General features: G+C 38.6%; 1 protein-coding gene across 1 annotated transcript; it reads left to right on the top strand.

The window, feature by feature from the left end:
• Positions 1–41,363: 41,363 nt before the first annotated feature.
• On the top strand, positions 41,364–42,058 carry LOC128652317 (fibrinogen-like protein 1-like protein). Its single transcript, XM_053705253.1, has one exon. The coding sequence runs from the start codon at positions 41,364–41,366 to the stop codon at positions 42,039–42,041; it is 678 nt and encodes a 225-aa protein (XP_053561228.1). The 3' UTR covers positions 42,042–42,058.
• Positions 42,059–72,089: the final 30,031 nt, after the last annotated feature.

Raw genomic sequence — 72,089 nt, 5'->3', positions numbered from 1 at the left:
TGCTTTTTGTGTATTATTATCTAAAGACTTAATATACTCTTTCCATTTTGCAAAAAAAAAATGTTTATATTACTATCAATTTCCATCTGTACTTTTACTTGTTCTAAAAATAACTGATATAGAATAGCATTCTTAAATTCTGTAAATCTGGGTTCTTTATGGGTTTGCCAATATTTAAAAAATACTTTCCTTCCAAGCAGAATAACTTCAAAAGTACTGTATTTTCACCAATTCCCTTATAAGTTGTTAAGAAAAAAATATTATGTTTGGAAAATTGAATATATTGATTTAGATGCCCAGAATGAGATTTTCCCCCAAAACCTTTGAATTATTGGGCAGAACCAGAAAAAAATTAACCATATCCACCAAACTGAATTTACATTTTATACAAGATAACTTATCGCTCTCTTTTGTCCAATATAAGAAGTATTTTGGAGTAATGAAAACTTGATACAATATTTTAATTTGCTGTTCTCTGAAGTACTCTGCTTTCATAGCTTTGGCTGTCCTAGTTAGAGAACTCATCAATAGATCAATCTCATTTTGACGTTGAATAACTTCACTTCATTTAAACTTAAGATATGTAATGTTACTAGCTTCCTGCAAATTTAATAAAGACATGTATATACTAGTAATAGATAGGTTCCCTTGCCTAAATAACGTTAAATTATATTTAATAGCTAAGTTTTCCCAATCTAAATTTCTAAGTCTCAATAATTGGTCTGCATAGTGTCATATTTATAGATATGAAAAAAAAATGTTGGTTTGAGATCCCAAACTCTCTCTTGCATTCATCAAAAGTTTTACTTTATTATTTTCTATATTAATTAACTGATTCATAAATCTTATTCCTGCCTGAGACCATTTTTCAAATCTTGCTGAGTCATACATAACCTTCAGAAAAGCTGGGTTTCCTCTAATAGTTAAAAACGTGGATACCCTAAAATGAATACCTAGTCTTGCACACATCTTACGCCAAGCCTGTATGGGTTGTGTTATTTTTTTAGGTATTGAATTAGTGGGCATATGAACAAGAGCTTTTAATGATAAAGGCGCTACCATCACTTCTTCTATTTCATAAGTTGAGAAATATCCTACCTCTAAAAACCAATCAAATATATATTTAACATTAGTTGCTATATTATAGCTTTAAAAATCTGGTATTGCCATTCCAAAACCTTTTCTTACAGCAACTAACGGATTCATGGCTATTCAAGATCTTTTATTCTTCCAGATAAATTGTCTAATAAGTTTATTGATTATAAGGATATCTTTCTTTCATATTATGAGTGGGAGAGCCTGGGATGTATATAAAAATCTAGGGAGGGTAACCATTTTAATTAAATGGATTCTGCCTGCTAGAGATAAAGGCAGATTCATCCATCTATTGATATCTCTCTTAAGGGATATAATCAGTGGAGGAATATTTAATCCGTACCAATTTTTTGGTTCTTGTGAAAATTTCAGCCCCAAATATGATATATTATTGTTTGCTTCTTTAAATGGGGTTTGGGACGAGTTCCTATGTTTAATCAACCATAGTATTTCCGTCTTGTCTTTATTAATACTGAAACCTGAGAAGGATTGGAAAACATCTAAAACCTTAATAATTAATGGTAAATTATTTTGAAGATTTTGTGTAAAAATCAGTAGATCGTCAGCATAAATAGCTTGCTGAATCTTATACTTATCTATATTAATTCCCTCAATCTTATTCCGAAAATAAATGGCTAGGGGTTCCAATGCTAAATTAAAGAGAAGGGGTGAGACAACCCTGGCGTGTTCCTCGCTGTAAAACAAAACTCTCTGTTACTGTGCCGTTAATTACTAAAGCTGAGGAGGGAGAGGTGTATAACAAATAGATCAGTGATTTTTAACCTTTTTTTTGCCGTGGCACACTTTTTTACATTAAAAAATCCTGTGGCACACTACCATCCCAAAATTTAAAAAAAATCACACATTGTAGCCTAATACAGCATATATATATACACATACACACAAACACACACATACTGTATGTATTGTGCTGTTATGCCATGCCTCCTACAAACTACCCCTGCACTGGGAGTAAAAAACAAGCAACGTTTAAAAAATATGTCACACTGTTGTCAGTCTGCCGTGGCACACCTGAGGATCTCTCACGGCACACTAGTGTGCCACGGCACACTGGTTGAAAAACACTGAAATAGATCATACTAAAAAAATGACCCATAATTCCAAACTGCCTAATAGTAGTAAACATATGGTCCCATATCAGGAAATCAAATGCTTTTTGTGTGTCCAAGGTTATAATAGCTGGGTCTTTCCCCAAAAACTTTTTTTTCCCTGCACACTATATCACAGTAATTTAACACTATCTCCAATATTCTTATGTCGGATATTAATGTTCTTCCTTTGATAAAACCCGTTTGATCTGGGTGAATCAAAGTAGTGATAACCAGTTGAAGTCTTGTAGCTAAAATATGTGTTAAGATTTTTTAGTCCACATTCAATAGGGAACTCGGCCTGTAAAATCAACACTGTTCTAGATTCATTAAAGTATCTAGATGGGTTCTCTCTCTATAAAGAAAGAATTATATATTTCCTTCAATGAAGGAGTAATTTTATCATTTAAGATTTTGTAGAGTTCTCCTGGTATATCATCCGGGCCTGAAGTTTTATTAAGCGCCAATTGTTTTATGGCCAGTTTAATTTCATCATCTGTAATTGGATAATTAAGAGTTTCTAACTCATCACTTGATATTTGAGGTAGTCTAATATTTTCCCATAATATATCTTTCTTATAATAGTCTACTTCTTTATTAGCGTATACATTTTTAAAATATTGATGAAATTCTCGCTCAATATCATATGGTTGGTTAAATATTTTGTCTTTAATTTTAATAGATGTAATATATTTTTTTTGTTTCTTTGAATTAAGTAAGTTTGCTAAATATTTCCCTATTTTGTTACCAAAAGTCATATATTTGCTATTTACCTCGGGTGGAGCTTCTCTTTGAAAACAAAAGGAGTCTCTTTGCTTTCTTGCTTCCATATATGCTTTCTAATTTTCTTTGCTACTGTTATGCAAATATTGCTGATATTTATTGATAATCTGGTTGTAAGTTGAATCCAAAATTATTATTTTTTCCTTTTAACTAAAAAAGCCAGAGTTTCCCCCTTTATTACTGCCTTAAAGGCTTGCCAAATTGTCTCCACATTGTTTACAGAAGATTTGTATCTACTATAGTTATCATGCCATTTGCTAATTAGGAAATTACAGAACTTCAAATTATTATATAAGTACTTAGGATTTTTTTTTATTATTCGGCTGATTTATTGGGTTAATTGCTAGCGAAAGCAATATAGGAGCGTGATTAGAGATAGTAATTGGAGTTATCGACGCCTTTTGAGCTATAGAGAAAAGATTTTTACTAATTAGGAACATATCAATATTTGATAGAGATTTATATGTCTTAGAGATACAAGTAAACTCTTGAGTATCTGGGTGAGCATTTCTCCAAATATCTATTAAAGCAAGATTATAACAAAGAGCCTTGAATACTTTAGTATCCTGATTTAATGGTAAGTCATTTTTTTTATTACGCTTTCTATCCAGTTGCCATGATGGGGTCAAATTAAAATCACCCCCAGGATAATATTTTTATCGAACTCTAATAACTTAGCTTGAATTCGCTTCCAAAAGGAGCCTTTTTTTTTTGTTAGGCCCATATACATTACATAACACCACTGTCCTATAAGCCAAAACAGCTTCAAGTATGAAAAACTTACCCTGTTCATCCACTTCTTTCCTAAGAATTTTATACGGCAGATTTTTCCTAAAAAGTATTGCCACTCCCCTCTTTCTACGAACACCCGGGGCAAACACAACTTCTCCCACCCAACCCCATTTCAACTTTTGGCTTTCTTTTTCATCCATGTGTGTTTCTTGTTAAAATACTATACAAACTTTTAGTTTCTTTTAATGTTGTAATACAGATTTCTTTTTAATAGGGGATGTGAATCCCCCTACATTCCAAGACCCAAAATTATACATCCCAAGTTTTATAAAGACACAGCCCAGGAGTGGTATCTTTCACCCCCCGGGCTGACCAGTGAGAGAGATGATAAGAAAAAATAAAATAAAAAAAGATCAAAAAGCAACCCCCCACCAGCAGAACACCAACCAGGGGCAGACGTGAACAACAGCTTCAAGTATGCTTCTAATATCTATTTGTTTCATCATAACAAACTTTACTAATGCTAATTTCACTTAAACCTGTTCCTTTAGTTCTACAGCTCCAATTCTTAGTTAACCTCATCTCTCAGAAAAACCTCTGCCTCTTGGGGAGTGTTGAATATTTTGAAACCTTCTTTAGTTTTTATACTAATTCTAGCAGGATATAAGAGCTTCACTATTCTACCTTCTTGAATTAATCGAGTACATATTGGTGCACACAGTTTCCTTCTGTTAGATGTTTTATAAGAAAAATCCTGAAAAAATAAAAAAAAATTATTCTGAAAAAGCTGTAGGTATTTTATCATTATAGGTCTAGGTCTATCATTTAACTCATCCTGTTTTCTAAACATACCAATCCTATGAACACGTTCCACTAATATAGGTTGATTACTATGTGTGATTTTTAAAATCGAAGGCAGCTGCACTGCAGTAAACTACATTAAATCTTTCTCTGCTAAGGTTTCTGATATTCAAATCACCCTTATATTATTTCTTAGTGATCTATTTTCAAGATCTTCAACTTTATCACTTAAAAATTGGATTTGCTTGAGCATTCCTGTAATATCATGATCTTTTTCCATATCTCTATCTTCCAGGTCTGATACCCGCTGTTCAACTTAAGCTACTCTGGAAGAAAATTGTTTAATTTCTTGTGAAATTGCTTCAATGCTGTTTTGTAAAGAATCAAATTTACGCATAAATAAAGCAATAATCTCTTTGAGAAGTTCCGTGTTCCCTATTGTCTCAGAGCTATCTTCCTGAGGGGAGTCTAAACTTAGCTCTGCACTACGTCTAACTTGCTTTTTTTCCTGCTGTCTTCTACTCGCCATAACTGATGTTTTAGAGTGAGAAACAGCTGAGATATATTTATCCATAGACATTTGGGTCAAAGAGGAGAAAGAATGGAGAAAAGAAGAGCAATACATGATACTTATAATCCTATTTCTGGACATTAGTTATTGCACTCCCCCTTTAAGTGTCAAATAAATAAACCAAGTTTCTGTATATCAGAAAAAATAGACACACCATAATTCACAATTCGTTACAGGCCACCAGCACCATGTTTAGCTAATATTCTATATCCCAATTAGACCAGTAGGCATACCAGCATGTTTCCACTAGAAGGTGTTTTTATCCCTAACTTTATACAAAGGAAGAAGAAGAAAGATTATTTATCTTTGTAAACATGGAGGAAAATTATTACCCTTTCCTTATAATATTAGTAAATGAGGTGAGTGTGTCTTCTAATCTAAGCAATTGGGGGTATTTATACCCCTAGTTTTACAAGTTAATTGTTACTTTCCTGCAACAACAGAGACAATTTCTTATATATTGGCAAAGTGAGCAATCTATGATACCAAAATTAGTTACAGGCTATTCACACAAATGTTAAATAGTTGTTTCTCTCTTTTTTAGACCAAAGTGCATATTTATACTAAAAAAATCACAGAGATCCTGAAAGGAGACAAGGGGAAGGAGATTGTCTTTCCTTATAGCTTAAATTAACCTATAAACTATTCTATTCTTAAGGCTCCGTAAGACACTTTTTAATTCTACAACATACATACATCCGGTTTAAATTAGTTTGCTCAACATTGTATTACTAAATGTTTTCTATTTTCGTTGGTTATTCGTCTTTCTAAAGTTTCCTCAGATATATGTATCCCATTTACTTCCTAATGAATACTGTATATAGATCTAATAATATTTTATATTTGATCTGTTTAACAATATATATAAAACTTGAACACAACATAAATAATACTATACTTCAGTTCTTGAACAAGGAGACGAGAGGGTCTAGATAAAACTAGACAGAATACTTAAGTGTCACAGTCCTCAACAAGTCCTAGTCTTCTTAAGAATTCCAAAATTAGGCTTCCCCTGAATTTGATAATTCCTGGGCACATAGGGATCGCTGTTCCAAAGATAGTATTCTTTACAGACCGATACTCAGATAATTCTACAGGAGGCAAAAAGCAGAGCAAAGGAGATGCCACATGTGTGTATCCATAATAAAACAACCGAGGACAGAGCAGCTGCGTGCAGGGTACTCACATGTTCTGGCAGCACTCCATTGTGCCAATAGATACAGGCTGGACCTTCCACAGCAGCCCAGCTCACAGACTTCTTATTCCTCAAGCCCCTAGTCCTCATGTGTTAAGAATACATAAGGAAAAAAAACACAAATAGAGAAGCCACATGTGTGTATCTGTAACATATAGTATGGGTGTAGGGAAAGAAAACAGATACAGGGTACTCACAAAATGAGCGACACTCAAATGTGCCGAGTAGTGCAGGCTGGGCCTTTAAAAGCAGCCCAGCTTGCTGTGTTCAAATAGATCCAAGATGCAGTTTCTCTCTATATATAACTTTGCTTTCAGAGTCCAGGTATACTTCTTAGGCGTTATAATTAATGGTGAAAATAAAATTGTATTTTACAATGGATACTTCTATATCTCTCACAATTCCACAGCCCCAATGTTGCTTATAGGCTCTGGGGTGCACAGAATATGATGTGTGCTTTAGGGGTTCTTTGATGCCACCATAACGGCGGTAAATTATAACCCAGCTATTAAGCATGACCAAAAGGGGAGCAGGGCAAGGCAAATTTCAAAAGCTTTATTTGGTAAAAATCACGCCCAGCTAATCCCATAGCCCTAACTTCCTACTTTTGGCATGGTCTGCCTAGGGAACTGCTGCGCTGGATTAGAGCAGGCATCAAGACGTCCACCTTCCGTCTCGTCTTACTCGCCTCACCGATCCGTCCTCTATTCGGAGGGTCCCGTGTATCGGCTGCGCCTCACAGACTCTCCTCCTGCATGTCATCAAAGACTCCACCCCCAATGCAATAGTATTTCTAATGCTTTCTTTAAATATAATATTCGATTCTAATTTTCTAATAATTCGATTCGAATTATGCAATATTCAAATTCGAAAAATTTGAATTTATATATTTGTAATAGTATTTCTAATGCTTTCTTTAAACATAATATTCAAATTATGCAATATTCGAAATAGAAACATTCAAATTGATATAATTGTTTCTATTATGTATCAATTTACTAAATTCCCTACCACATGAACTATTGAATTTCTGAATAGTATTTGTTAAATCGAATGTTACATTTGAAATTTTGAATGTGGGCATTCGATCTAATTATAAACATTCGAATTCAAAAGTGAAATTCGAAAACTGTAAATAGCATTCACTTAGAATAGAATTTTTAAGAACATTTGTTCTTATCAATATTCGATTATGAAAATCAAATTTCTACAATAACATTCGTTCTAACATTCAAATTTGAATATAAATGTGCCCATACCTACTCACAGGGACTGCCCCTTTTTTACAATCATTCCACCAGGGCAGCCCCTGCGAGGGTCGTCGAGAAAAAACACGTCTCATCTATCAAAGTTTAGATCATCAAAAATTAAAATCTTGTTACTTAACTCTTACTTAAAGGGACAGTAAAGTAACGTTCATGATTTACACAGGGCATGTAATTTTAAACAACTTTCCCATTTACTTTTATTACCAATTTTGCTTTGTTCTCTTGGTATTTTTAGTTGAAAGCTAAATCTAGGAGGTACATATGCTAAGTTCTTAGACCTTGAAGGCCGCCTCTAATCTGAAAGCATTTTGACAGTTTTTCCCCACTAGAGGGCATTAGTTCATGTGTTTCATATAGATAACATTGAGCTCAGACACGTGAAGCTCCTAGGAGTCAGCACTGATTGGCTAAAAATGCAAGTCTGTCAAAAGAACTGAAATAAAGGGGCAGTTTGCAGAGGCATAGATACAAGGTAATCACAGAGGTAAAAAGTATATTATTATAACTGTGTTGGTTATGCAAAATTTGGGAAAGGGTAATAAAGGGATTATCTACCTTTTTAAACAACAAAAATTCTGGTGTTTACTGTCCCTTTAACTGTAAATAGAATTCACATATAGAATTTTTAAGAACATTTATTCTTATCAATATTCAGTTATGAAAATCAAATTTCTACAATTACATTCGTTCTAACATTCAAATTGGAATATAAATTTGCCCATACCTACTTGCAGGGACTGCCCCTTTTTTACCATCATTCCACCAGGGCAGCCCCTGCGAGGGTTGTCGAGAAAATCCACGTCTCATCTATCGAGGTTTAGATCATCAAAAATTAACATCTTGTTACTTAACTCTTCTACACCCGACTGGAAGTGAAATTTCTTCTGTTGGCTGTGTTTACATAGGCTTGTCAATAGCCTAGACTTTAGTATAGGTTGGGACACCACAGGCTAAATCAGCTATTTCAAATGCTGAAATAAAGTAAAACAAGCTATTTGTAAACAATTTAATACACTCCAGCAGGTAACATGAAACGTTGGGAACAATTTAAAGGGGAGAACATTTTTAGGTAAACTGTCTCTTTAAGCATATACAAAGAAAAATGTCATGTGCATTTATGAATTATTTTGCATAGTTTCCCTGTAATTTACCTTTGGGAATTGTGCTTTTAGCACCCCAACCAGAGAGGTTGTTAAAGAGCTATTCTACAGTCAAAATAAAATGTTCTATTTCATTATTTTGCTATGCGTTTAAACGCTGAAAAGAAGATTAATACATAGTCAAAGCTGTGCCCATGTGCCCTTCTAGAGGAGGATACAGCTGGTGATCAAATCAGAAGCATACTGTGTTATCCTCAGGCCCTTTTTATAGGGTGCAACTGCACCACTTCACTGAGTTTACTTACCACCAGTAAACATTATAACCAAAATAAAGCTAAAATATTATGTATTTCAATGTAAATTGCTCAAATTATGATTAAATAAATTATTTTTTGCAATTAATCTGTGCTTTGGATAGCTGAAAACATTATAATTATAGAAAGTATTACACTTCCCCCACCCATACTTTCTAATGCCCTCTGGCTAGCACAATTTATTGTGGAGAACACTGAGCTTGTGCATGCATACGCCTAGATTACGAGTTTTGTCAGTAAAGACCCGCGGTGCTAACAAGCCTTTTTTTCCAGCACATCCTTAAGCCAACGCTGGTATTATGAGTTGTCTGAGTGGCTGCGTTAGCCTCAGAAAAGGGAGCGTTGAGCAAATTTAGCTTCCCTTCAACTCTCAATACCAGCGTTGCCTACGGTAGCGGTAAGTTGGCTAAAACGTGCTCGTGCACAATTTCCCCATAGGATACAATGGGGCTGAGCTGGCTGGAAAAAAACTAACACCTGCAAAAAAGCAGCGTTCAGCTCCTAACGCAGCCCCATTGTTTCCTATGGGGAAACATTTTGTAAGTCTACACCTAACACCCTAACATGAACCCCAAGTCTAAACACCCCTAATCTTACACTTATTAACTCCTAATCTTCCGCCCGGCTATCGCTGACACCTGCATTATACTATTAACCCCTAATCTGCCGCTCCGGACACCGCCGCAACCTACATTATAGCTATGAACCCCTAATCTGCTGTCTCTAACATCGCAGACACCTACATTATATTTATTACCCTAATCTGCCCCCCCCAACCTCGCCGCCACCTACCTACACTAATTAACTCCTAATCTGTCGACTGGACATCGCCGCCACTATAATAAATGTATTAACCCCTAAACCGCTGCACTCCCGCCTCGCAAACACTATAATAAATTTTATTAACCCCTAATCTGCTGTCCCTAACATCGCCGACACCTATATTATATGTATTAACCCCTAATCTGCCCCCCCCCCAACCTCACCGCCCCTACCTACACTTATTAACCCCTAATTTGTCGACCGGACATCGCCGCCACTATAATAAATGTATTAACCCCTAAACCGCCGCACTCCCACCTCGCAAACACTATAATAAATTTTATTAACATCTAATCTGCCCTCCCTAACATCGCCGCCACCTACCTACAATTATTAACCCCTAATCTTCCTCCCCCAACGTCGCCGCTACTATAATAAAGTTATTAACCCCTAAACCTAAGTCTAACCCTAACACCCCCCTAAATTAAATATAATTTAAATATAACGAACTAAAATGACTATCATTAAATAAATTAATCCTATTTAAAAATAAATACTTACCTATAAAATAAACCCTAATATAGCTACAATACAATTAATAATTACATTGTAGCTATTTTAGGGTTTATATTAGAATGCAATGTCAATTCTATATAGAATGCGATGTCAATTCTATTGGCTCATCCAATCAGCCAATCGGATTGGACTGCAATCTGATTGGCTGATAGCATCAACCAATCAGATTTTTCCTACCTTAATTCCGATTGGCTGATAGAATCCTATCAGCCAATCGGAATTTGAGGGACGCCATCTTGGATGACGTCATTTAAAGGAACGATCATTCGTCGTTAGTCCGTCGGAAGAAGAGGATGGCTCCGCGTCGGCTGGATAGAAGATAGCTCCGCTCCGGAAGGATGAAGATAGAAGATGCCGCCTGGATGAAGATGTCTGCCGGTCCGGATGTCCTCTTCTGCCTGGATAGGATGAAGACTTCTGCCGGTCCGGATGTCCTCTTCTGCCCTATCGGTGCCCGGCTGGGTGAACACGGCTCAAGGTAGGGAGATCTTCAAGGGGGTAGTGTTAGGTTTATTTAAGGGGGGATCGGGTGGGTTTTACAGTAGGGGTGTGTGGGTGGTGGGTTGTAATGTTGGGGGGGGATTGTATTTTTTTTTACAGGTAAAAGAGCTGATTACTTTGGGGCAATGCCCTGCAAAAAGCCCTTTCAAGGGCTGGTAATAGAGCTGATTACTTTTGTAATTTAGTATAGGATAGGGAATTTTATTATTTTGGGGGGCTTTTTTATTTTATTAGGGGGCTTAGATTAGGTGTAATTAGATTAAAATTCTTGTAATTTTTTTTATTTTTTGTAATTTAGTGTTTGTTTTTTTTTGTACTATAGCTTAGTTAATTTAATTGTATTTGAGTTTAGATAATTTTAGTTAATTTATTTAATTAATTTAATGATAGTGTAGTGTTAGGTGTATTTGTAACTTAGGTTAAGATTTATTTTACAGGTAATTTTGTAATTATTTTAACTAGGTAGCTATTAAATAGTTATTAACTATTTAATAGCTATTGTACCTAGTTAAAATAAATACAAAGTTGCCTGTAAAATAAATATAAACCCTAAAATAGCTACAATGTAATTATTAATTATATTGTAGCTATATTAGGGTTTATTTTATAGGTAAGTATTTATTTTTAAATAGGATTAATTTATTTAATGATAGTAATTTTAGTTCGTTACATTTAACTTAGGGGGGTGTTAGGGTTAGACTTAGGTTTAGGGGTTAATAACTTTATTATAGTAGCGGCGACGTTGGGGGCGGGAGATTAGGGGTTAATAATTGTAGGTAGGTGGCAGCGATGTTAGGGAGGGCAGATTAGGGGTTAATAAAATTTATTATAGTGTTTGCGAGGCGGGAGTGCGGCGGTTTAGGGGTTAATACATTTATTATAGTGGCGGCGATGTCCGGTCGGCAGATTAGGGGTTAATAAGTGTAGGTAGGTGGCGGCGAGGTTGGGGGGGGCAGATTAGGGGTTAATAAATATAATATAGGTGTCGGCGATGTTAGGGGCAGCAGATTAGGGGTTCATAGGTATAATGTAGGTGGTGGCGATGTCCGGTCAGAAGATTAGGGGTTAAAAAATATTTATTTTAGTGTTTGCGATGTGGGGGGGCCTCGGTTTAGGGGTTAATAGGTAGTTTATGGGTGTTAGTGTACTTTTAGCACTGTAGTTAAGAGCTTTATGTTCCGGCGTTAGCCCATAAAACTCTTAACTACTGACTTTTTTTTTTTGCGGTTGGAGTCTTGGAGGTAGAGGCTCTACCGCTCACTTTCTCCAAGACTCGTAATACCAGCGTTAGGCAAATCCCATTAAAAAGATAGGATACGCAATTGACGTAAGGGGATTTGTGGTAGCCTCGACTCGCGGAAAAAAAGTGAGCGGTGAGCCTGTACCTGTCAGACTCGTAATACCAGCGTTAGGTAAAAAGCAGCGTTAGGACCCCCTAACGCTGCTTTTTAAAGCTAACGCAGAACTCGTAATCTAGGCGTTAGTCTTTTGCCGTATCCTCATCTAGACTAACATGGAAGTGTTCCAGGAGTGCTACTTTAACTTCATGGTGAATAAAGAGAAAAATAACTATAGCAAAACTATAAAATAAACTAATAAAGGGCTAGATTATGAGTGGCACGCTAACTCTAGCGCACAAGCTATATTGGTTTTTTTTTCGTTTTTTGCCCGCAATGGAAATAGCGCCTGTATTATGAGTAAACACGTTTGTTTGAGTGCTTTTGAATTTAACGTGCTTCAGGTAAAAAAGTTATAAGGACTCATTGAGTGTGGTATAATGTGTTTGTAAATATATATATATGCATACATAGACATGTTTAAATATGTGTGTGTGAATATATATATATCATTTTATATATATATATATATATATATACACAGAGAAAAGTGCACTCACAGGAACGAACAACCAGCTCAATACCATTCTTAGCCTGTTCTATGGCGATTTACCACCTGGGCCGAAACGATCATCTGGGGTTGCTGTGTTCCTTGTTCAGAGAGAAGTTGCTTGGTATTTCGGTGCTGGACTGGCCGTAATGGGCAGGGTCAGACTGATATACTACAGGAGAACTCTACTCTGTGAAAAGCATTACTGGGCTAAAAGAAGTTGCACCCAGGTGGTGAATCGCCATAGAACAGGCTAACAATGATATTGAGCTGGTTGTTCGTTCCTGTGAGTGCATTTCTCTCTAGTCTCCCTATGTGAAAAAGGGTAACCCAGACGTGGACCCCTTGCTCAGTGTGCTTAGAGGAATACTGCTACACCTCACTGATGAGGCCCAATGAAGGCCGAAACGATCGTCTGGGGTTGCTGTGTTCCTTGTTCAGAGAGGAGTTGCTTGGTATTTTGGCGCTGGACTGGCCGTAATGGGCGGGGTCAGACTGATATACTACAGGAGAATTCTACTCTGTGAAAGGCATTACTGGGCTAAAAGAAGTTGCACCCAGGTGGTGAATCGCCATAGAACAGGCTAACAATGATATTGAGCTGGTTGTTCATTCCTGTGAGTGCATTTCTCTCTAGTCTCCCTATGTGAAAAAGGGTAACCCAGACGTGGACCCCTTGCTCAGTGTGCTTAGAGGAACACTGCTACACCTCACTGACGAGGCCTAATGAAGGCCGAAACGATAGTCTGGGGTTGCTTGGTATTTCGGCGCTGGACTGGCCGTAATGGGCGGGGTCAGACTGATATACTACAGGAGAATTCTACTCTGTGAAAAGCATTACTGGGCTAAAAGAAGTTGCACCCAGGTGGTGAATCGCCATAGAACAGGCTAACAATGATATTGAGCTGGTTGTTCGTTCTTGTGAGTGTATTTCTCTCTAGTCTCCCTATGTGAAAAAGGGTAACCCAGACGTGGACCCCTTGCTCAGTGTGCTTAGAGGAATACTGCTACACCTCACTGACGAGGCCCAATGAAGGCCGAAACGATCGTCTGGGGTTGCTGTGTTCCTTGTTCAGAGAGGAGTTGCTTGGTATTTTGGCGCTGGACTGGCCGTAATGAGCGTGGTCAGACTGATATACTACAGGAGAATTCTACTCTGTGAAAAGCATTACTGGGCTAAAAGAAGTTGCACCCAGGTGGTAAATCGCCATAGAACAGGCTAACAATGATATTGAGCTGGTTGTTCGTTCCTGTGAGTGCATTTCTCTCTAGTCTCCCTATGTGAAAAAGGGTAACCCAGATGTGGACCCCTTGCTCAGTGTGCTTAGAGGAATACTGCTACACCTCATTGACGAGGCCCAATGAAGGCCGAAACGATCGTCTGGGGTTGCTGTGTTCCTTGTTCAGAGAGGAGTTGCTTGGTATTTTGGCGCTGGACTGGCCGGAATGGGCGGGGTCAGACTGATATACTACAGGAGAATTCTACTCTGTGAAAAGCATTACTGGGCTAAAAGAAGTTGCACCCAGGTGGTGAATCGCCATAGAACAGGCTAACAATGATATTGAGCTGGTTGTTCGTTCCTGTGAGTGCATTTCTCTCTAGTCTCCCTATGTGAAAAAGGGTAACCCAGACGTGGACCCCTTGCTCAGTGTGCTTAGAGGAATACTACTACACCTCACTGACGAGGCCCAATGAAGGCCGAAACGATCGTCTGGGGTTGCTGTGTTCCTTGTTCAGAGAGGAGTTGCTTGGTATTTCGGCGCTGGACTGGCTGTAATGGGCGGGGTCAGACTGATATACTACAGGAGAATTCTACTCTGTGAAAAGCATTACTGGGCTAAAAGAAGTTGCACTCAGGTGGTGAATCGCCATAGAACAGGCTAACAATGATATTGAGCTGGTTGTTCGTTCCTGTGAGTGCATTTCTCTCTAGTCTCCCTATATATATATATATATATATATATATATATATATATATATATATATATATATATATATATATATGTATATACACACTGTATATATGTATATATGTGTGTAGAGATGTATTTAAGTATATGTGTATATATGTACTTAAATACCTTTTTATAAATACTTTTTATAAATACTTATTCTCCCTCTCTCTCTCTCTCTCTATATATATATATATACATACAGTGGATATAAAAAGTCTACACACCCCTGTTAAAATGTCAGGTTTCTGTGATGTAAAAAAATGAGACAAAGATAAATCATTTCAGAACTTTTTCCACCTTTAATGTGACCTATAAACTGTACAACGCAATTGAAAAACAAACTGAAATCTTTTAGGTAAAGGGAAATAAAAATAAAAAAATAAAATAATATGGTTGCATAAGTGTGAACACCCTTAAACTAATACTTTATTGAAGCACCTTTTGATTTTATTGCAGCACTCAGTCTTTTTGGGTATGAGTTTTTCAGCATGGCACATCTTGACTTGGCAAGATTTGCCCACTCTTCTTTGCAAAAACACTCTAAATCTGTCAGAATGAGAGGGCATCTCCTGTGCACAGCCCTCTTCAGATCACCCCACAGATTTTGAATTGGATTCAGGTCTGGGCTCTGGCTGGGCCATCCCAAAACTTTAATCTTCTTCTGGTGAAGCCATTCCTTTGTTGATTTGGATGTATACCTTGGGTCGTTGTCATGCTGAAAGATGAAGTTCCTCTTCATGTTCAGCTTTCTAGAAGAAGCCTGAAGGTTTTGTGCCAATATTGTCTGGTATTTGGAACTGTTCATTATTACCTCTACCTTGACTAAGGCCCCAGTTCCAGCTGAAGAAAAACAGCCCCAAAGCATGATGCTGACACCACCATGCTTCACTGTGGGTATGGTGTTCTTTTGGTGATATGCAGTGTTGTTTTTGCGCCAAACATATTTTTTGGAATTATGGCCAAAAAGTTAAACTTTGGTTTCATCAGACCAGAACACCTTTTGCAACATGCTTTTGGGAAACTTCAGATGTGTTTTTGCAAAATGTAGCCGGGCTTGGATGTTTTTTTTTGTAAGAGAAGGCTTCCATCTTGCCACTCTACCCCATAGCCCAGACATATGAAGAATACGGGCAATTGTTGTCACATGTACCACACAGCCAGTACTTGCCAGATATTCCTGCAGCTCCTTTAATGTTACTGTAGGCCTCTTGGCAGCCTCCCAGACCAGTTTTCTTCTCGTCTTTTCATCAATTTTGGAGGGACATCCAGTTCTTGGTAATGTCACTGTTGCACCATATTTTCTTCACTTGATGATGACTGTCTTCACTGTGTTCCATGGTATATCTAATGCCTTGGAAATTCTTTCGTACCCTTCTCCTGACTGATACCTTTTAAAAATTAGATCCCTCTGATGCTTTAGAAGCTCTCTGCGGACCATGGCTTTTGCTGTAGGATGCGACTAACAAAATGTCAGGAAAGACCTACTAGAACAGCTGAACTTTATTTGGGGTTAATCAGAGGCACTTTAAATGATGACAGGTGTATACTGACTCCTATTTAACATGATTTTGAATGTGATTGCTTAATTCTGAACACAACTACATCCCCAGTTATAAAAGGGTGTTCACACTTATGCAACCATATTATTTTAGTTTTTTATTTTTATTTCCCTTTACCTAAAAGATTTCAGTTTGTTTTTCAATTGAGTTGTACAGTTTATAGGTCACAAGAGGATTGGTTGAGATCGATTTGACTCCAATCAGGAGGGAGTGTCTGAACAGAGGACGTCTTCTAACCAATCACAGCAAAGGAAAAATACAGGGAAGTGTTTGGTGGTTCCCGCCCCCCTACCTCCAGAAACGTCTGACGAGGGAGTACAGGCACCAACAGCGGATGCAGTTTGAAAGCCATACCGGACAGGCTGAAGGAGAAGAGCCACCGGCACACCGCGCATACCGCTTACAGGTTTCAGTGATCCTGCCCCCAGGACCGGATGTAACAGAGGTGAGAGGAGGGGGTCATAATTGCACCAGTAACGACTGTTTGGTCATATATTATCCGATTGGGTCTGTGAAGTTTCTGTTTACTACAGTGACTATAGCTCCTTTTTAACTCTTGACACACCGTACAGGGACATCCCACTTTCTTGTACACACTTATGCAACCATATTATTTTAGTTTTTTATTTTTATTTCCCTTTACCTAAAAGATTTCAGTTTGTTTTTCAATTGAGTTGTACAGTTTATAGGTCACATTAAAGGTGGAAAAAGTTCTGAAATGATTTATCTTTGTCTCATTTTTTTACATCACAGAAACCTGACATTTTAACAGGGGTGTGTAGACTTTTTATATCCACTGTATATATATATATATATATATATATATATATATATATATATATATATATATATATATATATAGAGAGAGAGAGAGAGAGAGAGAGAGAGAGAGAGAGAGAGAGAGAGAGACAGAGAGAGAATATATATATATCTATCTATATATAGAAATATTTATATATACGTGTGTGTGTGTATGTGTGTGTGTGCATTGGAGCCCTTGGCAGTCAAATACCTGAAAACATGAAAAAGCATTTTTAATCAATATTAATATTTAATAATGGTTTTAACTATGTATTTACTGTAAATATTTCACATTCCAATATTCTTCACATAGAAGAATAAGTATTTATAAAAAGATATTCCTATATATATCTATATATATATATAAAACTGTACAGTAGATCAGCATTTACCAACAATTGCAACCACTCTGTGCTCGGCCAATATGAATCCAAACAATGAACAATGAAATAGGAAAGGATCCGGTGTTGATCCGTAGCATCCCACAACAAAAACAGCCAGCACCAGAGATGAGATGAATCACCAATTTAATGCAAACAAAGCATAACGTTTCAGCCCCCCACAGGAGCCTTGGTCACATGCAGCAGGTCATAACAACCAGGCATAAAATATGGCCCAGCAAAAGTGCCTTAAATACCCCCACCCACCAATCAGATACGTAACACAGAACCGCCAAAACAAAGCATATCAAACACAGCTGAATGGCATATCTGACTAAACTGACCGTGAACGGCCACTCGTAACCAAGACGACAGTGCGTCTGCAAACAAAAGTAAACAGCACGTAAGCCAATGCACATGCGTGCGTAGTGATTTCATCGTGCCAAACGTGCGTAGCCATGGAAATCCGAACACAAAGACATCAAACCACAACACTGGGGTAACATCTGTCCAATCGGATATGAGCAGTCAGCTCAACCAATAGCAATCAGGCAAGTAACCATGGCAACAACACGAAGCACGATACACACTAGATTACTTGCTAATACGAGAAGACCGGACACAAATGTGTCAAAAGCTGTTAACCTAGGCAGATAACATGTTAGCGCATACAGTGGTAACAACCAAAAGACAATGTATATTTATGTCAGCATGTCACATCATGTAACCATGACAACAGATCTATTGGTTCTGTGTTATTGAAAACGTGTCTGATCCTATTACATCCTAAAATTAAAAACATGAACTGGCGTGGTACATCGACACAGGAATGGTATTCCACAAATAATTCTTATTAAGCTAACCTCAGCTAAATAGTGTTAGTCACACCAGTCAAAATTAAGTATATTATAGAACATCAGTACCTTATATTCTCATGTACCAGCCAGTATACATTAACATACAACAATCAGCAGTGTACTCAGGGAAAATGGTAGAAACTAGTAAAAGAGATGAGAGAAAGCCCACAGTCACTTGTAGAAACAACTGTAATCAATCATCACATTAAGGCCTCTGGGAGTGATGGTGTCTAAACGATGAATCCACGTCTAGATTTAGTGATGTGATCAATGAATATTGTTCTCAGAGTAGAAATGGGATGTCCCACTTGTTGAAAGTGGCGTGCCACCGGTTGGTCAGAGGACCCTTTATCAAGAGCTAATCTAATAGCTGATTTGTGATTAGCCAACCTCTCTCTGAAGGAGGTAATGGTTTTTCCCACATAGTACAAGGAACAAGGACAAATGATCACATAGATGACACGGTCTGAAGTACAAGTCAAACGATGACGTATATTAAAGGTCTTATTAGTATGAGGGTGATGGAACCTGTTGCTAACGATCATACCATTGCAAGTAATGCAGTTGCCACATCTGTAGCACCCCTTTTTTCCTGGGGGTAACCAGGTTCGATTCTGATAGCTCGCAATGGGATCAGTCCTCACCAGGACGTCCCCTGGGTTCTGCGCCCTCTTGTACACCAATCTTGGGGGAGGCAAATCGCCAAATGGTAAAGAAGTATCAGTTGATACAATGGGCCAATGCTGTTTGATCGCTTCCTAGACCTTGTGTGATGCTGGTGTATATGTGGTAATGAAATTCATCCACTGTTCGACCGGCTTGAGTGGTTTAATACTCAGCGTTTGTTGGCTAAGTGAATGTGCATTCTTGCATTGTGCCATAATTAATGGTTTAGGGTAGCCTCTGTCAATGAATTTCTGAGCCATTGTTTCAGGTTGTTTCTTCTTGTGGGCCTCCTCGGTGTTGTTGCGTACAACATGCAGGAGCTGGGAGGAACTGACTCCTTTTTTTTGGAAATTAGGGTGAAAACTATTGTAGTGAAGTATTGAGTTTCTGTCAGTGGGTTTATTATAAAGTGTTGTGTAAAGCCTTAAGCCAGATGGTGTCTCTTTCTTATAAATCTCAAGGTCTAGAAAATGTATTCTCACATCATCAATGTCCATCTTGAACTGCATAGTAGAATTCAGGGCATTAAGATGGTTAAACCAAGAGGTCAAAGACTCCCTATCACCCCTCCATAATAGGAACACATCATCTATGTAGCGCCGAAAGATCTGATGGAGCTCTGATCAGCTGTGAAAATATGTTCATGCTCATGCATGGACATATAGATATTGGCATATGATGGGGCCATATTAGACCCCATCGCCGTGCCTAATGTTTGCAAATAGAAAACATTTTCAAAATGGAAATAATTCTTAACCAAACAGAGCTCCAACAGTTCTAACAGAAACGCAATAGGTGGTCCACAGTAATGGGGGTTAACAGATAGGATTCTCCTGACCATCTCCACCCCATGTGTATGTGGGATCATGGTGTATAAGTTTATGACATCCATCATGACCAAAATGTCAGTAGATTGAATGTCTTCCATCAGACCCAAAAGGTGGATAAGTTCAGAAGAGTCCCTTAAGTATGAAACAGTTGATTTGACCACAGGTTGTAGGAAGTAGTCAATATATTCCGCGAGGGGTTGAAACAAAGAACCCCTCGCTGAAACAATCGGACGACCTGGGACAAACTCTTGTGTATTTTCGGTAATAAGTAAAGGATAGGACTAATGGGGTTATCAACCCTTAAAAACCTAAAGGTGTCCTCATCAATAAAACCAGCATCCAAAGACATACACAAGAGATTGTCAACCTGTTGTTTAAAATGATAGTCGGATTGAACGTTAATTTACGGTAAGTGAGTCCATCATCCAATTGCCTAAGGGCCTCTAGCCTATACAGGGAATAGTCTAACACCACAATGGCTCCGCCCTTGTCGGCTTGTCTGATCAAAATAGAACTATCGTCGGTCAGGGTTTTCAAAGCTCTTCTATCTAGTGGTGTGAGGTTATCCCATGTATCAGCTGTAGGAATATCACTTGAACCAATATCAGTGTTAACCATACGTGTGAAAGTTGTTGTTTTTTTTTTATTGAGGTTTTGCATAACAAACATAAAACACAGATCGCCTTTTAGCAGCAGAAAAAGAAAAAAAAAGAAAAAAAAATACAAATAGAATTGAGCCAAGTATTTTGACAATTATAAAATATACAGTAAGTAGGCTAATGAAACCTCGATTTTGCAATGAAATAGCATATGTGATTGACCAGTTAAGAACCAACTTTTAGGCCAAGTGGCCTATGAATATAAAAGATAACTGATGGTCTGATAGAGAGCTCTATGTGAGCTTCAAAAAGGAAAAGGAATGAATATATAATATGGGGGGGGGGAATTTCAGCGGGTAAGCACCGCTATTTAAATGAGGGAGGGGATGGTGGAGGGGCAGAGCCTTATATAAAGGTAACTTGGGGGATATGACGGGACCTCTAAAGTTGTTATTAGTGAATTAGTTGCAGGACATAATGTCAGTGCAGATCATATGACATTTGTCAGCTTGAAATGTATGGGCACGAAAAAGAGAGTACATCAACAGGGGGATAAAACTGTATATATAGGTTGATGACTGTAAGGGTCATATAGTGAAACATTAAGGGATATCTGGAGCATATTTTAATATTAAGCATATGGAGTTAGGCAAGTATTATGCTGGTTTCTAGACTAGGAGGAGATAGGTAACTAAGCTAATTTTCTTAAGATTGGAGGAGGGTGGCGTGGGAAATAGGGAAGAGGTAATTGTTATAATATATTGCAAGAGAAAATTTCAATGTACAATAGCACCTATGTTATATAAAGTATGATTATTGCATGCTATAGTGGCTCAAAAAAAAATAGCTATATCCATAGTATAAACTAGCTCTGACAGGTGTTATAGTAAAAGTGTGTAAGGGTTACTCAAACCTAGTCCTTAAGCGAATTTCTTATATTAGGTATAGGAACATTTTGATTATCCTAGTGCGTCTATAATTGGATTATAGATTTGTTGTATTTTTCTCAGGTTATCCTAATATAAAATAGGCCTTAGCGTGAAATAAAGTTTAGGTATAGATTGGGAGTTTTGTCATATTAAATATATGGTATCTATAAATATCTATGGAAGGATATAGTGAGGTTTACCACAAGGTCTAGACTGTCGAACTCTTAAGTGTCGAAAACTGATCATTAACCCTCAATATAGTATCAACAATAGTATATAACAAAGGGTAATAACGATATTATGAAGTCAGTTGTAGACAGGGAAAACATAGGTATGGCACATTTAATATTCATAAAGATATATAGTAGTTCATGAAGGATATAGGGCTTGATGGTGAGAAACAGAGGCATCGCCACAGTCATCTCTCTATAGCAATAACTTTAAGTACTAATCTATAAAGTATGTTCAGCGCTAACAAAAATAGTGTAAAGGCTACCAGTATAACTATAGTAGACTTCCAGTTTAACAAGAAATGTAAAAATACAATCAGCAAACTAGGGATGTTGCAACAGGAGGGTAAGGGGTGAGAATTGATCTCATGTAAAGATTGGTTACAAGGTAAAAAATTTTAACTTAGTAAAAACATATAATTTGCAGGCTATATTAGTAAAAGTTAAAACCTCTGCTGCAAGTATCTTACTATAATAACATTATAAACACATGATAATAAAACATGCACAGCTACCTCGGAGATAGCCTGGTATCTAAAACTGCTATTTTAAGAAATTATTCAACTAACATTATCCATATAGGACCGTAAACAAAGGTAGGCGTAGTAGGGAAAGAAAACTAACTAACATAATACAAATGGGCAAATGTATTACAATAGGACTGCAGAGCAATTATCCACCAGTGTGTACATAATATTATGGCATCAAACCCAAGAGTTATCATCAATATGTGCCCTTCAGTAGGAACAAGTGAGTGCAGTGTGTAAATATATGCTTATATGCGCAGATAGTAGTAGAATTGACACTATCCAACCCCAGCTCTAAAGACACTAAGCACATATCTGGGATGACTAAAACAGAGTTTATGATGGATGCGTTGGTGGTGTAGATTCAGCCATTCAATCACCCACTGGCTTTTGCGGATACCAGAATAGCGTTGGGTACTTTCTTGAAATTTCTGTACCGCAATAGTCCAACTGCCAATCCTCTTCTCTTTAGCTACCTTACTGTTATACATCAGGAGGCCTGTCGCACCATCCGGAATATCGGACAAAAAGGAGTCAGTGGAGAGTCCGCCCTGTCATGTCACCGTGCTAGATTCAGCTGTAAGATACAGATCTCTAAGTCTCCCATTAGGTAATGTGGATTTCAGCTTGGGTTCCTTCTCTTCGGTCTTCAAAGAACAGCTCCGATGTGTTTCCTCTGTGGGAGAATGAATATCAGCGTCATCTTGTGAACTGTGTGAAACGGCAACCTCCCACTCAGCCATCTTAGGAGCGCTGAGATCTCCCATCCCACATGGCTCTTTGATGATACGCACAAGATCTGTGAAGTTGCTGTGCATTTGCTGGTCCAGCCTCAAAAGAAGTAATTGTATCTGACCATGTCCGTTCTCCTCCATAGTCATAGCAAAACGTATAGTCAGCTTAGGTATTCCTATAGCATATATTATAGTCCAGTTAGTTGGTGTGGTGGTGCTACAGCATCTGCAGGCGGATCAGTGAGGAGCCGTGTAGATATCACCGCATTATGTGGTCAATTAACCATAGTGGAATCATGTCAAACAAAACAGTTCCTGTGCACTCCTCTGAAGTTTATGTGTGAGCGATCTATTGAGTAAGTGGAGTAGGTCTGTAATGGCCGCTCAATACCGATCAGATCAACTTCAAAGAGGAGTATTATATCATAGCTCCTACTCATCAAGCCATCTCAAAAGTTCAATTCCTGAGGTCTCTGTAGTATGTGAGTAACGTTATAGCAGATATTTTAGTAGTTTACCCAGAGGAAAAAGAATATAATATAGTCATAAGCAGGAGCTACTAGAAAACACATCTGTGCTCTCAAATGGCTAGCTCGGCCCCCCCAGATGTGTGAAAGTTTTAATCGTAGAGTGAGTATTGGGTGGTTCAAAAGAACTCTTACCCTTAAAGGGTTTAGGCTCATATTCAGCTGTATTTTTAAAAAATCTTTCAACTTCAGTTGACGCTGGAAATGATGTAAATCGACCCGTAGGTCAAATATATTGGTTCTAGGAGTAGGAATAAAAGATAGCCCTTTGTTAAGTAGTGAGTGTTCATAAGCAGAGAGTGTACGTTAACTCAAATTGTACACTATTGTTTCAGTTTGCATGTTGTACCTTTTTTAGTGTTTCCTCCCCCCCCCTCCTATGGTGTCTGTGTCTGAACCCATGGGTAAAGGGGGTCTCTGTGATGATCTTGTGGAAACACCGCTATTGATAGTCACCTTCAGTACGGTACTAGCCTATTCACTCCCTGAGGACTCACCTCCACTACTGTCAATCGTATCAAAATTGACTCGTTTGTTCTTAGTGAACTTACCCTTCCTCTGGTACGATGTCTCACTTTTACCATATAACCACCTATAGACCTTCCTATCTCTGTAATCATTCTCCACTGTATTATACTTTTTGTTATACACCATCATCCCACATACACATGGGGTGGAGATGGTCAGGAGAATCCTATCTGGTAACCCCCATTACTGTGGTCCACCTATTGAGTTTCTGCTAGAACTGTTGGAGCTCTGTTTGGTTAAGAACTATTTCCGTTTTGAAAATGTTTTCTATTTGCAAACATTAGGCACGGTGATGGGGTCTAATATGGCCCCATCATACGCCAATATCTATATGTCCATGTATGAGCATGAACATGTTTTCACAGCTGATCAGAGCTCCATCAGATTCTTTCGGCGCTACATAGATGATGTGTTCCTATTATGGAGGGGTGATAGGGAGTCTTTGACCTCATGGTTCAACCATCTTAATTCCCTGAATTCTACTGTATGGTTCAAGATGGACATTGATGATGTGAGAATACATTTTCTAGACCTTGAGATTTATAAGAAGGAGACACCATCTGGCTTAAGGCTTTACACAACAATTTATAATAAACCCACTGACAGAAACTCAATACTTCACTAAAATAGTTTTCACCCTAATTTCCAAAAAAAAGGAGTCAGTTCCTCCCAGCTCCTGTGTGTTGTACGCAACAACACCGAGGAGGTCCACAAGAAAAAACAACTTGAAACAATGGCTCAGAAATTCATTGACAGAGGCTACCCTAAACCGTTAATTACGGCACAATGCGAGAATGCACATTCACTTAGCCAACAAACGCTGAGTATTAAACCACTCAAGCCGGTCGAACAGCGGATGAATTTCATTACGCTCTTGATAAAGGGTCCTCTGACCAATCGGTGGCACGCCACTTTCAACAAGCGGGACATCCCATTTCTACTCTGAGAACAATACTCATTGATCACATCGCTAAATCTAGACATGGGGGGGACCGGGCTAAGGCCCTATTGAAGATGGAGTTACGTTGGATTCATCGTTTAGACACCATCACTCCCAGAAGCCTTAATGTGATGATTGATTACAGTTGTTTCTACAAATGACTGTGGGCTTTCTCTCATCTCTTTCACTAGTTTCAACCATTTTCCCTGAGTATGCTGCTGATTGTTGTATGTTAATGTATACTGGCTGGTACATGAAGATATAAGGTACTGATGTTCTATAATATACTTAATTTTGACTGGTGTGACTAACACTATTTAGCTGAGGTTGGCTTACTAAGTATTATTTGTGGGATACCATTCCTGTGTCGATGTACCACGCCAGTTCATGTTTTTAATTTTAGGATGTAATAAGATCAGACACGTTTTCAATAACACAGAACCAATAGATCTGTTGTCATGGTTACATGATGTGACATGCTGACATAAATATACATTGCCTTTTGGTTGTTACCACTATATGCGCAAACATGTTATCTGCCTAGGTTAACAGCTTTTGACACATTTGTGTCCGGTCTTCTCGTATTAGCAAGTAATCTAGTGTGTATCGTGCCTCGTGTGGTTGCCATGGTTACTTGCCTGATTGCTATTGGTTGAGCTGACTGCTCATATCCGATTGGACAGATGTTACCCCAGTGTTGTGGTTTGATGTCTTTGTGTTCGGGTTTCCATGGCTACGCACGTTTGGCGCGATGACATCACTACGCACACACGTGCATTGGCTTACGTGCTGTTTACTGTTGTTTGCAGACACACTGTCGTCTTGGTTTTGAGTGGCTATTCACGGTCAGTTTAGTTAGATATGCCATTCAGCTGTGCTTGATATACTTTGTTTTGGCGGTTCTGTGTTACGTATCTGATTGGTGGGTGGGGGTATTTAAGGCACTTTTGCTGGGTCATATTGTATGCCTGTTTGTTATGACCTGCTGCATGTGACCAAGGCTCCTGTGGGGGGCTGAAACGTTATGATTTGTTTGCATTAAATTGGTGATTCATCTCATCTCTGGTGCTGGCTGTTTTTGTTGTGGGATGCTACGGATAAACACCGGATCCTTTTCAATTTGAGTATGCACCTACTTTGTTTCATTTTTTGTTGCTCATATTTTCTTTTCCTACCTTCTTCTTTTCTGGCTTGGCTATACGTCAGACTAGTTTTCATTAAGGGTTTTAGGGGCTCTTGGAGTTTTAAGATCTTTGCCTCCTCCTAATTGACAGGAGTATAATTTTCATGAGTAATGGATCATGGACTCTCACCACCATGAAAGTAATGATAAGCATAAATTATATTTTTATTTACATAAAGCATCATTTTATTTTTGGCCCAGTTAAAGATTTCCTCTTTTTTAAGTCTCTAGGCACACACGTAAAAAAAAAAATGTACTTAGAATTTAAAACAAAAATGGTTAAAATATCAGAAAAAAACACAACATTAAAATAAAAACATTCTATTTTATCTGCTTGTTGTTTTTAAGCACTGCTTGAAAGCTTGCTGGCAATTGCATGTATATAGGCAGCGTATTCTCCCTGCATTTCTTTTTGAATATGCGTGAAAATACAACATGAATACACACTTGAAAATATGTGGCATATCTTTTTGAGTAAAGTCCTTAGTAGTAAAAGGCTGACTTGCAGAAGCACTGTATTTTTCTATTTATTAAATAAAGATCATGACTAAAAGTTATATTCATGTGGTAAGCTATATTTTGGCAGATATTGGCCTTGGATAAAGCAGTAAACACAAGGGAAACTAATGGACTTTGATACATTTTAATTGCTACAGTGTTTTCAGTGTTGTTGATATGGGTGTGTATACAAGGGAGGGCTTTTCTTTTCTTATATATACTGAAGGTCCTTTACCAAGACAAATAATCACTGCTTGAGCTAAGGATGGGTGAGATACGAGTAACAAGTTCCTTAACCCTTATGATTTCATAGGGGCTGAAGCATTCTTCCACAAATCAACAAAATGAGTTAACTGCTTATAAAGTCATTTAATGATGACATGATAGAGTTGAAAAGTTTATGTTGCAGGGGAAAAAAAGCCACTTTTCTTTCTTCTGTGTCACTTATAATATTTATTCTGCTTCCTTTTCAGGTTCACGCTTCTTGGTGTTGGGATGGGGCTTGACGATGGCCTTTATGTGCATCCTGGTGTTGGCTGACGTGGAAATTAAAGAGATTATTGATGACGAAGCACAAAAAAGTGAGCATTTTTTGTTTCAGAAAACTTTTTATTTTTTGGAATTACATATTATGATCTCAAAAATACAGTCTAACCTGCAAGTAGTTCATTTAATTGTTTATTTATTAGTTCATTATAGAATATAAACAAGATGGTCTTTGTGGCCCCATAGGATAATGGTTCAGTATGTGAATTATTTTACTTACTAATGTTAAACCTTTATTGTAACACAGGGTTATAAAGCGGAGTTGTTCTCTACACAGCTGAGATAACTTGAATGACAATTCCTTTATACTGAAATATTTCTATTATATTCATAATATAACTTTTTCATTTGATTGCCCTTTAACCTCAAATATAGATTATTACAAAGTGTATATAATTTTGTGTTCAGCTTTAGAAGTATTTCAGTATAGATAGTTAAGGGACATGAAATATCCACATTCCACTATGTAAAAGCTTTCATGGATGAAACGTGTTATCAAGGCCGGTGCTACAATTGAGGTAGACTAGGTGTCCCTGCAGGAGGGGGTGAAAATTGGTTTCATGTCTTTTTTGTTATGTATATCTATTTTTTTGCTCACTAACTTGGGCTTAATAATTGGGGAGATATGTGGTGGCATAATGGCTAGTCACATACTTTATAACCATACACAGCACCAGAAACATAGCAGGGAGTAGCATGACTTGCCACCGCAGGAAGATCAGTGGGGAATTGCTGCAGTGTTGTGGGGAAAAAAAACAATTACCTCAGCTTCCCATCTCAAGTCTAGGCTTTTGCAGTAACATCACTATGAGGCTGGTTGGGGACAAGAGCCCTTCCTGCACAATGACTTACCCTCCTCATGTGTCCTCAAATATAGCTGTTGCTTCCAATACTGGGTCCCAATGAACTGATCTCCACTCTAGGGACCGGAGTGCGAAGGGGGTCCACAGTTTATTTACTTAATAGTTTGTCTGCCTGTTATAGCCTGCTGAGCTGTGACACACCCTGCTCTGAAGAAATAACACGAAGAGCTACTGATAGGAACTCACCTGCCCCAGAGATTTAGGGGGCTAAGCCTAGCACAACGATGACTGCTCCCAGGTACATCCTAATGTCAGGGCTGCTCTGCACAGTGTTGAAAATCTTGGGTGTGTAATGATTCTACCCTGAAGCCTTTGGGACTAGCTCAGGTAAAAAGATTTTCACTTTTTTGCCAAATATACATTGAACTTGTTGCTGAGATCCAGTCAGCAGCAAGGGGACCTAGGACTGCAGTAAAAGTGCACAGAAGGTTTGCTAGCTGTTTCTCCACCGTATCCCTCCCACTGTTTACGAGGGAAAGCAGCACTGAGCAGGGAAGCAGAAGGCAAGTGAAGTGTTTTTGACTGAGTATTTTGTTATTTTAACATTGGTATTGTAGTTCATTTTCAGGTTATTTAGCTGGTCTGTGGTCTAAAGGAGGTTTACTTATATAGCTAGAATAGAATGGAATGAGATTTTTGTCAAAACGGCATGTGTGCATGATTCTTTATCATTCTACATAAATTGTGACGTACAAATACAAATCTTTAATTACAAATACAGGGCATTTGGAGAGCAAATTAACGCTCCCGCTTGAATGTTAATTGCGTAGAAGTAAGATTTTTGCGCTCGTCCTATTATGAGTTGAAAGTAAAACTGTTTTCACTCTTGCGGTAACCCGATAGGGGCGAAAATCAGAAGTAAGAATATTGCATTCATGTATTCCCTCATAGAAGTCAAAGGAGAAAAAAAGTGTAATTGGCTCTAACCTGACATGAAAATAGGAATAGAATATTTCACTTTCCAATGTTCTGCACGTGGAAGAATATGTTATTTATATATATATATATATATATATATATATGATTATATATAGGTATAGATATAAACAGATATAGAAAGTAATATCTATTTAAAAATACATAAAACATATTCTGCTATGTGCAGAACATTGGAATGTGAAATATGTACAGTAAATACATAGTTAAAATCTTTATTAAATATGAATATTGCATAAATATGCTTTTACATGCTTTCATCTACTTAAAGGGACATTGAACACTTTGAGATGGTAAAATAAAATGATAAATCGTTCATTAAAAAAACCTCTGCAATACACTTTCATTATTTAAATTATTTTGTCCACTTTTCCTGTAATTCCATTCTTAAACTGTGAGCTTTTCAGTTTCTGTTAGAAATGGAAGTGCAGAGCACTGTTATATTATTCACAGTCATTGGCTGAACACTCTAGTGACCTATTTATAACTGTCTCTAATTGGCCACAGCAGAGAAGATAACCTAAGTTACAACATGGCAGCTCCCATTTATTTTATAGACACTAAAACATTACACTTATTTTGTCAATATTTAAACAGCTACTGAAGCTTTAAAAAATACATCTACATGTTATTCTCAGACTAATATTTTCTTTGAAGCATCAATATATCTAGCATGTATTTAGTGTTTAATGTCCTTTTAACCCCTTAATGACAGAGGACGTACCAGGTACGTCATAGAAAAAACTCCCCTTAACAACAATTGACGTACCTGGCACGTCCTCTGTTGTTTGAAGTGCTGAAAGCGATCATGATCGCTTCCAGCTGCTTACAAGGGATTGTAGTGATGCCTCAATATTGAGGCATCACTGCAATCCCATATTTTACCCACCGATGCAGAAAGGGCCACTCTGTGGCCCTCTCTGCATCGGCCATTGATGTGTTTATGTGTTTATATGTGTATATATCTCTGTAAATACATATATACACATATAAAGACACAAATACACATATATAGACACAAATACACACACACATATATATATATATACATCTTTAGACATGTATACAGTATGTATGTATCTCAATGCTTGTTGCCTGCCTTTTTTCTAACACCTGAGACCTCCTATATTTGAGCCTTTATAGCTATTGCGTGCAATATTATTACTGAATATGTTTTATTAGATAGTATTATTATGAGTGTAACTATACCTTGTAATGTATTTTTGATGTGTATTGTGCAACTTTTTGTTTTGCAAAACAGTTAACCAGAGTTCTGAAGTCGCATACCCCCCAACTGTCCCGATTTTAGGGGTCTGTCCCGCTGTCCCGGGTTGCTAGCCATCTGTCCCACATTGCCCCATGCATTAAAAAAAAGAAATTATTTTATTTTGTTATTGTTTTTAATTCTATTGGGCCCATACTCAGAAGCAGCTGGCTTTTCTCTCCCAGGGTTATATACCTGTTAGATTCCTTGTGGAAAAGTAATGGTTTGTGGGTTAAGCAGTAGTAGGCAGGCTGTATACCCTCTGACCTCAGGTAATGGTGACCTATAACCCCTGGTAGTGATGACGTCTAACCCCTGGTGATAATACTAGCATGCCTTCAGTTTTATATGATGAGCAGTGCTAACAACAGGGTTATGAACAGTGGCAGCCTCAGACTGCCAGCTAATGTGCTTGCCAACCCCATGACCCCAATGAGTTACAGATACCCATATATGAAGTAGTGTGTGTCTATCTGTATCTATAAGTGTGTATGTGTGTGTATCTGCATGTATAAGTGTAAGCTGTGTAGTGTGTGTATATCTGTATGTATAAGTGTGTGTGTATCTGCATGTATAAGTGTATGCTATGTAGTGTGTGTGTGTATCAGCATGTATAAGTGTATGTTATGTAGTGTGTGTGTATCTGCATGTATAAGTGTATGCTATGTAGTGTGTGTGTGTATCTACATGTATATGTGTATGCCATGTAGTGTGTGTGTGTGTGTATCTGCATGTATAAGTGTATGCTATGTAGTGTGTGTGTGTCTGCATGCATAAATGTAAGCTATGAAGTGTGTGTATCTGCATGTATAAGTGTATACTATGTAGTGTGTGTGTATCTGCATGTATAAGTGTATACTATGTAGTGTGTGTGTATCTGCATGTATAAGTGTATGCTATCTAGTGTGTGTGTGTATCTGCATGTATATGTGTATGCTATGTAGTGTGTGTGTGTATCTGCATGTATAAGTGTATGCTATGTAGTGTGTGTGTCTGCATGTATAAATGTAAGCTATGAAGTGTGTGTATCTGCATGTATAAGTGTATACTATGTAGTGTGTGTGTATCTGCATGTATATGTGTATGCTATGTAGTGTGTGTGTGTGTATCTGCATGTATAAGTGTATGCTATGTAGTGTGTGTGTCTGCATGTATAAATGAAAGCTATGAAGTGTGTGTATCTGCATGTATAAGTGTATAATATGTAGTGTGTGTGTATCTGCATGTGTAAGTGTATGCTATGTAGTTTGTGTGTGTGTGTATCTGCCTGTATAAGTGTATGATATTTAGTGTGTGTCTGCATGTGTAGGTGTATGCTATGTAGTATATGTGTGTATCTGTATGTATAAGTGTATGCGATGTAGTGTGTTTGTATGTGCATGTGTAACTGTATGCTATGTAGTGTGTGTGTGTGTATCTGCATGTGTAAGTGTATGCTATGTAGTGTTTTTGTGTCTGCATGTGTAAGTGTAAGCTATGTAGTGTGTGTGTGTATGTGCTTGTTTAAGTGTATGCTATGTAGTGTGTGTGTCTGCATGTATAAATGTAAGCTATGAAGTGTGTGTATCTGCATGTGTAAGTGTATGCTATGTAGTGTGTGTGTGTCTGCATGTGTAAGTGTAAGCTATATAGTGTGTGTATGTGCATGTGTAAGTGTATGCTATGTAGTGTGTGTGTGTGTGTGTGTATCTGTATGTATAAGTGTATGCTATGTAGTGTGTGTGAATCTGCCTGTATAAGTGTATGATATGTAGTTTGTGTCTGCATGTGTAAGTGTATGCTATGTAGTGTGTGTGTGTGTGTAAGTGTATGCAATGTAGTGTGTGTGTATCTGCATGTGTAAGTGTATGCTATGTAGTGTGTGTGTGTGTATCTGCATGTGTAAGTGTATGCTATGTAGTGTGTGTATCTGCCTGTATAAGTGTATGCTATGTAGTGTGTTACTGTGCATTTTTGCTAACTTTAAAGGCCAGAATCTAGAATATTAATGGGGAATGCAGAGAGCAGTTTTAAAGAGTCTATTATTAAATGTCCAATTAAGATAAACATATTTAGCACTGTCTCTGCAAAGCGCAAATTAAATACAGAGCTCACATAGCTATACCAGTGGTTTGAGCTTGTGTTTGAATTGCTGCCTAAGAGTATTAAAAGATATGACTTTATTTGGAATTTTATTTTTTATTACTTTGGTCTTATGATTTTTTTAAGCCCTGCCCCTGCTCCTGCCCACCACATTTCAAATTTTTGCCGCGGGGGTGGGGTGGGGGGGTGTCCCTCTTGTGATAAACCCCTTCTCCCTGGGGCGCAAACGTTTGCGCTACACTCGTAATCTAGCCCACAATTCTTTATTTTTTGGGAGTACAATCTTGTTTTTTTGGAAGTAAACTTTTCTTTTTTGGAAATAAAATAAAATTTTTCTTTAATTGGAAGTACTTTTTTTTGTGTGAATACACAACCAGCATGTCTCAAAACACTATAAAAAAAAAAACTAGTTACTGCTTTGCTTTCAATTAAATGTGGAGAAATGGCTGACAACCCCAGTGCATCAGCATCTCAGGTAAACTTTTTAAATGTATTATGTAACATACAACATGGCTTAACATGTCTAAAATGATTATTCTAATTTGCATAATAGCACTATACAGATGAATATTGATTTTGAGGTTTTAAATACAGTTTTCAAATCAGCAGAAAATCTGTAGCATGTGCTTTTCTTTCAGAATTTATTTTGTACTAACAATAACTGTACTTTTTAAATTTTCATATCTATAAATAAAAAAATAGAAAAAAAAGTTTACCTAAGAGGCTGAGTTGCTGGGGTTAGGGTTGCCACCTCGGCTATGTTTTCCTAGGAACTTATGAGATACACATGCTGTAGGGTAAGCAGGGAGGAACATGTATTGTGTTTGTGCTGTTCATCAGCACTATTCATGTAATGTCCAGAGGTTCAATATATGTTCCGCCCTGCTTACCCTGCAGCATGCGTAACTTATAAATTGACCAGGAAACATGGCTGAGTTGGCAATAGTGTTGCCACCTCGGCCATGTTTTACTGGACACTTATGAGTTACACATGCTGCAGGGTATGCAGAGAGGAACATGAATTTCCAGGATCAATATTTGTGCGCAATTCATGTATTTCATTTCCAAAAAAGAAAAGTGGACTTCCAAAAAAAAAAAAAAAAGGTTGTACTTCCAAAAAACACAATTTTACTTCCATAAAAGAATTGTATTTGTAATTAACGATTTGTATTACAAAAAAAATATATATATTTTTTTTTAAAAAAAAACATGGTATTTGTAAATTTAGATTTCTATTCATATGTCATAATTTATGTACAATGATAAAGAATTATACACACTTGCCTTGTAGAAAAGTGGAGAGGGCTAGGAATATATTTGATGTTTTGAAGTGATAGGTAGTGGGCACCAAGCAGAAAAAGATAGTGAAAAGCCCTGAAATGGGCTTGCAGCACCCTAAGGGCTAAGACTGCAAGGAAGTGGAAGAGAAGAAGAGAATTTGGAGAGCTGGGAGTGTCCTATCTTCTATAATCAGCCTGCAACCGTTCCTGTTTTAGCCCACTATCTTGATGTTTTCTTACTCATTGGGGAGGATGGGTCTGATAGGTGTGCTCAGTTAATGGTGGAAACGAGGCACTTAATGGCTCAGTTTGAGGTCCCCTTGGTAGAAGACAAAACCCAGGGTTGTGTACGAAACAGACTTTTCAGAGATGCTTTGTAGATTGCCTCTTGAAAAAGTCCAAAGTATGTTAGATTCAGTAAGAGCAGCTGTTTCAAAAAAATATTTATCTTTGAAGGAGCTTCAATCTCTACTTTGATTGTTGAATTTTGCTTGCCGGGTTATTCCTATGGGTAGAGTCTTTAACAGGAGACTGGAAAGACAACTGTCAGGCAGCTTTAGAGTCTCAAATAGAATTTTCATCTCTAGGCACATGATTGAAGATTTGAAAGTGTGGGAGTCATTCCTGATTAATTTCAATGGGGCCTTGAGAAAGTGAGATTCCTAATGAGACCTTTCTACCCCCACGCCAACAGTCAAGGTTTTGCACACCACTCTCCTTGAAAGTAAGCGACATTATCCTGAGAACCTGCAGCATCAGTAAACATGTGGAGTTGACTAGATACTGGGTTAGAGTATCTAGTCAACTCCACTTGTTTACTGATGCTGCAGATTCTCAGGATAATGTCGCTTACTTTCAAGGAGAGTGCTGTGCAAGACCTTGACTGTTGGCGTGGGGGTAGAAAGGTCTCATTAGGAATCTCACTTTCTCAAGCTATTCCCCTTTGTGATGGCAGTGGAACTGTGGGGGCAGAGGTTTCAGAAGCAATCTGTGATTTTGGGATGGACAACCTTAGGCCTAGATTTAGAGTTTGGCGGTAGCCATGAAAACCAGCGTTAGAGGCTCCTAACGCTGGTTTTAGGCTACCGCCGGTATTTGGAGTCATTCAAAAAAGGGTCTAACGCTCACTTTTCAGCCGCGACTTTTCCATACCGCAGATCCCCTTACGTAAATTGCGTATCCTATCTTTTCAATGGGATCTTTCTAACTCCGGTATTTAGAGTCGTGGCTGAAGTGAGCGTTAGAAATCTAACGACAAAACTCCAGCCGCAGAAAAAGTCAGGAGTTAAGAGCTTTTTGGGCTAACGCCGGTTCATAAAGCTCTTAACTACTGTACTCTAAAGTACACTAACACCCATAAACTACCTATGTACCCCTAAACCGAGGTCCCCCCACATCGCCGCCACTCGATTACATTTTTTTAACCCCTAATCTGCCGACCGCCACCTACGTTATACTTATGTACCCCTAATCTGCTGCCCCTAACACCGCCGACCCCTGTATTATATTTATTGACCCCTAATCTGCCCCCCACAACGTCGCCGCCAACTACCTACAATAATTAACCCCTAATCTGCCGACCGCAAAGCGCCGCTACTTAAGTTATCCTTATGTACCCCTAATCTGCTGCCCCTAACACCGCCGACCCCTATATTATATTTATTAACCCCTAATATGCCGCCCACAACTTCGCCCCCACCTGCCTACACTTATTAACCCCTAATCTGCCGAGCGGACCGCACCGCTACTATAATAAAGTTATTAACCCCTAATCCGCCTCACTAACCCTATAATAAATAGTATTAACCCCTAATCTGCCCTCCCTAACATCGCCGACACCTAACTTCAATTATTAACCCCTAATCTGCCGACTGGAGCTCACCGCTATTCTAATAAATGTATTAACCCCTAAAGCTAAGTCTAACCCTAACACTAACACCCCCCTAAGTTAAATATAATTTTAATCTAACGAAATTAATTAACTCTTATTAAATAAATTATTCCTATTTAAAGCTAAATACTTACCTGTAAAATAAATCCTTATATAGCTACAATATAAATTATAATTACATTGTAGCTATTTTAGGATTAATATTTATTTTACAGGCAACTTTGTAATTATTTTAACCAGGTACAATAGCTATTAAATAGTTAAGAACTATTTAATAGTTACCTAGTTAAAATAATAACAAAATTACCTGTAAAATAAATCCTAACCTAAGTTATAATTAAACCTAACACTACACTATCATTAAATTAATTAAATACAATATCTACAAATAACTACAATGAAATAAACTAACTAAAGTACAAAAAATAAAAAAGAACTAAGTTACAAAAAATAAAAAAATATTTACAAACATAAGAAAAATCTTACAACAATTTTAAACTAATTACACCTACTCTAAGCCCCCTAATAAAATAACAAAGCCCCCCAAAATAAAAAATGCCCTACCCTATTCTAAATTACTAAAGTTCAAAGCTCTTTTACCTTACCAGCCCTGAACAGGGCCCTTTGCGGGGCATGCCCCAAGAAGTTCAGCTCTTTTGCCTGTAAAAAAAACCATACAATACCCCCCCCAACATTACAACCCACCACCCACATACCCCTAATCTAACCCAAACCCCCCTTAAATAAACCTAACACTAAGCCCCTGAAGATCTTCCTACCTTATCTTCACCATACCAGGTTCACCGATCGGTCCAGAAGAGCTCCTCCGATGTCCTGATCCAAGCCCAAGCGGGGGGCTGAAGATGTCCATGATCCGGTAGAAGTCTTCATCCAAGCGGGGCAGAAGAGGTCTTCCATCCGATTGAAGTCTTCATCCAAGCGGCATCTTCTATCGTCATCCATCTGGAGCGGAGCGGCAGCATCCTGAAGACCTCCGACGCAGAACATCCATCCTGGCTGACGACTGAACGACGAATGACGGTTCCTTTAAATGATGTCATCCAAGATGGCGTCCCTCGAATTCCGATCGGAACAGCCAATAGAATGTGAGCTCAATCTGATTGGCTGATTGGATCAGCCAATCGGATTGAACTTGATTCTGATTGGCTGATTCCATCGAATGGAAGACCTCTTCTGCCCCGCTTGGATGAAGACTTCTACCGGATCATGGACATCTTCAGCCCCCCGCTTGGGCTTGGATCAGGACATCGGAGGAGCTCTTCTGGACCGATCGGTGAACCTGGTATGGTGAAGATAAGGTAGGAAGATCTTCAGGGGCTTAGTGTTAGGTTTATTTAAGGGGGGTTTGTGTTAGATTAGGGGTATGTGGGTGGTGGGTTGTAATGTTGTGGGGGGGGTATTGTATGTTTTTTTTTACAGGCAAAAGAGCTGAGATTTTTTTTATTTTGGGGGGCTTTGTTATTTTATTAGGGGGCTTAGAGTAGGTGTAATTAGTTTAAAATTGTTGTAAGATTTTTCTTATGTTTGTAAATATTTTTTTATTTTTTGTAACTTAGTTCTTTTTTATTTTTTGTACTTTAGTTAGTTTATTTCATTGTAGTTATTTGTAGATATTGTATTTAATTAATGTATTGATAGTGTAGTGTTAGATTTAATTGTAGATAATTGTAGATATTGTATTTAATTAATTTAATGATAGTGTAGTGTTATGTTTAATTATAACTTAGGTTAGGATTTATTTTACAGGTAATTTTGTTATTATTTTAACTAGGTAACTATTAAATAGTTCTTAACTATTTAATAGCTATTGTACCTGGTTAAAATAATTAAAAAGTTGCCTGTAAAATAAATATTAATCCTAAAATAGCTACAATGTAATTATAATTTATATTGTAGCTATATTAGGATTTATTTTACAGGTAAGTATTTAGCTTTAAATAGGAATAATTTATTTAATAAGAGTTAATTAATTTCGTTAGATTAAAATTATATTTAATTTAGGGGGGTGTTAGTGTTAGGGTTAGACTTAGCTTTAGGGGTTAATACATTTATTAGAATAGCGGTGAGCTCCAGTCGGCAGATTAGGGGTTAATAATTGAAGTTAGGTGTCGGCGATGTTAGGGAGGGCAGATTAGGGGTTAATACTATTTATTATAGGGTTAGTGAGGCGGATTAGGGGTTAATAACTTTATTATAGTAGCGGTGCGGTCCGCTCGACAGATTAGGGGTTAATAAGTGTAGGCAGGTGGGGGCGACGTTGTGGGCGGCAGATTAGGGGTTAATAAATATAATATAGGGGTCGGCGGTGTTAGGGACAGCAGATTAGGGGTACATAGCTATAATGTAGGTTGCGGCGGTTTACGGAGCGGCAGATTAGGGGTTAATAATAATATGCAGGGGTCAGCGATAGCGGGGGCGGCAGATTGGTGGTTAATAAGTGTAAGGTTAGTGGTGTTTAGACTCGGGGTACATGTTAGGGTGTTAGGTGCAGACGTAGGAAGTGTTTCCCCATAGCAAACAATGGGGCTGCGTTAGGAGCTGAACGCGGCTTTTTTGCAGGTGTTAGGTTTTTTTTCAGCTCAAACAGCCCCATTGTTTCCTATGGGGGAATCGTGCACGAGCACGTTTTTGAGGCTGGCCGTGTCCGTAAGCAACTCTGGTATCGAGAGTTGCAGTAGCGTTAAATTATGCTCTACGCTCTCTTTTTGGAGCCTAACGCAGCCATTCTGTGGACTCTCAATACCAGAGTTATTTTAGAGGTGCGGCCAGAAAAAAGCCACCGTTAGCTACGCGGGTCGTTACCGACAAAACTCTAAATCTAGCCGTTAGTGTTTTCCATGCGATTACCAGGCTATCTGCTACTTTTGGCCACTGTTTGACTTTTTTCTGCATCTAGTGTTGAAATATTTAGAGCTTAAAATACAATTTTAGACTAGTCATGTCCCTGGGGGTAACAATGTTCTAGCAGGTGCTCTCTCTTGGTTTGATTGGGTGACTTTTAGGAGATTAGCTCCTAATGCAGCAAAGGACGGTTAACTTGTCTTGGTTTTCTTTGGCAGTTAGTGGATCCTGGCTCACATTGTTTCCTTAAGTTTTGTGGCGAACTTACGTTAGGATTTGGCAAGAGTAGGATCAGTTTTTCAGCACTCTCAGGGTAGAGTCGCAAGAGATGTTGTGTGAATGGTTGGCGAGTTTACATGCAGCAGGTTTGCGTAAGGGAGCAATTCACTCTTGGTAGGCATCTTTATCCTTTTTCTACAGGATGCTTGGGTTACTGGATACTACAAGGTTTTTCTTTGTCAGACAGATAGTGAAAGGTTGAAGTCATTCACAGAACAGATATCAGGATGTTTGTGAGTCAATCACTTTAGACCAGTTTGAACAGCTGTTTGCAGTACTACCAAAGGTTTGTTCTTCCTATTATGATGCTTTACTCTTTAAGGCAGTTTTTGTCTTAGCTTTTTCATGAGCATTGAGAATTGGTAAATTAGTATCCCCCTCTAAAAACATTTAGGTAAGGGAGTTCAGTTCCATCAGAGTTTAATCCTTCCTCAATCTTACTTTTCATTCCAAAACAGATCAAGAAGATAAGGGGATCTGGTTAACTTTTCCCATGAAAATAAATAACAAATGAAAAAGGTAATACCTCTTGTGCTGTAGCTACTTTACAGGAATTTTGGGGGCACAGACCAGCGCCCCCAGGCCAGTTTCTTATTTACAAGGATGGCTCAGCTCTTTCAGTTTTTCAATTACGTAGACTCTTAGAGCATTCAGCTAAAAGCATCGGCTTTGATGCTTCAAAAATTGCACCACAATCCTTTCGAACTGGAGCTGCCACTAATGCTGATCTCCAAGAAACTTCTGCTGATGGTATTCACCATATTGGGCACTGGCGGTCTAACCATTATAAGTTATAGGTTCATCCACTTATCGGCAATTTGATTTAGTTTATGTTTGGGTCCATGTCCAGTTGTCGGTGGGGAATGGCACAGTTGGTTGCCGTAATGTTGTTCAATTTTTTGTTATTAATTTCATTTTTGTTTTACAGGTGATCACAGAGCTTCCTCCAGAATCTGGATTGTTGGTTATTCCTTTGTCCATTGGGCCTCTATTAGGGTGTTAGCTTGTCCAGGGTGTCAGAATTTAGGCTTTCCTAGCTCCTGAGTGTCAGGTGGTTTGGTTATAGAGGAATGTGCTGGTGCCAGTTACCAGGCGTTTTGCAGGATGCTCATAGGCATTCGGGTAGACCCCACATTATCCTTTTTCATCTGGGAGGGAACTATTTAGGTGCAATTTCAGCCATAGACTTAACTAAAATTATTCAATTGGTGAATATAGGTGGCGCTATATGGGGCCAGCTAGTGCAGCTTACAGGATCCGTAATAACTTGAACATGAATGTGGGGAAGACTGTCACTGGATCACAGGGCTTCATAGTACGGCACAATGCAATTGTGGCTAACAAGCATGAGCTCTATAGACCCATTGTAGTGCATTTGCATGCATTTAATGTAGGGTTATATATGTTCCTATGTAATATTAGGAATGCTCTCGCTCCCTTCCTGTAAGTCAGACTGGGTGGGTGGCGCAAATGATACCACTGAGATGCTATCTCTTGTAGCAGGAGGACACAGCCTTGGGGCCTATGGAGAGGGAGAAAAGGGGTAGTGATGGCCAGGCTGATTAAAGGGAGAGGAGGATTGCTTCAGGTGTACCTGGAGTGTCCCTCCCTCCATGTAGGTAGGCCATAAGAACATGCAAACACCTTATTATTGTTTCCAGGGAGCAGAGTGACTCTGCTGTTGTGTGGATTGGGCCACTGACCTCTGGAGCTCTGCGTAGACTTAGCTTCTCATTTGCCGCCATCTTAGTTTATAGTATTTTGTTAGCTTAAAAAGGTAATTTATTTTTTGTTAATAAAAGTGATGACCAGGGATGGTCTATTATTTTTCCAACACGTTGTAGTGTGTTTATTTAAGGTGGGTGCTGGTATAGATTAGTTGGCCTTCTTCTGGAAAAGACCTGCTAGGCCTTTTATCCCTTATGACATTTTTGTAATTCATTGTGCTCCTGGCTTAAGCTCTTATAATTCTTTATGTATTCAGAATGTTTTTCTGTAAGATTGTTAGTCATATAACAAGCAGAGAGTACTGTGTGTCTGCAAAATGCAAAGGTCTGAATGTTCTTAAACTGTATAAGGTAACAGTTCCCTCCAGCAGCTAAGGTTTTAACTCTGCTGCATTTTTTTTCATTGGACCTTCTCAGTGGTATATGGACACTTATAAACTGTAATATTTGTTCCTAATATTTTGTTTTTTCCTAATTATAATTGTGTGGTTTTATATGTGCATTCTCATAATATGGGCTTAATTACAAGTGGCGCGCTAACCTTATCTTTCGCAAATGATCTCACAACTTGCCAGCCATCACTAATATAATATGTTTTACACATTAATAAAATATACTTTAAAAAGTACTGAATTGCTTTTATTTTTTTTCTTTAAAATGTAATAACAATAGTTAAAATAAATCAGATGTTATTATGGTAATGTTAGTCATTCTTTATATAATTACAGATAAAATAGTTATCGTTATCTGTTTTAGCAAATCTCTAGACGATCGTGTGAAGAAGCAGCACTGGCAGTCAGGGCCAGCTCTAGGGTTTATGAGACCAGGTGTAAATTAAAGTGAGGGTAAACTTTGATGAATGAAAGCCCGTTTTTTAAAAATACTATTAAAAACAGGGGCCCTTTCATTCATCGAAGTTTGCAAAGCAGCCGTTTTTACCACTCCTGCTCGTGTGCTAACTTTAGCTAGAAGTAAGCTTTTTGCTTGTGTCGGGTAGCACTCATATTACAAGTTGAAAGTAAACTGTTTTGCACGAGCGCTAACCCAATGCGTGCCAAAAGCCAAACTTAGGATATCACACGCGCAAACAAGATTGTATATTCTCAAGTGGCCCTAAATAAACAAAATATGTTTTAAAAAATGACTTTTCGTCTTAGAGATCAACATAACTGAGTAATGCCTTCATTTAATCTCAATGGCTGCAGTGACAAAGATGTTTTGTGTAATCCAGATTTTGTGTTTTGTAGAGTTCCCTATAGATTGTGATAAACTCCCCAAGGACAGCCCCAGTGGTGTGTATGTAATCAAGCCTGAGTCATCCCCCCCTCTTGTGGTCTACTGTGACATGGACACAGAGGGGAAAGGTTGGACAGTGGTGCAGAGAAACTCCATTAAGTCTGAAATCACTTGGCTTGAGTCCTGGACAACATATAAGTATGGTTTTGGAAATGTTCTACAGGACTTCTGGTTGGGCAATGAATACATCCACCTGCTGACAACTCAGAGGACCTATATGGTGCGTTTTGTGTTAAAAGACAAAGCAGAGAATGAGTGGTACGCTGACTATGATATATTCAGCCTCGATAATGAGGTCAATGGATATAATCTTAGACTGGGTAGGCACTCAGGAACTGCAGGAGATTATCTAACTACCTTTGACGCTGGCATGGTGCACGATAACATGAGATTCTCTACAAAAGACAAGGATCAGGACAGAAGTGGATCACACTGTGCCGCCAGTTATGGGGGATGGTGGTATGATAACTGCCATATTGTCCACCTGAATGGAAAGGGTTACATCTACTGGAAAGGAATATGCACTGGAGATTGTTTATTTTCCAAGATTATGGTCAAGCCCTCAAATATCTGCTGAATAAAAATCTAATCTGACTGGTTCTGACTTTAAGATTATGGCATACTTGGCACCTGCTCACTCTAGATAGCACTGCACATTCACTGATGAAGTATGCAGTTCAGTATTAAAAAGAAAAAGACCATCAATAAAATACAATAAATTAAAATGAAATACAGTAAACTATTTACATTTAGCATTTTACATCTTCTGGACTGGCAATGCACAACATAAATTAACAATATCCAAGATCCAATGCAAAAGAAAAAAACCCCATAATATTTACTGCAAAATTTGATTATCAGCTTAAGCAGAAAATGACAAATAATCATGTAAAAACCATATATACACAAAGTATGATTGCTAAAGCTTATGTTAATAGGATAGGATGATGAGATCACCTTCTCTTGGTTCAGGTGTAAGATTTGCAATAACCTTGAAAAACAAAAAACAAATAATAGTGTTACTTAAAGACTAGTAACAAGGATATAACAAAATCCACATCAAGAGTTGTTGCCATCACCCACAAGGGTTCCAAGCAGTGGCGGCTTGTGGGTTATTCAAATGGGGGTTCATGGACCAGTTATGTAAAATAGTTTTATAAATATAATGGTTTAAAAAAATACAATTATATATATAGTTAATGTGTAACAGAGATCTAGTAACAACTTATTTATATTCTTCTAGTTTCCCTGGTTATTAGTAGTGGCTGTTTAAAGAGATGCCCTGCAAGGTTATAGTACCTATTTACTACAATTTTATCTAGCTGCACTTGCACTCCGTTATAAGACTCTTACAATAAGCACATAGACGTTTAGAAAAAAAAAAGTCAAACCTCTTTTCTAAAGGAACAGTGATTACAGAGAGATGGTTATTAACACTAAAAGCAAGTACAAAAAATACTATTTGTGATATGTCTAGGCTACAATTAGAGTCTTAATGTAAAAAGTTTTTAAACGTTTATTTAGGCACAGACATTTGTATAAGGGTTTGCTCTACTTGTTAAACCAAGCCGTGTCCGTTATATTACAGACAAGAGAGTCCAATACAGCAAAGTAGTAAAATTTAATTTTCTATATATTCATAGCCATGAGTTTTATTTTAATTTCGTCTTTGTTTTCAATCAATGTGTGACCCACCCCCTTGCCCATAGCAGACAAACGTGAGCAGATTGGAATACATATCACATGAATTAATCATTGTATGCAGTTGCGACTCGTGGGCTCCATAAAAAGAGGTATTTTCTTTAAAGCAGACAGACAGGCTAAATCAGGCTTTATTAGATCAATAGTTCACTCAGAAAATAAATCAGTGATTTATTTTCTTAGGCCTAGATTTAGAGTTTGGCGGTAGCCGTGAAAACCAGCGTTAGAGGCTCCTAACGCTGGTTTTAGGCTACCGCCGGTATTTGGAGTCAGTCAGGAAAGGGTCTAACGCTCACTTTTCAGCCGCGACTTTTCCATACCGCAGATCCCCTACGTAAATTGCGTATCCTTTTCAATGGGATCTTCCTAACTCCGGTATTTAGAGTCGTGTCTGAAGTGAGCGTTAGAAATCTAACGACAAAACTCCAGCCGCAGAAAAAAGTCAGTAGTTAAGAGCTTTCTGGGCTAACGCCGGTTCATAAAGCTCTTAACTACTGTGCTCTACAGTACACTAACACCCATAAACTACCTATGTACCCCTAAACCGAGGCCCCCCCACATCGCCGCCACTCGATTAAATTTGTTTAACCCCTAATCTGCCGACCGCCACCTACGTTATACTTATGTAGCCCTAATCTGCTGCCCCTAACACCGCCGACCCTATATTATATTTATTAACCCCTAACCTGCCCCCCACAACGTCGCCGCCAGCTACCTACAATAATTAACCCCTAATCTGCCGACCGCAAAGCGCCGCTACTTACGTTATCCTTATGTACCCCTAATCTGTTGTTTTTAGGTATAGCTATTTTAGGGGGATATCTGTGTGTGCAGGTGACTATTACTGTGCATAATTATTAGGCAACTTAACAAAAAACAAATATATACCCATTTCAATTATTTATTTTTACCAGTGAAACCAATATAACATCTCAACATTCACAAATATACATTTCTGACATTCAAAAACAAAACAAAAACAAATCAGTGACCAATATAGCCACCTTTCTTTGCAAGGACACTCAAAAGCCTGCCATCCATGGATTCTGTCAGTGTTTTGATCTGTTCACCATCAACATTGCGTGCAGCAGCAACCACAGCCTCCCAGACACTGTTCAGAGAGGTGTACTGTTTTCCCTCCTTGTAAATCTCACATTTGATGATGGACCACAGGTTCTCAATGGGGTTCAACAAGGAGGCCATGTCATTAGATTTTCTTCTTTTATACCCTTTCTTGCCAGCCACGCTGTGGAGTACTTGGACGCGTGTGATGGAGCATTGTCCTGCATGAAAATCATGTTTTTCTTGAAGGATGCAGATTTCTTCCTGTACCACTGCTTGAAGAAGGTGTCTTCCAGAAACTGGCAGTAGGACTGGGAGTTGAGCTTGACTCCATCCTCAACCCAAAAAGGCCCCACAAGCTCATCTTTGATGATACCAGCCCAAACCAGTACTCCACCTCCACCTTGCTGGCGTCTGAGTCGGACTGGAGCTCTCTGCCCTTTACCAATCCAGCCACGGGCCCATCCATCTGGCCCATCAAGACTCACTCTCATTTCATCAGTCCATAAAACCTTAGAAAAATCAGTCTTGAGATATTTCTTGGCCCAGTCTTGACGTTTCAGCTTGTGTGTCTTGTTCAGTGGTGGTCGTCTTTCAGCCTTTCTTACCTTGGCCATGTCTCTGAGTATTGCACACCTTGTGCTTTTGGGCACTCCAGTGATGTTGCAGCTCTGAAATATGGCCAAACTGGTGGCAAGTGGCATCTTGGCAGCTGCACGCTTGACTTTTCTCAGTTCATGGGCAGTTATTTTGCGCCTTGGTTTTTCCACACGCTTCTTGCGACCCTGTTGACTATTTTGAATGAAACGCTTGATTGTTCGATGATCACGCTTCAGAAGCTTTGCAATTTTAAGAGTGCTGCATCCCTCTGCAAGATATCTCACTATTTTTGACTTTTCTGAGCCTGTCAAGTCCTTCTTTTGACCCATTTTGCCAAAGGAAAGGAAGTTGCCTAATAATTATGCACACCTGATATAGGGTGTTGATGTCATTAGACCACACCCCTTCTCATTACAGAGATGCACATCACCTAATATGCTTTATTGGTAGTAGGCTTTCGAGCCTATACAGCTTGGAGTAAGACAACATGCATAAAGAGGATGATGTGGTCAAAATACTCATTTGCCTAATAATTCTGCACTCCCTGTAGCTACAATATAAATTATAATTATATTATAGCTATTTTAGGATTAATATTTATTTTACAGGTAACTTTGTATTTATTTTAACCAGGTACAATAGCTATTAAATAGTTAAGAACTATTTAATAGCTAAAATAGTTAAAATAATTAAAAAATTACCTGTAAAATAAATCCTAACCTAAGTTACAATTAAACCTAAATAAATTAATTAAATAAAATACCTACAATTACCTACAATTAAACCTAACACTACACTATCAATAAATTAATTAAATACAATATCTACAAATAAATACAATGAAATAAACTAACTAAAGTACAAAAAATAAAAAAGAACTAAGTTACAAAAAATAAAAAAATATTTACAAACATCAGAAAAATATTACAACAATTTTAAACTAATTACACCTACTCTAAGCCCCCTAATAAAATAACAAAGACCCCCAAAATAAAAAAATGCCCTACCCTATTCTAAATTACTAAAGTTCAAAGCTCTTTTACCTTACCAGCCCTGAACAGGGCCCTTTGCGGGGCATGCCCCAAAGAATTCAGCTCTTTTGCCTGTAAAAAAAACACATACAATAACCCCCCCCAACATTACAACCCACCACCCACATACCCCTAATCTAACCCAAACCCCCCTTAAATAAACCTAACACTAAGCCCCTGAAGATCTTCCTACCTTATCTTCACCATACCAGGTTCACCGATCGATACAGAAGAGCTCCTCCGATGTCCTGATCCAAGCCCAAGCGGGGGGCTGAAGAGGTCCATGATCCGGCTGAAGTCATCATCCAAGCGGGAGCTGAAGAGGTCCATGATCCGGCTGAAGTCTTCATCCAAGCGGGAGCTGAAGAGGTCCATGATCCGGCTGAAGTCTTCTATCAACGGCATCTTCAATCTTCTTTCTTCGGGAGCCATCATCTTCCAGCCGACGCGGAACATCCTCTTCTCCCGACGCCTACTCGCCGAATGATGGTTCCTTTAAATGACGTCATCCAAGATGGCGTCCCTCGAATTCCGATTGGCTGATAGGCTTCTATCAGCCAATCGGAATTAAGGTAGGAATATTCTGATTGGCTGATGGAATCAGCCAATCAGAATCAAGTTCAATCCAATTGGCTGATCCAATCAGCCAATCAGATTGAGCTCGCATTCTATTGGCTGTTCCGATCAGCCAATAGAATGCGAGCTCAATCTGATTGGCTGACTATTTAATAGCTATTGTACCTGGTTAAAATAAATACAAAGTTACCTGTAAAATAAATATTAATCCTAAAATAGCTATAATATAATTATAATTTATATTGTAGCTATATTAGGATTTATTTTACAGGTAAGTATTTAGCTTTAAATAGGAATAATTTATTTAATAAGAGTTATTTTATTTAGTTAGATTTAAATTATATTTAATTTAGGGGGGTGTTAGTGTTAGGGTTAGACTTAGCTTTAGGGGTTAATACATTTATTAGAATAGCGGTGAGCTCCGGTCAGCAGATTAGGGGTTAATGTTAGAAGTTAGGTGTCGGCGATGTTAGGGAGGGCAGATTAGGGGTTAATACTATTTATTATATGGTTAGTGAGGCGGATTAGGGGTTAATAACTTTATTATAATAGCGGTGCGGTCCGCTCGGCAGATTAGGGGTAAATAAGTGTAGGCAGGTGGAGGCGACGTTGTGGGGGGCAGATTAGGGGTTGATAAATATAATATAGGGGTCGCGGTGTTAGGGGCAGCAGATTAGGGGTACATAGGGATAATGTAAGTAGCGGCGGTTTACGGAGCGGCAGATTAGGGGTCAATAATAATATGCAGGGGTCAGCGATAGCGGGGGCGGCAGATTAGGGGTTAATAAGTGTAAGGTTAGGGGTGTTTAGACTCGGGGTACATGTTAGGGTGTTAGGTGCAGACGTAGGAAGTGTTTCCCCATAGACAACAATGGGGCTGCGTTAGGAGCTGAACGCGGCTTTTTTGCAGGTGTTAGGTTTTTTTTCAGCTCAAACAGCCCCATTGTTTTCTATGGGGGAATCGTGCACGAGCACGTTTTTGAGGCTGGCCGCGTCCGTAAGCAACTCTGGTATCGAGAGTTGAAGTTGCGTTAAATATGCTGTACGCTCCTTTTTTTAGCCTAACGCAGCCATTCTGTGGACTCTCAATACCAGAGCTATTTTAAAGGTGCGGCCAGAAAAAAGCCAGCGTTAGCTACGCGGGTCGTTACCGACAAAACTCTAAATCTAGCCGTGAGTGAATTATTGATCTAATAAAGCCTGATTTGCCTGTCTGTCTGCTTTAGAAAAAATACCTCTTTTTATGGAGCCCACGAGTCGCAACTGCAAGCTGGCTGCAGAAACAGGAGTCCCGTTGCTGCCAGTTTACTTTTTCCTTGCTTGATGTGATCATGGATGGTGTCATGGGGGAGACAGTTAGCTCCTATAAAGTTTAAACTAGGGAGGGAGGAATAACACAAGTCACAAGCATAGTAACACTGGTACAGTAAGGTATCACCTTCTCAATGCTGTCTACCCATGCAAGGAGACTGTCACCGCCCGGCTTTTTCCTGTCCCCCTGTCACCGCCCGGCTTTTTCCTGTCCCCCTGTCACCGCCCGGCTTTTTCCTGTCCCCCTGTCACCGCCCGGCTTTTTCCTGTCCCCCTGTCACCACCCGGCTTTTTCCTGTCCCCCTGTCACCTCCCGGCTTTTTCCTGTCCCCCTGTCACCGCCCGGCTTTTTCCTGTGCCCCTGTCACTGCCCGGCTTTTTCCTGTCCTGCTCCAATTCCGTCCCTCAGAAACAAAGACTGCAAAATATTTGTACACCCTATAGTTCCCAATGTGCACCTCCCAGTCCCACACACACAGCTCTCAGTGTGCGAGTGTCACGTGACAGCTAGCTCTCACTTGCACACTGAAAGCTGTGCGATTAGCAAGGCTATGGACTGGGTTGTGGGTGGCACTGCAGGCACTGCAGACAGAAAGAGGAAAGTGCTTTTCCCTATACTTCTATCTATCGCACATGCGGTGCGGTGCGATAGATAGCAGTAAACGTGTCAATTCTGTGATTAAATGATATCTGTGACATGAAAAAGGGGGGATGGAAAATAAGAAAAAAAAATTGTCAGAAAAAAAAATATTATTGTGTACTTGTTAATTATGTAATTCTATTGCATTGAGTAGTCCTTTAAAGTAAAGCAAGGGTGATTTTTAGAGAACCAAACAGTATATTCTCTTAAAGGGACAGAAAGGTCAACATTGAAATGTGAATGGGTATATTCCAACTTTAAATAGAAGCATTTTTGCAATATATTTCCATCAACAAAAATTCTTCTTGTAAAAGTAATTGTTTTACAGCGGCATACGCACCTAGGTTATGAGGACCCTGCACCAGTATTAAAACACCACACCTGCTCATGAGCAGGGCCGGCCCTAGCCATTGCGGGGGCCAAGGCAGGATGACAAAATAGGACCCCCCTTTATCCCCGCCCCAACCCGCCCAATCTCCGCCCCCAACCCCGCCCCATCTCTGACCCCAAATCCGCCCAATCTCCGCCCCCAATCTCCGCCCCCAACCCCACCCCTGCCATTTTTACAAATAAAAAAAAATGGGAGAAAAATCATTTAAGGTAATGCACATTTTAAATAAAAACAAACAAACATAAATCCACTAAAGTGGAGCACTATAACATTGTATATATTGCAATATACCATTTGTAATATTGCAACAACGGTTTATGTATATAATGAAGAATTATGCTGACAATTAGGAACAGTTGAGTTGAACTGGGCCTTATTTTTATGTGTTTTCTTATGATAACAAGAACATTACAGAGATGCCAGGGCCGCCTCAGCAAGTGCAGGTCCCTAGGCAGAATGACAGCACGGGGCCTCTACCCAGAACAAAAAAAATACTTAAAAGAAATGGGGCAATGCACTGTACCACACAAACACAGTGCACAGATATAATACACACACAGACTTATATACACATACATACACACACAGCCCCCACACACATACTCAGACAGCCCACAGACACACACACTCAGACAGCCCCCCCACACACACACTCAGACAGCCCCCCCACACACACACTCAGACAGCCCCCCACACACACACTCAGACAGCCCACACACACACACACACTCAGACATCCCCCACACACACACTCAGACAGCCGCCACACACACACTCAGACAGCTGCCACACACACACTCAGACAGCCCCCACACACACACTCAGACAGCCCCCCCACACACACTCAGACAGCCCCCACACACACTCCGACAGCCCCCACACACACACACTCAGACAGCCCACACACACAGACAGTCCCCTCACACACACACAGACAGCCCCCACACACACACAGACAGCCCCCACACACACAGACAGACCCCACACACACAGACAGCCCACACACACACAGACAGCCCCCCCACACACACACACACAGCCACCCCACACACAGACATCCCCCCCACACACATACACACACTCAGACAGCCCCCCCACACACACACACACTCAGACAGCCCCCACACACACACTCAGACAGCCCCCACACACACACTCAGACAGCCCCCACACACACACTCAGACAGCCCCCCCACACACACACAAAAATGTCAGTGCAACAATAAAAAAAAATGTCAGTGCAACAGTTTTTAAAAAAAATTTCATTAAAAAAAACAAACAGTTTGCACCAGCGCGGGGCCCCCCTAACCGCGGCGCACAAGGCCTTGCCCAAAGGCCGGCCCTGCTTATCAGTGGCTTGTATGACACAAATTAAACAGACATTGTACATTAGATTCTTCTTTTTTTGTAGTTGTTCCATTTATATAGCACATCTGGGAGTATTTTTGTAAAAATGTATATTTTTAAATAACATTGTGCTAATTTTCAGACTCTTAACCAAGTCCCAACGTTATAGATGTATACTGATGTCTATATACTCCAGCTTGTGTAATCTTTTCATATGCAGAGGAGGGGGGAGTGTCTGCTCTTGCTGCTTTCTCAGCCCCTTTCAGTTGGTGTCCCAGCCTAACCTCATCAACAGTGCTAAACTGGGAGCTTCTAAGTAAGTTTTTAAAAGGTTTTATACTGGATTTTTATATCAGTATCTGTGTATATTCTTCTTTATAGTAGTGTCTATTACATGCAGTTATATGATAATTGGTGTATACTGTCCCTTTAAGTCTTCATAGACTCAATACACATAACTGCCATCTTTCTGACCTTGAATACTGGTGCATGGGCATATGTTTATATGCGATCAAAAACTTTTTGCTAATGGTAGTATATTGCAAAAAATGTTTCTACTTAAAACTGAAATACCCATTTTAGTTTTGCCCTTTCTTTCCCTTTAATTATCATAAATTAAAAAATTATATTCACATAATAAATGTGTGTCTTTAATTTAAACACTAATCATGTAGGGATGGGAATACAGTGTTTTTGATGGAGCTTGTTTTTAAACCCAAGAAAATAAAAATGCTTTCTCATCATAGAAAAGCAAAAGGATCCAATCACCTCCCAAAGTGCAAATCCCCTTTCCAATCATGGAATTCTCTCAATTATCAGGCATGAGAGAACGTAGGTTTCTTATTACTAACATTTAATTGCTTAGCTGGGGCGCGATCCGATATAGATCGTAGTTTGCGGCGCAAGCGAGGGAACCCGCGTGGCCCGCAGTTTCAGCTCGCAACTCAAGCTATCCCATATACTTCGCCTTCAGATGCTAAAGTGCCGTAAGTCAGATAAACCAGCGATGTCCAGAAATCTGCGCAAGTACAAATTTCTGGCATCGCCAGTGACTTACGGCACGTTAGAAACTGCCGGCGCCTACAAAACCTGACTAGAGTCTAAATCACCCGCACTGTCTAACACGCCTCCCTAACATAGCCCGACAAGTCTAACACGCCTCCCTAACATAGCCCGACACGTCTACCCCTCTATCCGCTATCCCCCCTCACTATCCTAACAATAACAATGTATTAACCCCTAAACCGCCGCTACCTAATAAAGTTATTAACCCCTAAACCGCCGCCAGCTATATTAAATCTATAACCCCCTAAAGTGAGCCCCTAACACCGCCGCCATCTACCTTACCTACCCCCTAAAGTGAGCCCCTACCCCGCCGCTATCTATTTTAAAATTATTAACCCCTAATCTAATCCCCCTACCCCGCCGCCATCTATATTAAATTATTTAACCCCTAAAATACTAAACTATCCCTACCACTAAACCTAAGTCTAACCCTACAAATAGCCCTGAAAAGGGCTTTTTGCGTGGCATTGCCCCAAAGTAACAGCTCTTTTGCCAGTTCTTAAAAGGGCTTTTTGCGGGGCATGCCCCAAAGAATTCAGCTCTTTTGCCAGCCCTTAAAAGGACTTTTGGCGGGCTTTGTCACAAAGTAAACTGCTCTTTTGCCTACAATCTACATCCCCCTACACCGCGGCCACCTATAATAAATGTATTAACCCCTAATCTAATCCCCCTATACCGCCGCCAGCTATAATAAATGTATTAACCCCTAATCTAATCCCCCTACACCGCCGCCAGCTATATTAACTATATTAACCCTAATTATATTAGGGTTAATATAGTTAATATAGTTATTATATTATATATATATATATAAAGTATAATAACCCTATCTAACTCTAACATCCCTAACTAAACTCTTATTAAAATAAATCTAATATTAATATTATTAATTAAAATATTCCTATTTAAATCTAAATACTTACCTATAAAATAAACCCTAAGATAGCTACAATATAATTAATAATTACATTGTAGCTATGTTAGGGTTTATATTTATTTTACAGGTAAATTGTTAATTATTTTAACTAGGTATAATAGCTATTAAATAGTTATGAACTATTTAAGAGCTACCTAGTTAAAATAATTACCCAATTACCTGTAAAATAAATCCTAACCTAAGTTACAAATACACCTACACTATCAATAAATTAAATAAACTACAAATATCTATCTAAAAATACAATTAAATAAACTAAACTAAATTACAAAAAAAAACAAACACTAAATTACAAAAAATAAAAAAAAGATTACAAGATTTTTAAGCTAATTACACCTATTCTAAGCCCCCTAATAAAATAATAAACCCCCAAAATAAAAAAAATTCCCTACCCTATTCTAAATTAAAAATAGTTCAAAGCTCTTTTACCTTACCAGCCCTTAAAAAGGCCTTTTGTGGGGGCATGCCCCAAAGAAAACTGCTCTTTTGCCTGCAAAAAAAACACAATACCACCCCCCAACATTACAACCCACCACCCACATACCCCTAATCTAACCCAAACCCCCCTTAAATAAACCTAACACTACCCCCCCTGAAGATCTCCCTACCTTGTATTCACCCCGCCGGGCAGAACTCCTCATCCGATCCGGGCGATGTCTTCCAGCAAGCGGCAGTGAAGTCTTCTTCCATCCGGGCGATGTCTTGAAGCAAGCGGCAGAGAGTCTTCTTCCATCGGCGATGTCTTCAAGCAAATCGGCATCTTCAATCTTCTTTCTTCGCACCTCCGCCGCGGAGCATCCATCCAGCACGATGACTTCCCGACGAATGAGGTTCCTTCAAATGACGTCATCCATCGAATTCCGATTGGCTGATAGGATTCTATCAGCCAATCGGAATTAAGGTAGAAAAATCTGATTGGCTGATTGAATCAGCCAATCAGATTCAAGTTCAATCTTTAAGATAGCTACAATATAATTATTATTTATATTGTAGCTATATTAGGGTTTATTTTAAAGGTAAGTATTTAGTTTTAAATAGGAATAATTAATTTAATAAGAGTTACATTTATTTAGATGTATTTAATTAATATATAAATTAGGGGGGTGTTAGGGTTAGACTTAGGTTTAGGGGTTAATAATTTCATTATAGTTGCGGCGGTATAGGGGGGTAGGATAGGGGTTAATAAATTTATTATAGGTGGCGACGGTGTAGGGGGGGCAGATTAGGGGTTAATACGTTTAATATAGGTGGCAACGGGGTCCGGGAGCAGCGGTTTAGGGGTTAAACAATTTATTTAGTTGCGGCGGGGTCCAGGATTGGCAGGATAGGGGTTAATAAATTTATTATAGGTGGCGGCGGTATAGGGAGGGCAGGATAGGGGTTACTAGGTATAATGTAGGTGGCGGCGGGGTCTGGGAGCGGTGGTTTAGGGGTTAATACATTTATTATAGTTGCGGCGGTGTCCGGGAGCGGCGGTTTAGGGGTTAATAACTTTATTTAGTTGCAGCAGTGTAGGGGGGACAGATTAGGGGTTAATATGTATAATGTAGCTTGCAGTGGGCTCCGGGAGCGGCGGTTTAGGGGGTAATAAATTTATTTTGTTGCGGTGTAGGGGGGGCAGATTAGGGGTGTTTAGACTCGGGGTACATGTTAGGGTGTTAGGTGTACACATTTCCCATAGGAATCAATGGGATGTCGGGCAGCAGCGAACATGAGCTTTCGCTATGGTCAGACTCCCATTGATTCCTATGGGATCCGCCGCCTCCAGGGTTTGAAACCAGGTACGCTGGGCCGGAAAAGTGCAGAGCGTACCTGCTAGTTTTTTGATAACTAGCAAAAGTAGTCAGATTGTGCCGAACTTGTGTGCGGAACATCTGGAGTGACGTAAGAATCGATCTGTGTCGGACTGAGTCCGGCGGATCGAAGCTTATGTCACAAAATTCTACTTTTGCCGGTGTAAAGGGCTTGATAACTAAGGCGAATCAGCCTCGCCACAAATAGGCTGCGGAATTCCAGCGTATTTGAGGTTCACGGCTTGATAACTAGGGGCCTTTGTGTGTATATTGCACATATTGGCATATGGCACACTATTCACCTTTAATTAATCTACCTTGTTATATACGCACCCCTCTAGTCCCAGCTTATTACTACCCAGCTGATATGACTGTATACGTTTCACATAATTGCTAGATTCAATAAAACTTGTTTGTAAAACTAATATCTTGCTGGAAACATTTGCAGCAACATCAAAATTTGAAAATAGCAGTATTTATAAAGATAAGAAAATTTTAATTGAGATAACCTCCTCTATTTTGAAACAGGGATATCAGACGACGAGACAACTTACATTACAAGGGCAGTAGAGTCTTTATTAATTCTGCTTGAATTAAGTTTAGATGAAAAAAACTGGTCATTCCTCTACGAGGGTTGCTAACGTTTTTGGAAGAAAATAAGGAAGACAAAGGAATCAACACATTTCTTGTATAAAAACTGATAAATTACACAGTAGTTACAGAAAAAAAAAAACTTTATTTTATAGTTTGATACAATTTGTTATAACCAATCCCATCTTCAATCACACAGTCTTCTAGTTTAATATATTCAACAACTTTCTGCAAATCTATAAATTCTATTTCTCATTTAAAAGGACATGAAACCCATTTTTTTTTCTTTCATGATTCAGATAGAGCATGCAATTTTAAACAACTTTCTAATTTGCTTCTATTAACTATCTTTTGTTGAAAAGTAGAGCGATAAATTCAAGAGCCTGTCCATTTCTGGAGCACAATATGGCAGCAGTTTTGCAAGAATCGTATCCATTTGCAAGAGCACTAGATGTCAGCGCTATATCCTGCCATGTAATGCTCCAGACAGCTACCTAGGTATCTCTTCAATAAAGAACAGAGCAAAATTGATAATAGAAGTAAATTGCAAAGTTTTTAAAAATTTGAATGCTCTGTCTGCATCCCAAAAGAAAATGTTGTGGTTTTATATCCCTTTAAGGCACAGTGAGAGTAAAGATATTAAACTGTCAGTTACATCAAAATGATTAACTGACTAAGCGTACAATATTAAATGTTTAAAATGAAGATTTAATAAGGTGCAGAAAATAGGAAGAACAATGTTCTAAGAGCAGATAAATAATCCCTGGAATTAATGGAGGGTTGGCAACCCTATCTAGAACGGCCTCCACAATGCCCACATCCTGTCAGGGCAGGACATGGAATGACTGAAACGCAACCCTAGAAAAATTAAAGAGCCCTTAATTGGCAAAAAAAAATAAAACCAGAGTTTAAGTTTGTTTTATTTCAAACGTTGTATTGGACGGTCACCTAAGGGGAATTTTTTACGGTGAGTAAAAGCTTCAATAAGCCAAATAGCCCACCAGTTTTAGAGTGGCCTTGTAAAGAATGGCCTTAAGAACTGGTGTGCACTGCACACAATGTGACCTCCTTCTTACATTTGTCCCCACCTCCAGAGAGCCTGTGGCCTGTTCCTCAAGACAAGTAATTGGCTGATGTTCAGTGGCTTTGCAAAGAATGGGCTCAAGGTGTTCTGGCAGGCCAGTTGGGGTCTGCATCCAGTCCGTCTTGTCCGAGAGATTTCTGAGACACATCTCCTTTAATCCATTGAGACTTCTCTACCCTAATAAAACAGACGTTAATATTTTACATTTAGAAACATTTACATAATGCATGTTACATGTGTGTTTCTTACATGTTGCATTTGTAATGATTCCTTTTCTATTATTCTAACAATTCTCGTTTAATGTGCAAGAGTTAATGTGCTGGGGCAGTTAACACAGTTATTCACTCTGCTCTCATATTACAAGTTAAAAGTAAACGCTAACGTGAGAGCACAATCGCATTTTATGGTTGTTGGGTTAGCGTAAACCTTGGATAAAGGGAATGCGTTAAAAACAAAGTTACACCAAACACAACATAAATACATCTAAAATTACAGTTACAATCAAATAAACACCATGCAATAAAAATGATTCACGTAAATAGAAAAAAAAAAGTTATAAGGGTTAAAAGGGATATGGTATATGGCCATGCATTTGACTGCAAAGGGATATATATATATATATATATATATATATATATATATATATATATATATATATATATATATATATATATATAATTCAATAATAATATGTAATGTGTTTTACTGTGTATTTACTATAAATATTTCACATTCCGATGTTCTTCACATACAGGAATATGTTATTTTTATTGTAAATACATATTTTTATATATATATCTGTATAAACTTATGCCTGCATATCTATTCCTATAGATATATAGGTATAGATATTTATTTGACATTACCATTTTAGATATATATAGAAATATATATTTAATAATAAAAATTACATGTTTTTCTATGTGTACACTGGCTCATTTCCAGCTTGGTTCTCAAAGCAACTGGCTTGTTGTATGACGCAAAGCAGGTATCTGGAATTGGAACTCTATTGATTGGCGTGAGCCGAATCACATGGGAAGGAGGAGCCTAAGCTTGCCACAGGTCTGCACTGACACCCGCCAGCCACAGCAGGAGGATTACAGAGAGATCCACTGGTGCTTGCAAGGCAGAGGGAATGCGTTGTGACATAAAGGTACCGGTACAGGGACAGAGGCTAGCAGATTAATGTGCAGCAGGTTTCAACATACTTCCCTTAGTCTAAAGAGACGCCATTGATACCTTCTTACTCATTTGATACATTTTGTTGACTAACTTAAGAGTGTATGGTTTACTGACTGTGTGTTTCTATGTGAAGGACATAGGAATGTAAAATATGCGTAACACTCTTCATGTGATGTTTCGCACTTTAGGTCTAAGGTGGTGCACACAAAAACTTATCTTAAGGCATGTTATTGAAATCTTAAATATAAAATATAAATAATTATGAATAAAATTATTATATATACTGTAAAAAAAAAATTAGTGTTAGTTTTTTTTGTCTTTGCTCTCCATTGAAGTCAATGGGGAAATGCATTAGTGCAGTTGTGACATTCGAAGTCTTCAAGTTAGCGCACAACGAGTATTGCTCGCGTGCAAACTTTTTACTTTCAAGCTGTAATACGTACGCTACCCGACGCACAAAAAGCTTACTTCTAGCAAAGTTTACACTCAAGCGTGCTACTTGTAATCTAGCCCTTTGAAGGCATGGAAACACCAATGAAATTCTAGGTGAAGGGAGCCTAAATGAATGTCAGACCTTGCCTTTCCAACAGCACTCCTCTGCAGCATAACAAGGATCTTTGAATCTAGCCAAATAGTAGGATGTCCTCTTAGCCAATGACCATTAACAGGAAACACACAAATGATACTGCTGTATTAGTTTTAGTTTAATTTTAATAAAAATGTTGATTTCACATTTTTTAAGCCAAAAAAAAATCCTTATGTATAAAGTTGCTCTTTTATATGGCTGATAGATAGTTTGAGTCAATGGGGCCGAATTATCAAGTGTCTGGTGGACATGATCCGCTGTAGTGATCATGTACGCCATACGTCGATAAATGCTGACAGCATACGCTGTCAGCATTTATCATTGCACAAGCAGTTCTGGTGAACTGCTTGTGCAATGCCGCCCCCTGCAGATTTGTGGCCGCTAGCAGGGGGTGTCAATCAACCCGTATGACATCGGGTGGATTGATGTCCGCAGCCTCAGAGGCAGCGGACGAGTTAAGGAGCAGCAGTCTTAAGACCGCTGCTTCTTAACTACTGTTTCCGGCGAGCCTGAAGGCTCACACGGAAACAGGTGCATTGGGCACAATACGGGCCATGATCAATCGGCCACAATGTCTTAGTTTGAGTCAATGGGGCTGATTTATCAGGGGGCGAATGCCCCTGTTTCTGCGCAAGCCTTCAGGCTCGCCGGAAACAGCAGTTATGAAGCAGCGGTCTTAAGACCACTGCTCCTTTACTGGTCCACCGCCTCTGAGGCAGGCTGCGGTCTGCAATCCGCACAATCCTATACGATTGGGTTGATTGACACCCCTTGCTAGCAGGCAATTGCCCGTGAATCTGCAGGGGGCGGTATTGCACAAGCAGTTCACCAGAACTGCTTGTGCAATGTTAAATGCCGACAGCGTATGCTGTCGGCATTCAGCGATATCTGTCAAACATAATACGCTAGAGCGTATCATGTCGGACAGACATTGATAAATCGGCCCCATTGTCTCCTTAAGCACCATGTTCCTATTGAAAAATCTTGATGCTGCAAGATTTTACCGTGCTGTAAAAAGTTGACCATTAATGTCAAGGCTTTCATGAAATGACAAAACTTTAAAAAAAAAAGTATTACATTAGTACCCAAAGTGAAAGGACTGACATTGGCAACAATGCAGTATGTAAAATCTACTTAAATTGAACACTTAGGGCTAGATTACAAGTGGCGCTAACGTTAGCGTGCATGATATAGAAATATCACACCTGTGCTAAATTGAGTTATATTGCAAGTTGAAAGTAAACACGAACGCACAAGCTCAAACTAAATCTGCGCTTGTTGAGTTAGCGCGACTGAAGACTTGCCGTAAACGGTTAGGGCAAAAATGAAAGTTGCACTAAAAACAACAAAAATACATTTAAACATACATGTACACTCATATATACACTTATAAAAATTATACATATAAATATTTTTAAAAAAAAATAAGAGTTCAATGGTATATGAGAAGGTATTTGACTGCAAAAGGCTATAATGTGTGTGTGTATATATATATATATATATATATATATATATATATATATGTACTGTATATATATAAGCAACAATGTAGCGGTTCCAAAATCATAAGTCAGGAGAGAATAGGCTGGTTAAAACATCTATTTTATTGGAAAAATCTTAAAAAGAATGAAAGGGCACAGCAAACAGAAACTGCAGCTGATGCGTTTCCTGCCTTAACGGCACTTCATCAGAGCTGTAGGAAAGGTGAAGTTGTGAGCATTAAATTGCAGGAGGAGTTGTTCAACAGAACCAATCACTACACAGATACATGGGACTCTAGTTATCAAGCCGTCAACCTCAAATACGCTAGAATTCCGCAGCGTATTTGTGGCGAGGCTGATTCGCCTAAGTTATCAAGCCCTACACACCGGCAAAAGTAGAATTTTGTGACGTAAGCTTCGATCCGCCGGACTCAGTCCGACACAGATCGATTCTTACGTCACTCCAGATGTTCCGCACACAAGTTCGGCACAATCTGACTACTTTTGGGAGTTATCAAAAAACTAGCAGGTACGTTCGTCACTTTTCCGGCCCAGCGTACCAGGTTTTCAATCCGCCACCCAGGAGGCGGCGGATCCCATAGGAATCAATGGGAGTCTGACCATAGCGAAAGTTCATGTTCGCTGCTGCCCGACATCCCATTGATTCCTATAGGAGCTGTCTACACCTAACACCCTAACATGTACCCCGAGTCTAAACACCCTTAATCTGTTCCCCCCTACACCGCCGCAACTAAATAAAGTTATTACCCCCTAATCCGCCGCACCCGGAGCCCACCGCCACTCTAATAAATTGATTAACCCTAAACCGCCACTCCCGGACCCCGCCACCACTATAATAAATATGTTAACCCCTAAACCGCCGCTCCCGGACCCTGCCGCCACTATAATAAATTTATTAACCCCTATCCTGCCCCCCCTACACCGCCGCTACCTATAATACATTTATTAAACCCTATCCTGCCCCCCCTACACCGCCGCCACCTATAATACATTTATTAACCCCTATCCTGATCCCCTCTACACCACCGCCACTATAATACATTTATTAACCCCTATCCTGCCCCCCTACACCGCCGCCACCTATAATACATTTATTAACCCCTATCCTGCCCCCCTACACCGCCGCAACCTATAATACATTTATTAACCCCTATCCTGCCCCCCCTACACCGCCGCCACTATAATAAAATTATTAACCCCTAAACCTAAGTCTAACCCTAACACCCCCCTAACTTAAATATTAATTAAATACATCTAAATATTATAACTCTTATTAACTAAATTAATCCTATTTAAAACTAAATACTTACCTTTAAAATAAACCCTGATATAGCTACAATATAAAACATAATTTATGTAAGAACTTACCTGATAAATTCATTTCTTTCATATTGGCAAGAGTCCATGAGCTAGTGACATATGGGATATACAATCCTACCAGGAGGGGCAAAGTTTCCCAAACCTCGAAATTCCTATAAATACACCCCTCACCACATCCACAATTCAGTTTAATGAATAGCCAAGCAGTGGGGTGATAAAGAAAGGAGTAGAAAGCATCAACAAAGGAAATTTGGAAATAATTGTGCTTTATACAAAAAATCATAACCACCATAAAAGGGTGGGCCTCATGGACTCTTGCCAATATGAAAGAAATTAATTTATCAGGTAAGTTCTTACATAAATTATGTTTTCTTTCATGTAATTGGCAAGAGTCCATGAGCTAGTGACATATGGGATATCAATACCCAAGATATGGAGTCTTCCACTTAAGAGTCACTAGAGAGGGAGGGAATAAAAATAAAAACAGCCATATTTCGCTGAACAAATTAATCCACAACCCAAAAAAATAAGTTTATTTTCATTTTTGAAAGAAAAAAACTTAAATAAAAAAGCAGAAGAATCAAACTGAAACAGCTGCCTGAAGAACTTTTCTACCAAAAACTGCTTCCGAAGAAGCAAATACATCAAAACGGTAGAATTTAGTAAATGTATGCAAAGAGGACCAAGTCGCCGCTTTGCAAATCTGATCAACTGAAGCTTCATTCTTAAAAGCCCACGAAGTGGAAACTGATCTAGTAGAATGAGCTGTAATTCTCTGAGGAGGGGCCTGACCTGACTCCAAATAAGCTTGTTGAATCAAAAGTTTCAACCAAGAAGCCAAGGAACTAGCAGAAGCCTTCTGGCCTTTCCTAGGACCAGAAAATAAAACAAATAGACTAGAAGTCTTCCTGAAATCTTTAGTAGCTTCCACATAATATTTCAAAGCTCTTACCACATCCAAAGAATGTAAGGATCTCTCCAAAGAATTCTTAGGATTAGGACATAAGGAAGGGACAACAATTTCTCTACTAATGTTGTTAGAATTCACAACCTTAGGTAAAAATCTAAAAGAAGTCCGCAAAACTGCCTTATCCTGATGAAAAATCAGAAAAGGAGACTCACAAGAAAGAGCAGATAGCTCAGAAACTCTTCTAGCAGAAGAGATAGCCAAAAGCAACAACACTTTCCAAGAAAGTAGTTTAATGTCCAAAGAATACATAGGCTCAAATGGAGGAGCCTGTAACGCCTTCAGAACCAAATTAAGACTCCAAGGAGGAGAAATTGATTTAATGACAGGCTTAATACGAACTAAAGCCTGTACAAAACAGTGAATATCAGGAAGTATAGCAATCTTTCTGTGAAATAAAACAGAAAGAGCAGAGATTTGTCCTTTCAAGGAACTTGCAGACAAACCCTTATCCAAACCATCCGGAAGAAACTGTAAAATTCTAGGAATTCTAAAAGAATTCCAGGAGAATTTATGAGAAGAACACCATGAAATGTAAGTCTTCCAAACTCTATAATAAATCTTCCTAGAGACAGATTTACGAGCTTGTAACATAGTATTAATCACTGAGTCAGAGAAACCTCTATGACTCAGAACTAATCGTTCAATTTCCACACCTTCAAATTTAATGATTTGAGATCCTGATGGAAAAATGAACCTTGAGATAGTAGGTCCAGCCGTAACGGAAGTGGCCAAGGCGGGCAACTGGACATCCGAACCAGATCCGCATACCAAAACCTGTGTGGCCATGCTGGAGCAACCAGCAACACAAAAGACTGTTCCATGATGATTTTGGAGATCACTCTTGGAAGGAGAACTAGAGGCGGGAAGATGTAAGCAGGTTGATAACACCAAGGAAGTGTCAGCACATCCACTGCTTTCGCCTGAACATCCCTGGACCTGGACAGGTATCTGGGAAGTTTCTTGTTTAGATGAGAGGCCATGAGATCTATCTCTGGAAGCCCCCACATCTGAACAATCTGAGAAAACACATCTGGATGGAGAGACCACTCCCCTGGATGTAAAGTCTGGCAGCTGAGATAATCCGCCTCCCAATTGTCTACACCTGGGATATGCACCGCAGAGATTAGACAGGAGCTGGATTCCACCCAGGCAAGTATCCGAGATACTTCTTTCATAGCTTGGGGACTGTGAGTCCCACCCTGATGATTGACATAAGCCACAGTTGTGATATTGTCTGTCTGAAAACAAATGAACGGTTCTCTCTTTAGTAGAGGCCAGAACTGAAGAGCCCTGAGAATTGCACAGAGTTCTAATATATTTATTGGTAATCTCGCCTCTTGAGATTTCCAAACCCCTTGTGCTGTCAGAGATCCCCAAACAGCTCCCCAACCTGAAAGACTCGCATCTGTTGTGATCACAGTCTAGGTTGGGCGAACAAAAGAAGCCCCTTGAACCAAACAATGGTGATCTATCCACCATGTCAGAGAGTGTCGTACATTGGGATTCAAGGATATTAATTGTGATATCTTTGTATAATCCCTGCACCATTGATTCAGCATACAAAGCTGTAGAGGTCTCATATGAAAACGAGCAAAGGGGATTGCATCCGATGCTGCAGTCATGAGACCTAAAACTTCCATGCACATAGCCACTGAAGGGAATGACTGAGACTGAAGGAGCGGGCATGCTGCAACCAATTTTAAACGTCTCTTGTCTGTTAGAGACAAGAGTCATGGACACTGAATCTATCTGGAAGCCTAAAAAGGTGACCCTTGTCGGAGGAATCAAGAAACTTTTTGGTAAATTGATCCTCCAACCATGTTTCCGAAGAAACAACACTAGTTGATTCGTGTGAGATTCTGCAGTATGTAAAGACTGAGCTAGTACCAAGATATCATCCAAATAAGGAAACACCGCAATACCCTGTTCTCTGATTACAGATAGTAGGGCACACAGAACCATTGAAAAGATTCTTGGAGCTGTTGCTAGGCCAAATGGAAGAGCAAAAAATTGGTAATGCTTGTCTAGAAAAGAGAATCTCAGAAACTGATAGTGTTCTGGATGAATCAGAATATGAAGGTATGCATCCTGCAAGTCTATTGTGGACATAAAATGTCCTTGCTGAACAAAAGGCAGAATAGTCCTTATAGTCACCATCTTGAAAGTTGGTACTCTTACATAACGATTCAAAATTTTCAGATCCAGAACTCGTCTGAACAAATTTTCTTTCTTTGGTACAATGAATAGGTTTGAATAAAACCCCAAACCTTGTTCCTGAGGAGGAACTGGCATGAATACCCCTGAAGACTCCAGGTCTGAAACACACTTCAGAAAAGCCTGAGCTTTTACTGGATTTACAGGGATACGTGAGAGAAAAAATCTTCTCACAGGAGGTCTTACTTTGAATCCTATTCGATACCCTTGAGAGACAATGCTCTGAATCCAATGATTTTGGACAGATTTTATCCAAAAATCATTGAAAAACCTTAATCTGCCCCCTACCAGCTGAGCTGGAATGAGGGCCGCACCTTCATGCAGACTTAGGGGCAGACTTTGGTTTCCTAAATGGCTTGGATTTATTCCAATTTGAGGAAGGCTTCCAACTGGAAGCAGATTCCTTGGGAGGAGGATTGAGTTTTTGTTCCTTATTCTGACGAAAGGAACGAAAACGGTTAGAAGCCTTAGATTTACCCTTAGGTTTTTTATCCTGAGGCAAAAAAACTCCTTTTCCTCCAGTGATAGTTGAAATAATAGAATCCAACTGAGAACCAAATAAATTATTACCTTGGAAAGAAAGAGATAGTAATCTAGATTTAGATGTCATATCAGCATTCCAAGATTTAAGCCACAAAGCTCTTCTAGCTAATACAGCTAAAGACATGGATCTAACATCAATTTTGATAATATCAAAAATGGCATCACAAATAAAATGATTAGCATGTTGCAGTAAGCGAACAATGCTAGATATGTCAAAATCCAATTCATGTTGCGCTAAATTTTCCAACCAGAAAGTTGATGCAGCTGCAACATCACCCAAAGAAATAGCAGGTCTGAGAAGATGACCTGAATATAAATAGGCCTTCCTTAGATAAGATTCAAGCTTCCTATCTAAAGGATCCTTAAAGAAAGTGCTATCTTCCATAGGAATAGTGGTACGTTTAGCAAGAGTAGAAATAGCCCCATCAACTTTGGGGATCTTTTCCCAAAACTCTATAGATTTTGCTTGTGAAGGATACAATCTCTTAAACCTTGAAGAAGGAATAAAGGAAGTACCTGGCTTATTCCATTCCCTAGAAATCATATCAGAAATAGGGGAAAATGGGGAAACCACAGGAGGTTTAAAAACAGCATTTAAACGTTTATTAGACTGAACGTCAATAGGACTGGTTACCTCAATATCCAAAGTAATTAACACTTCTTTTAATAAAGAACGCATATACTCTATTTTAAATAAATAAGTAGATTTGTCAGTGTCAATATCTGAGAAAGGATCTTCTGTTTCAGATAGATCCTCATCAGAAGAGGATTAATTATTATGTTGTTGGTCATTTGAAATTTCATCAGCTAAATGAGAAGTTTTAAAAGACCTTTTACGTTTATTAGAAGGTGGAAATGCAGACAAAGCCTTCATAATAGAATCAGAAACAAATTCTTTAAAATTTACAGGTATATCACGCACATTAGAAGTTGAAGGAAAAGTTTATCATGACAACTATTACAAATGACATTCGGTGGAATAATTTCTACAATTTTACAGCAAATGCACTTAGCTTTGGTAGAAACGATGTCAGGCAGCAATGTTCCAGCAGAAACTTCAGAGGCAGGATCAGATTGGGACATCTTGCTCAATGTAAGAGAAAAAACAACATATAAAGCAAAATTATCTATTTCCTTAAATGACAGTTTCAGGAATGGGAAAAAATGCAAAAGCATAGGCCTCTTGATAGAAAAAGAAAGCAGGAGGCAAACAACAATGGGGTATTGAAATAATGAAAAAAAAAAATTTGGCGCCAAGTATGACGCACAACGTAACGTAAACTTTTTTGCCGCCAAAAATGACGGGAAATGACACACTTGTGTCACTAATGACGCCGCCGTGTGAAAGGTCTCTGCGTCACGTATGACGCCGGAAATGACGAAGTTGCGTAAAAAAAAACGTATTTTTCCGCGCCAAAAAAGTTTGCACCAAAAATGACGCAATAAAGACTAACATTTGACGCACCCGCAGGCCTAACACCCGCAATTGCAAAAAGTAGTCAAATTGAAAAAAGACTAAACCCCAGGTAAGAAATACATTTCTTAAAGTGTTTATATTCCCAAATATGAAACTGACAGTCTGCAGAAGGAAATACATGAACCTGACTCATGGCAAATATAAGTACAATACATATATTTAGAACTTTATATAATTTGCATAAAGTGCCAAAACATAGCTGAGAGTGTCTTAAGTAATGAAAACATACTTACCAAAAGACACCCATCCACATATAGCAGATAGCCAAACCAGTACTAAAACAGTTATTAGTAGAGGTAATGGTAAATTGAGAGTATATCGTCGATCTGAAAAGGGAGGTAGGAGATGAATCTCTACGATCGATAACAGAGAACCCATGAAAAAGACCCCCGTTAGAGAAATCATCGTATTCAATAGGTGATACTCCCTTCACGTCCCTCTGACATTCGCTGTACTCTGAGAGGAATCGGGCTTCAACAATACTGAGAAGCACATATCAACGTAGAAATCTTAGCACAAACTTACTTCACCACCTCCATAGGAGGCAAAGTTTGTAAAACTGAATTGTGGGTGTGGTGAGGGGTGTATTTATAGGCATTTTGAGGTTTGGTAAACTTTGCCCCTCCTGGTAGGATTGTATATCCCATATGTCACTAGCTCATGGACTCTTGCCAATTACATGAAAGAAATAATAATTATATTGTAGCTATCTTAGGATTTATTTTTATTTTACAGGCAACTTTCAATTTATTTTAACTAGGTACAATAGCTATTAAATAGTTATTAACTATTTAATAGCTACCTAGTTAAAATAAAGAGAAATTTACCTGTAAAATAAAAACTAACCTAAGTTACAATTACACCTAACACTACACTATACTTAAATTAATTATTCCTATTTAAAACTAAATACTTACCTGTAAAATAAACCCTAAGATAGCTACAATGTAATTAATAATTACATTGTAGCTATTTTAGGATTTATATTTATTTTACAGGTAACTTTGTATTTATTTTAGCTAGTTAGAATAGTTATTAAATAGTTATTAACTATTTAATAACTACCTAGCTAAAAGAAATACAAAATTACCTGTAAAATAAATCATAACCTAAGTTACAATTAAACCTAACACTACACTATCATTAAATTAAAGGGCCATAATACCCAAATGTTTAAACACTTGAAAGTGATGCAGCATAGCTGTAAAAAGCTGATTAGAAAATATCTCCTGAACATCTCTATGTAAAAAAGAAAGATATTTTACCTCAAAAGTTCCTCAGTAGCCACCTCCCATTGTAAAGGATTTCTAAGCAGCATTTTAGTGTGTTTGTCCTGGGACATCTGAAGGGACTAGCATCGTGCACTCTCATATTATTTCACCAATCAGGTAAAGGAAGCTTACTATGAAATCTCATGAGAGTTAAGTCAAATCTCATGAGATCACAGTAAGAGTTCATGACCTCAGCACTGCTGATGCTGATTGGCTGTGGTTCATTTCTTCATTTTTTTTACCTGCAGCTGGGAGCAGCTGAGTATAACTTTTTACACAGAACTTACTCTGCTGAGCTGAGGAAATTGTGAGGTAAAATATCTTCCTTTTTTACATAGAGATGCTCAGGTGATATTTTCCTGTCAGCTTTTTACAGTTATACTGCATCAGATTCAAGTGATTTAGCATATGAGTATTATGTCCCTTTAAGTAAATAAATTACCAACAAATAACTACAATTAAATTCAATTAAATAAACTAACTAAAGTACAAAAAATAAAAAAACTAAGTTACAAAAAATAAAAATAAATAAGTTACAAACATTTCAAAAATATTACAACAATTTTAAGCTACTTACACCTAAACTAAGCCCCCTAATAAAATAACAAAGCCCCCCAAAATAAAAAAAATGCCCTACCCTATTCTACATTAAAAAGTTAACAGCTCTATTACCTTACCAGCCCTTAAAAGGGCCTTTTGCGGGGCATGCCCCAAAGAAAACAGCTCTTTTGCCTGTAAAATAAAAATACACACCCCCCAACATTAAAACCCACCACCCACACACCCCTACTCTAACCCAAATCCCCCTTAAATAAACCTAACACTGCCCCCCTGAAGATCATCCTACCTTTAGCCGTCTTCAGCCAGCCGACCACCGATGGAACAGAAGAGGACATCCGCAGCGGGCGAAGTCTTCATCCAAGGGGCGCTGAAGAAGTCTTCCATCCGATTGAAGTCATCATCCAAGGGGCACTGAAGAAGTCTTCCATCCGATTGAAGTCATCATCCAGATGGCGTCTTCAATCTTCATCCATCTGGAGCGGAGCCATCTTCAGACGAGCTGACGCGGAGCCATCCTCTTCTACCGACGGACTAACGAGGAATGACGGTTCCTTTAAGTGATGTCATCCAAGATGGCGTCCCTCGAATTCCTATTGGCTGATAGGATTCTATCAGCCAATCGGAATTAAGGTAGGAAAAATCTGATTGGCTGATTCAATCAGCCAATCAGATTGAAGTTCAATCCGATTGGCTGATCCAATCAGCCAATCAGATTGAGCTCGCATTCTATTGGCTGATCGGAACAGCCAATAGAATGCAAGCTCAATCTGATCGGCTGATTGGATCAGCCAATCGGATTGAACTTCAATCTGATTGGCTGATTCAATCAGCCAATCAGATTTTTCCTACCTTAATTCCGATTGGCTGATAGAATCCTATCAGCCAATAGGAATTCAAGGGACACCATCTTGGATGACGTCACTTAAAGTAACCGTCATTCATCGTTAATCCGTCTGTAGAAGAGGATGGGTCCGTGTCGGCTCGTCTGAAGATGGCTTCGCTCTGCTCCGGATGGATGAAGATTGAAGACGCCGCCTGGATGATGACTTCAATCGGATGGAAGACTTCTTCAGCGCCCCTTGGATGATGACTTCAATCGGATGGAAGACTTCTTCAGCGCCCCTTGGATGAAGACTTCGGCCGCTGCAGATGTCCTCTTCTGTTCCATCGGTGGTCGGCTGGCTGAAGACGGCTAAAGGTAGGATGATCTTCAGGGGGGTAGTGTTAGGTTTATTTAAGGGGGGTTTGGGTTAGAGTAGGGGTGTGTGGGTGGTGGGTTTTAATGTTGGGGGCGGTTGTATTTTTATTTTACAGGCAAAAGAGCTGTTTTCTTTGGGGCATGCCCCGCAAAAGGCCCTTTTAAGGGCTGGTAAGGTAATAGAGCTGTTAACTTTTTAATGTAGAATAGGGTAGGGCATTTTTTTTATTTTGGGGGGCTTTGTTATTTTATTAGGGGGCTTAGATTAGGTGTAAGTAGCTTAAAATTGTTGTAATATTTTTGAAATGTTTGTAACTTATTTTTTTTTATTTTTTGTAACTTATTTTTTTTATTTTTTGTACTTTAGTTAGTTTATTTAATTGTAGTTATTTGTAGGTAATTTATTTTATTAATTTAATGATAGTGTAGTGTTAGGTTTAATTGTAACTTAGATTATGATTTATTTTACAGGTAATTTTGTATTTCTTTTAGCTAGGTAGTTATTAAATAGTTAATAACTATTTAATAACTATTCTAACTAGCTAAAATAAATACAAAGTTACCTGTAAAATAAATATAAATCCTAAAATAGCTACAATGTAATTATTAATTACATTGTAGCTATCTTAGGGTTTATTTTACAGGTAAGTATTTAGTTTTAAATAGGAATAAGTATAGTGTAGTGTTAGGTGTAATTGTAACTTAGGTTAGTTTTTTTTTTACAGGTAAATTTCTCTTTATTTTAACTAGGCAGCTATTAAATAGTTAATAACTATTTAATAGCTATTGTACCTAGTTAAAATAAATTGAAAGTTGCCTGTAAAATAAAAATAAATCCTAAGATAGCTACAATATAATTATTATTTATATTGTAGCTATATTATGGTTTATTTTAAAGGTAAGTATTTAGTTTTAAATAGGATTTATTTAGTTAATAAGAGTTATAATATTTAGATGTATTTAATTAATATTTAAGTTAGGGGGGTGTTAGGGTTAGACTTAGGTTTAGGGGTTAATAATTTTATTATAGAGGCAGCGGTATAGGGGGGCAGGATAGGGGGTTAATAAATTTATTATAGGTGGCGACGGTGTGGGGGGGCAGATTAGGGGTTAATAAGTTTAATATAGGTGGCGGTGGGGTCCGTGAGCGGCGGTTTAGGGGTTAAACAATTTATTTAGTTGCGGCGGGGTCCGGGATTGGCAGGATAGGGGTTAATAAATTTATTATAGGTGGCGGCGGTATAGGGGGGGCAGGATAGGGGTTACTAGGTATAATGTAGGTGGCGGTGGGCTCCGGGAGCGGCGGTTTAGGGGTTAATACATTTATTATAGTTGCGGCAGTGTCCATGAGCGGCGGTTTAGGGGTTAATAACTTTATTTAGTTGCGGGGGCTCCGGGGGCGCCGGTATAGGGGGTAGAACAGTGTAGTTTATTGTGGGTGCTTAGTGACAGCTTGTCAATAAAGCTGTCAAAAAGCCGAAGAGCAGCGAGATCGGATGAGTGATAACTATCACAGTCCGCTGCTCATCGCCCCGTACTTGGTGCGCAGCTTTTTGACAGCTTTATTGATAACTTTGGAGAGCGTATTCAGGTCTGCAACGGCGATGGTAGGTGAGCTTAGGCGGGCGTATTGGGGCCGGCGATGGCAGGTAAGTAGACACGTTGATAACTAGAGGCCATTGTCTCTGTATATTCAAACCATGGTGAAACAACTACACCTGCAATTGCAAGTATATAATGACACTACAATAGCGCACATATTAAAAATACCTGATAAATAACAACACACTGTGAAATGTTGAACAATGTATATACATATCTAAATTCATATATACACAGATCACACAAAGGGCCGGGTTACTAACAATTGATGTGCTACCAACAATGGTGATATATATAGAAATTAAGTTGCGGTTCTATAATAAAAGCTATCATAAAGGGTTTAAACATAATACTGTATAAAAGATAAATGCACCTAATAATTATATATCGCCCTTATATAGCATACTTATTGCACTCAATTAGACCCTTAGTTCTAATTACTACGTAGGAGAGAAGACAGAAGATGTATTCCTGAGTTAAATGATGTAGAATATTTAGCTCCGATCTATGAATAACTTGACGTCACTAATCTTATTAATACCTATAGGATGTCCTGTTCTAAGGGTGTATATCTAAAAGACCCCCACTCACATTTAACATCACTTGTTCTATACCTTGAAACTTAAAGAGAGTAGCACCCCCAACATGTTTGGCAAAATGTTTTGCCACTGGAGTTTTAGGAACATCTGCTTCTAGTGACAGCAGATGTCCTCTAATTCTATCCTTTAGAAATCTTGAGGTGAATCCTACATATTGGAAATTGCAACACCCACAAATTATTAGATATACAACATACGTTGAATTACAGTTAATTCTATTTCTAATCTTATACACTTTGCCTGTATTAGTAGAAGTAAAAGTATCACCAGTTATGGCATAACTGCAACTTTTACAGGGTTTGCCACATTTGTAAAAAAACTGCTTTTTTTGAAAGCCAGTTACTAGTATTAGTTTCTTTTTTTGTGGTATTTGTTGCAAAATTGTTAGCAATTTAATCTCCTATTGTTTCTGATCTACATGAGACAAACTTGCAATTCATCAAAACTGTTTGGAGATCACTATCCTTTTCTAATATCTGAAGTGTCTTCTTAACAATGTTACAGATCACATTTGGGAATAATTGCTGTTAAAAATATGCTGGTAAGATATTCTGATTATGGTCCAGATCTCATTGAGTTTATATTGGAGGTGATCTCCTTTCTACTGGATCATAACTACTTTATCTTTAACAGTGATATTTTTATGCAATTAAGAGGCACTGCGATGGGGGCAAAATGTGCCCCATCGTATGCCAATCTTTGAAAGATTAGCAATTTTTTGTGAGAACAACATTTATAAGGATAACATCAAATTTTAAACAAGATTCATAGATGATGTATTAATGATATGAGAGGGACCTAGTGCTATCTTGAATGATTTTGTAAAATATCTGAATGACAATACTGGTAATCTGCATTTCAAAACCAGTATGCCTTATTTGGATTTATTACTGACTAATGACAACAAAAATATAGTCACTGAAGTTTATAGGAAGGAGGTCAGTGGTAATACCATATTAAAAACCGATTCATTACATCCCCATCATTTAAAGAAGGGTTAGGGCATACCTAAAGGCCAGTATATCTGGTTAAGACATAATTGTACTAATCTAGATTTTTATTGGCGAGATGCAAAAGATTTAACAACACATCTGATAGATAGGGGCTATGACCCTTTGCTATTAAAAAATGTCTCTGAAGTTGCCAAATTGGATAAAAATAACCTTTTAAAGGATAAAGTAAAGGAAACGGCTAGCTATGGTGACATTCATTTTAAAACCACTTACAGTAGACAATTTAATGTGATCTGTAACATTGTCAAGAAGAGACTTCTGATATTAGAAAAGGATAGTGATCTCCAAACAGTTACGATGAATTGCAAGTTTGTCTCATGTAAAACAATAGAAGATAAAATTGCTAAACATTTTGCAACAAATACCACAAAAAAAGAAACTAATACTAGTAACTGACTTTCAAAAAAAGCAAACCCTGTGAAATGTGCAGTTATGCCATAACTGGTGATACTTTTACA

The sequence above is a fragment of the Bombina bombina genome, chromosome 3 (assembly GCF_027579735.1).
Source record: "Bombina bombina isolate aBomBom1 chromosome 3, aBomBom1.pri, whole genome shotgun sequence".
Classification (NCBI taxonomy): domain Eukaryota; kingdom Metazoa; phylum Chordata; class Amphibia; order Anura; family Bombinatoridae; genus Bombina; species Bombina bombina.
This window is presented reverse-complemented; position numbering and strand designations above follow the sequence as displayed.

Bases quoted from the DNA above. Each gene is read 5' to 3' on its own strand.
- LOC128652317 (XM_053705253.1), top strand. From the start codon at position 41,364: ATGGCTGCAGTGACAAAGATGTTTTGTGTAATCCAGATTTTGTGTTTT.